Genomic DNA, 72,089 nt, shown 5'->3' with positions numbered 1-72,089 from the left:
TATGGATACAATTTTTTGTCCACGGTTTTGGACGCACGGATCAACCGATTTGAATGATTCAGAAAACCATTTGATTTCTATATTCTAATTATAAGTGTTTCACAACTTCCCTTCTTAGTGGTGCAGATTTGATCAAATTACTGTGTTATTAGAATTCAATTACGTCAGTTAACAGGCGTGTTTAGCGTTTTTTACAAGTGAAATAATATCAACAAAAATTACTATATTTTACGGAAAGTTAAAATATTAATATTGTGTTTTTAACGAAATATTATGTGTCATTTATGCATAAGCCTATGGCGTGCTTTACTAGAAATACGTGTTTATATGTGGTGAAAAATTTTCAATGAATGAAAAAGTCGCCAAAGCCAAGGTAATAATCTAAGAAAACCGTCATATAAAATTGAAGGAGGTAGCTAATGATCCGGTATGATAATATGTCACTAGTTTTTGGCCAAATACGCGTTCACAAAATGAGCTTTAAGCGACGGTGCCTTATCATGGCGCAAGATTCATTAGTTTTCTTTTCATTTCCACAAATTGAGAAAAAAACTAGTGGGGTGCATGGCATCGTGCCTTAAGGCAAATTGCTGGAACTTTCCGTACCATAATTGAAAATCTTGGTATGAAACCCAAAAAAATTACACAAAATGTGTACACATTATGAAAATCTCTATGAAATATCTGATAATTTAATGTGCATAAGTCCAATAAACATTTTTGACCGCCAAATGACATTTTTTTAACTTATATCTATTGAGAGTTTTTAACCACTGGACCTGCCTTCCAAAAAATTTAATCAGTTCTTCATCATGTCAACACAAGTAAAATTAGTCCGAATTATTAAATTCGGACGCCTCGTTCTTTTAAAAACTGAGTTACCGTTTTTAGCACTTTTTGCCCCGAATCTTCGCAATAGCTAGACCTGCCTTCGCCGAAAAACTAATCAGCACTATCAATACGAATCGAATGTTTTTCGAATTATTCAATTCGGTTGATCCGTGTTCCCGATATCGTCGACGAAAATTTGTATCCGCACACACACACACATATATCCATTTTTTTAAGGTATGCCAAAATGTTCAGAAACCTTTGAAACGTAAAGATATATAAAAAATTTCATTTTCGATTTTTTTGCGATTACTATAACTGCTCTACGGGAAGTTAATATGTCTCACGCTGTTTGGAAATTGTAAACTTTTAAGTGCAATCTAGAGATTTGGTAAAATTATGACCATTTTTTTGGTATTTTTGGTTTTTCTTTTTTTTTTCATTTAAACTTTGAAACTGTGATCGTGAATAACATTTCTAGAATCACAGTAAAAAATAATAACACAACTTTCCCAAGTTTTGAGAAATTAAGACTTTTGATTGAACTATACAATTTTTTTTTTAATCGGTCGAGTTTGAGAGGCTCTTCTTTTAAAAAAAGTGTACTAAAGTGTGTTGGCAAGTATCGTCAAAAGTTGGCGCATTTTACAATAAGGATTGAAAAGTTTCGAGTAAAAAATGAAATTCTGAATCATCAGACTATTTTTCTCAATTATTTACATAATTATGAAAAAAGGTTTTCTTTATTGGTGCTGTATCCTTATGGCCTATAATAATTATTTATTCATTATTTTTGCATTACCTAAAATTCCAAAATTCTGGATCTCGGTCTGGATCTAAAGATACATGAGAGCGAGAATAAGTGGTCCCTCTTGCATTTGCCATCCACACATCATAACCACTATTATGTAATAGAAAACCTGTAAAATATAAGAAATGTTTTGGTTAATTGATTTCAGTTAAATATGTTGAAGATATTGGAAGACGAATCATGAAGAACTGCAAATTAAAGTCGGGAACGTATCAAAAATTCTGAAATTGAATAAGCACATGTGGTGAGCATAGCTCTTTGGTAGCGTGTTTGATTCACACGACAGGGATCTTCGGATCAAATCCTGTCAATGACTTACAATTTATGAAAAAAAGTGTAGAAATCAAATAAAAATTGTACTTGTTAAATAGAATTTGAATAAAAAATTAAGAAAATTAGGATTAACAGAATTCGAATAGTTGAATTGAATTAGGCCAAATAAAAAATTAAGAAAAAAAAATTAAAAAAAACAAGCACATGCTTAATTTATTATGGAGATTACTCAAGAAAACTGGTATATTTCATGTTATAAATACTATTGTCCTAATACTTAACGACTTGGTGTGAAGGCGTAAAAATTTAGTTGGTTAACCATGGTATCACTAAATACTAGATATATGTAAACAATAAACTTATATAACGAAGTATAGCAAAGCACAAAAATTTTTGTACTAGATTTTATATCCAGATCCAATTACCAGTTGACCAAGCAAATCGATTCGTTAGTATTACGTGTCATGTGACATCGAAAAATCCAAATAGCTAAAAAGAGCTTGTAGATCGCTAGAAATATAAAATAAATTCAAAATACATCATAAATACCTAGAGATTTCGGTCCTGTAGTGATATATCCTGCGGCAGTGGCTAATATTCCATGATTTAAAAATACGATTGGTTTATTTGAATTAACTATTCTGTGCAGTGTCACTAAATAACCATCATTTGTTTGCACTATGTGTTCTTCATACTGGTATCCGGCATTTTCAATTAATTGCATCTATAATGCAAAATAAACAATAACCTCTCTCTTTCTCTCACACAACCACACACACACTCACAGACACACACACACACACACACACATATATATATATATATATATATATATATATTATATATACAAAATTCTTCTGTAATGATGTATGAAAGGATGCTCCTCCTAAAGTTTGTTAAAGGAATTTTTTAGGGTTGTTGTGATTTTAGAAATATAGTTAGATTGTAGATTTAAATGAAAAAAATTACAAAAAACGCTTTTCATTGTTTGACGTTGAAAATATTTGAGGCAATGTTTGGCATTCAAAACAAATGAAAACTGTCATCTGCTAAATATTTCAATTCACTTATGAGCAAAGATAATATTAGAATATAATATATTCATGATTATGATTATGAATAAGAAAAATGTAATGCTTACATTATAATTGCCAAAAAACAGCTGAGATGTGCCAAAAATTAAAATAATATAAAATACAATATATGGTTTGGCAGATAACAGTCTGCGCATGCGTCTGACGGTTGTGGATTGTCAGTGATTGCACATCAAACATACCCAATATAATTCAATTTGACAGATTATTATTTTTAACTAATGCAGTCGTGTTTTGCCTTGCTTTACTAAATCGCAATGCAAAAGAAATTACTTATTCAAAAAATTATTTAGAAGTTTCATTGTGCCAAAAATGTATATGTTTAGCATTGGATACGGAATATTTACTCAAGTCAATGGAAGATTGTGGATCTGAATTTTTTTACTCTGCTCCAATTTGTATAAAATTTTGGAATTATGTTCATCTTACTCTCAAGTTCAAAAGTGAAAATAATTTAGACTCCTTTGCCACTTCCCTTCTCAGTGGTATAATTTTATTTTTAGTTTAATTTTAGAAATTCATCAAATCAGTTCAATTTGTGTCGCTTCTGTGATGGGAAGAGTCAACATTTGAATTTCACAAATTTAAAAGCCTTTTTTAGAGTTAGCGGAAAATAGGTCTAAAAAACTTCTGTAGTTCTGTAATAATGTTACCATTTAAATCAATATCAAAGACTATTACTATTACATGATGTATGTAATCGTGCAGTTGAAAATTTCATCTAAATATCTAAATCTCAATTTATATTATATTATATATTATATTATATTTCGAGAAGTTTATGTGGCTTGCAAAATGCCACTTTTAACTAGTATAAATATTTTCATAAGACAACCGAAGGCAAGCATAAAATTCTTATATTTATAAAATGGTATTATTTTTTTAAAAATATAAACAAAAACAATTATGAGTTGTAATAAAATAGTCCTGGTATACTCGTTTTTATTTATCATTGTCACATTGACTCGTCATGGTTATGATTTGCATTTAATTCAATTTTAGTAAGTTTATGTATCTCTCACCACGTATTGATTTTCTTTGGCCAATGCAAATACTTCAATTTTGCATATGATTACCAAGATAATTAAAAGTTTTATCACATTTATTTTATCACTGGTTAAAAAATAGACAATATTCCTAACGCAATTATTTACGTCTGGAATAGTCATGGCTATGTTAGTAGTAATATATTAACAACAATAACAATAGTAATGATTATATATTAACACTATTTATCTTTAAACTTTATGGCACCTTATATTTAAAACTACTTTTAACTATATAATATTTATATTTTTAACTTATTTACTAATCGACCGGCCTTGTTGTAAACAGTATTCAAAATGATTTTTGATTCATATAATATTCGAAACAGGTTTGGAGAAAATGTTGACCTCTGAAAAAATGATGGAATTAATAATGACCGCCAAAATTACTTTCATCAATTACTTATATTATACGGCCACTTCACATTGAAATCTCTGTTTCATATTTATATTTGTAAGTTTTGTAAAATATTATATTGCGTATATCAGGGTTTATATAAAAACTGACATTTAAAAAAACGGTTTTAGAATACTAAATTTCCAAATAGGAACAGTATTTATTTGAATAATACGAACATAAATTTTTAATATATAATAATAGATAATAATAATTGTTTTTACAAAAGTGCTGAAACTTCCCGTACCGTAATAAAATATTTGAGAAATTTTAAATATTTTTAGCCTGAATTAAAATTAAAACTAGTGGGGTGTATGGCATCGTGCCTTAAGGCAAATTGCTGTAACTTTCCGTACCGTAAGGAAATGATCGAGGAATATTAAATGTTTTCAAATAGATTATTATAAATAAATACTGTAACATTGTGTAATATTTATAAGAATTATATAAACTGAATTGCAAAGTTGAAATTATTTGTTTAAAGTATATTAGAACTTTAGTCAGAATTAAAAGTAAAATCTAAATTATTTTCGATATACAAAAAAAAATTGAAACAAATTTTTTTTTCCAAAATCAATTATTTTGTTAAAACAAGCAGAAAGTTTTTCGAATCATTCAAATCGGACGCTTAGTTCTTTCAAAAACTGCCATTTTTTGCACATTTAGCTCTGTATCTCCGAAACCGCTGGACCTGCCTTTACCAAAAACTAAACTAAACATTCAAATCAGATGCTTCGTTCTTTCAAAAATTTAATTTCTATTTTCTGCACTCTTTGCTCCGTATCGCCGAAACGGCTGGATCTGCCTTTGCCAAAAACTAATCAGCACATCTCCCTATCAATAGGAATCGAATATTTTTTTAACCATTCAAATCGGTTGATCCATGCGCCCGAAAACGTGGACAAAAAATTGTATCCATACATACATACACACACACATCAATTTTTTCTGAGGTATGCCAAAATGTTCAGAAACCTTCAAAACGTCGAGAGATGTAAAAATTTTTAATTTCGATTTTTGGACGATTACAATAACTTACCCTACGGGAAGTTAATAATAATTAACCCTGTGATTAAACTAGTAGTACAGGGCACCGTGCCTTAAAGCAAATTATGGAAAAATAAAGATGTTTTAAAAATCTTTGCTTTATTTATTTTTTTACTTGATGTTACGTCCTCCAAGAAATTAACCATACATTTCAACATCTTATATGTATATATATATATATATATATGTATGTATGTATGTATTTATATATTGGATAATATATATATATATATATATATATATATATATATATATATATAATTATCCAATGCAGTCTAGTATACATTACGAGTTCCTAACAGCTTTACCCAAAATTTATTTGCTAAATTCGAATATTTGAAAGAATAGTGATGTGAAAGAAACCATGTTCTATAAGCATTTGTAAATTTAACATTACTTGATAAAGGATGTAACATATTCATATTTGCAAAATTACTGGGCATATATGTATAATTTTTATACATACTGCTATGAAAGATTGAGCTTTAGAATGCAGTAGAAACTCGATTAACCGGACTAACTGTTGTCGATGGGCATTCGGATAATCGAAAATCCGGATATTCAAATGTATGAAGAATAATGTTGTATTTCTTAAAAATAACAAATACTTACATAGATATCAACAAAAATCAATGTTTAAAGAAATTAACACTTACTTATTATATGTATGAACATACGTATTTTCTTAGATTTTATTACATGAATATGAAGATTATATTACTAAACTGCAGCATTAATCATGCAATAATTTGAATTGTAGGTATGTACAAATACATATTGGTACATATATATATACATATTGGTCTCGGTTAGTAGTCCGGATAATCAAAAATCCGTATAACTGGGCTCCGGATAAACGAGGTTCTACTGTATATCGTTTGCAAAACTATCTTAATTTTATTATTACCGTATGAAGAATTATTAACTTTCCGTAGGGCAAGTTATAGTAATCGCAAAACAATCGAAAATGAAAATTTTGATATATCTTTACGTTTCAGAGGTTTCTGAACATTTTGGACATCAAATAATTAGATATTTTATAGAGAATTTAACAATAAGTATAAATTTTGTTTACATTCCTATGGGTTCCGTACCAATGTTTACGCGTTAGACGGCGACGCGGCGCTTGCGCGCTTTGATATTTCGTCTTTATGCAGTTAAAGCAGTACGATTGCTTTGAAAAAAAGTTCAGAATTTCCAAAATATTTCAAAATAAATGATTTAAGATAGAATGATTTAATATGGTTCGAAATTCTAATAAAAGTTTCAAATCATTGATCAACTTTTATTGATTATTATTGATTATTTTTAATTGCTCGTATTTTGAATTGCGGTACGAGAAGTTCCAGCAATTTGCCTTAAGGCACGATGCCTTAATTACCTTAAGGCAGAATTCCACTTACAGCTAGTTATAATTTTAATTGTTTTAAGACAAACTTGATCAAAACAATCGCGGAGTACTTCAAACATTTGCAAAAGCATTCAAGGGACAATTATATCGATCGACTTCTACACGCGCGTGACTTTGAATGCATTTCTCAGATTAGACGCATTTTCACATTTACACCGAATTTGTCCCCCCCACCCATTTTATCTCGAGAACGGAAAGAACAAAAAAAATTTAGATTGCACTAATCGACAGCAAAAAAATCGTAAAAAAATCAGGTCATATCAGTTTTGCCGATTTCCACCATCACAGTTCTAACTGTACACGCGTTCTAACTGTACACGCGTGCATAAATCAAAATATATATTTTTTTATTATACTTTTTTAACAGCAATCAGAACCTTACGTCCTATGAGCTGTTGGGCTGAAACTTCTCCTTCCTTCGTATTTTTTAGATGGTAACCCAATGGTTAATCCATCCATATTTGAAGATTTTTGTTATTAGAATTAATCTAATAGGGCTGACTTTTTATTGGTGCAGCAATGCCGGCAAGGGCTATTTTTACTTGGAAACATATTGCTATCTATATTTCCAAGTGAAAATCGTTGTCACTGCTGCCTGACAACAGGCTGCTCGAAGTGGGTATCGAACCCGGGACCTCTGATTCAGGTCCCGTCGCTCTTAACCGCTTACCTACGGGCGAGCCCAAAATATAATTTAAAGTAACAAACTGCATTCAGTGAAGGACCAAAAACATCTTATGTAAATTTTCAAAATAGTCATGTAATAAGTAAATGAGTTTTATTTGATTTTTTTTAACTTCGCGTAGGGTAAGTTTTAGTAATCGCAAAAAATATAAAGTGAAAATTTTTATGTATTTATAGGAAGCATTGATGTATGTCCGTGTGTGTATATGTGTGCGGATACATATTCTCGTCGACGATTTTGAGATCACGGATCAACCGATTTAAATTACTCAAAAAGCATTCGATTTCTATTGATACGGAGACGTGCTGATAGTTTTGGCCAAGGCAGCTGTAACCGTTTCGAAGATTCGGGGCAAAAAGTGCCAAAATTGGTATTTTCGTTTTTGAGAGAACGGAGCGTCCGATTTTAATAATTCAAAAGACATTTTACTTGTATTGACAAGATGAAGAACTGATTAAATTTTTGGGAAGGCGGTTTCCGAGATCTAGTAAAAAAAGTTTTAAAAAAATGCCATTTTGAGGTCAAAAATGATCATCAGACATACGCACATCAAATTATCAGTTATTTTATGTAGATTTTAAAAATGTATATCAATTCGTTAGAAGGCGACGCGGCGCTTACTCGCTTCGATATTGCGTCTCTACGCAGCTACAGTGCGATTGCTTTAAAAACTAGCTGTAAGTGGAATTGTGTCTTAAGGCAATTAAGGCATCGTGCCTTAAGGCAAATTGCTGGAACTTCCCGTGCCAAAAATTATTATTTTTTTAAAAACGATTAACATTTTTGAAAAAATTTTACTTCGAAAAAATAAGATTTTTTAGAAATTTTAAATTGGACAAAAAATTACTTTTTTTTGAAAAAAAATTTTTTTTTTAAAAAAAAAATTTTAAACAATTTTTTTTATAAAAAATTTTTTTTGGAAAAAATGTTATCTTCATTTTGATATATTTTGGAAGATCTGAACTTTTTTTCAAAGCAATCGTACTGCTTTAACTGCATAGAGACAAAATATAAAGCGCGTAAGCGCCGCGTCGCTGTCTAACGGAAAAACATTGGTACGGAACCCATAGGAATGTAAACAAAACTTATACTTATTGTTAAAATCTCAAAAAAATCTCTGATAATTTGATATGCATATGTCTAATGTCTAATGATTATTGTTGACCGCCAAATGTTAGTTTTTTTTAGTTTTTTTTACTAGATCTCCGAAACCGCTAGACCTATCTTCATGAAAATTTGATCAAATCTTCATCTTGTTAATACAAGTAAAATGTTTTTTAAACTATACGAATCTCTTAAAAACTGAGTTACCGTTTTTGGCCCTTTTTGCCCCATATCTTCGGAACGGCTAGAATGTTTTTTAAATTATTCAAATTGCTTCATCCGTGTTCCCGAAATCGTCGACGAAAATTTGTATCCGAACACACACACATGCACGCACACACACATACACATACATCAATTTTCTCCAAGGTATGCCAACATATTCAGAAACCTCTGAAACGTGAAGATATATAAAAATTTTCATTTTCGATTTTTTTGCGATTACTTACCCTATGGAAAGTTAAATATAAATGAATCAATTTATCATCTCCAGAACATTAACAATCGTCATTTCATTTCGAATCAAATTCAAAAAAAAAATAGTTGCCAAATTTACACAAAATTGAAAAAGTGCTCCCGCATAGTCACAGTCTAAACGCATTTGCAAATAATTCTGTGCGACATTTTCACTTATACTGTGCTCAGCTTGGCGGCATTTTCACATTTTTCAATAATTTTCACAAAATTGGAAAAGTGCTCCAGTACACAAACAGTCTAAACGCACTTGGGTAAACATGTGTACCAGAGTGGCGCTTAGACTGTGCTTAGCTTGGGTGATTTTTTGAATTTTTAATCCAAAATTACAAAAAAAAATTTTTGAAAAAAAAATTAGAAACAAAAAATTTTTTTTTCCAAAATCAATTATTTTGTTGAAAAAAGCAGAAAGTTCTTTGAATCATTTAAATCGGACGCTTAGTTCTCTCAAAAACAGCCATTTTTTTTAAATTTAGCTCTGTATCTCCGAAACCTCTGGGCCTACCTTTGCCAAAAACTAATCAGCACATCTCCCTATCAATAGGAATCGAATGTTTTTTAAACCATTCAAATCGGTTGATACGTTCTCTCAAAAACTCGCTTTCTATTTTTTGCACTCTTTGCTCCATATCTCCGTAACGGCTGGACCTGCCTTTGCCAAAAACTAATCAGCACATCTCCCTATCAATAGGAATCGAATGTTTTTTAAACCATTCAAATCGGTGGATCCGTGCGCCCGAAAACGTGGACGAAAAAACGCGGACATACAAAACACACACACACACACACACACATCCATTTTTTCTGAGGTATGCCAAAATGTTCAGAAACCTTCAAAACGTCGAGAAATGTAAAAATTTTTGATTTCGATTTTTGGACGATTACTATAACTTACCCTACGGGAAGTTAAAAAGTTCAAAATTTCCAAAATATTCCAATATAAATAAAAAATATTTTTTTTCAAAAGCTTTTTTTACAAAAGTCTTTTTTTTAAATTTAAGATTTCTCAAAAATCTAAGTTTTTCAAAGTTTAAAACAAATTTAATTTTAATTTAAAAATTTAATTTTCGGTACGGGAAGTTCCAGAAATTTGCCTTAAGGCACGATGCCATACTTCTCTAGTAATAATTAAATTAAAAGTTTATCAAAACATCCAGACAGTTTTTTCAGAGAAACATGCAGAGAAAATGTAAAAAAAAGGAATTTTGTTTTCGAAAAAAAATTAGCCGTGGTTGAAAACTTAATTGTATTCATATGAAAAATGATTTCATTCAATCTTAATATCCGATGCATGCGGATGTCCCTTTACAACATAAGCACCAAAACACGCATTTGCGCGCGCGTTGTGTATCTACGCCATAATGTTTTCAGAAAGCTCAGTCGCGTAGCATCGTTCACGCGTAGACATCATTCAGCGTGCTTTATTCAATATCGTGCAATTGTATGTGATTTTATACTAAAAGTTGGATGGAATTATTCATGTTTTAATTGTCTAATAAATTGGTGATAAAAGTAAACATTAAATATTCATTAAAAATAGTGGTGCATGGCATCGTGCCTTAAGGAAATTTGCTAGAACTTCCTGTGCCATCGTGAAATATTACATGTTTTCTAATAGATTATTATAAATACTGTAACTTTTATTATTCGTATCTTATATACAAAATATAAGAGCTTATTAATTGGGCGCGAACATTTATATATGTTTATATGATAAGTAAATAAACAAAACTTAATTAAGCATTGTTAGAATGAGGGATTTAAGCTCATATTTCTAAGAAAAATATTAATTCAACTGCAAATTTGAAATTATTTATTGAAGTATAAAAGTCAGTTTTAGAATTTCATCTAGATTTAAAGTTAAAATCCTAATCATTTTTATGTTTAAAAATATTTTTTGGATATTAAAAATTTTCGAAAACTAATCGTTTCTTTTCACTATCAACAGACGTAAAATATTTTTTGAATCTGTTAAATCGGATGCTTCGTTCTCTCAAAAACTACAATTTTTCACTCATTGAACTCCGTATTTCTGAAACGGTTGGACTTCTTTACTAGAAGCGTCTTTACCAGAAGCTAATCACCATTTCTTCCCATCATTACGAATTTTTTTAATGTTTTTTGAATCATTCAAATCGGATGAATGGTTATCTCAAAAACTTCATTTCCATTTTCTGCACTTTTCACTCCGAATCTCCGAAACGGCTGGACCTGTATTTGCCAAAAACTAATCAGCACATCTCCCCATAAGTGGGAATCGAATGTTTCTTGAATTGTTCAATCGGTTGATGGGAAATCGTTGACGAAAAATTGTACCTATATCCATTTTTTTAAGGTATGCCAAAATGTTCAGAAACCTTCAAAACGTGAAGAAATGTATGTATGAATGTATGAATACAATTTTTCGTCCACGTTTTCGGGCGCACGGAACAACCGATTTGAATGGTTCAAAAAACATTCGATTCCTATCGATAGGGAAATGTGCTGATTAGTTTTTGGCGAAGGTAGGTCCAGCCGTTTCGGAGATACGGAGCAAAAAGTGCAGAAAATAGATATCGAGTTTTTGAGAGAACGGAGCATCCGATTTGAATGATCTGAAAATCATTCAATTCGTAATGTCGGGGAGAAGTGGCAATTAGTTTTTGGCAAAGGCAGGTCCAGCCGTTTTGAAGAAATCGAGCTAAATGTGCAAAAATTGGCTATTTTTGAGAGAACTAAGTATCCGATTTGAATGATTCAAAAAACTTTCTGCGCGTTTTGACAAAATAATTGCCTTTGGAAAAAAATTATTTCATTAATTATATTGATGCCTTACACCACTAGTTTGACACACTGATCAACTAATGATAATTTTTACTGATTACTAGATTGCCATACGCGTTTTAGGTTTGACGAATTCTACAAGATTATATCGATAGGAAATGTGTTGATGTTGAAAATAATGCACAATATTTTAATAAATAGATTCAGGACACATCGATAACCTTGAATTATTTATAATTTTGATCTTTAGAAAACTGAAGTTTTGTATAATATCAAAATTTAATTTTGTAATGGCTTAACTGTACTTTAATCGCACTTTCTCAAGTTTAATAATTCTTAATTCAAATTGTCAAAGAACACGCTCATAGAAAAATTAATAATAACTCTCATTACATTCAAGAATAAAGAGTTTATTATGCTAATAATACATAAGAATGTGAATAAATTAGCCATAAGCTTGATTAATAATAAAAGGACAGGTGAACACGCATGTGTTACCGCTTCACGCCAAAGCTAATGCTATTTATACATGTATATATATATATATATATATATATATATATATATATATATCTATTAACTACCCATAGGACAAGTTGTAGTAATCGCTGAAAAATGGAGAATGAAAATTTTTATTCCGTTTCAAAAGTTTCTGAACATTTTGGCATACCTTAGAAAAAGTGGATGTATGTGTGCGGATACAAATTTTCGTCGACGATTTCGAGAACACGCATCAATCGATTTGAGTGATTTAAAAAACACTCGATTTCTATTAATGAGGAGACTTATCGATTAATTTTTGGCAAGAAGTGCCAAAAGTTACTTCAATTTTTGAGAGAACAGAGCGTCCGATTTGAAAGATTCAAAAAACATTTTACTTGTATAGACGAAATGAACGACTGGTGAAATTTTGAATTAGGAAATTTTTGAAAATATTCGATTTTTTCGAAATATTAGCAAATTTTCGTAAGAAATTGTTTTTTTAATTTCGATATTTTTCTGAAAATTTTCAAAATTTAGTTTTTTTTGAAAAGTATGAAAAATTTCGAAAATTTGAACTTCTTTTAGCTTGAATTTTTTTGACCAAATTTTCTTTAAAAGCATTGTTTGCATACCGTCTACTCAAGCAAAATATTTTTTGAATTAATTTAATGGAATTATTCGTTTTCTCAGAAACTGCATAACTGTTTTTACACCATTTACGCTCCATACCTCCGAAACGGCATAATTGTCTTTTGCAAAAACATCTTGCGATCCAGTACGAACCGAATGATTTTTCAATCATACAAATCCCATACTGTCGAGAATGTTGAGGACATTTATTTGAACCATATTCGTAAATTTTAAAATTAAAAATCTTGGTACGGAACCCAAAAAATTGGACACAAAATGTGTACGCTTTATTAAAATTTCTATAAAATATCTAAAAATTTGATTTGCATATGTCCAATGAACATTCTTGACCACCAAAGAGCATTTTTTAACTCATTTTTATTGAGAGTTTACAACCGCTGAACCTGCCTTTTCAAAAATTTGAACAGTTCCTTGTTTAGTCAATATAAATAAAATGTTTTTTCACTTATTCAAATCGGGCGTTTCGCTTTCTCAATGACTGAATTACCATTTTTGTTTTGTTTTGACCCGTATCTTCGAAGCGGTCTGCCTGTGTCAAAAACTAATCAGCATGTCTCCTTATCAATACAAATCGAATGTTTTTTAAATTATTCAAATCGGTTGATCCGTGTTCCCGAAATCGTCGACGAAACTTTGTATCCGCACACACACGCGCACACATACACACACATACATCCATTTTTAAGGTAAGGTAAAATGTTCAGAAACCTTTGAAACGTAAAGATATATAAAAATTTTCATTTCGATTTTTTGCGATTACTATAACTTACCCCGCGGAAAGTTAAAAATTTCAAAATTTAAAAAAGTTCAAATTTTTCAAAAATCAATTTTTATCAAGAATCTATTTTTTTCAAAGTTTTGGTAAACGTTTTTTAATTCTTGATTTTGGTTCGGAAAGTTCCAGCAATTCGCCTTAAGGCACGATGTTATACACCACCAATTTATTATATATTCCTCGTCTTTTATAAATATAAATATAATTTAAACAAAAATAAGAAACGAGACATCATGAATATACAAATTCAACAATATATGCGTGTTGTTCACTTTTCTGTGTATATAATTTCTAGTATGTACTATATGCTTATAATTTGTACTCCGAATGCATACAATAAGATAAGTTCTTGCCAAGAATAGAACTCTTCAAAATATAGAGCTACACAGTTGTTTTTTTACGAACTTGTAGCACGTTCGTTTTTATTCATTTATTTCTTGCGGTCTTTGTTGCATTAAGTGCATTAAAAAATACCGACTCTTTTGAGGTTTGATAAACAAAATTTTTGATATAAATTGATAAAATATGATTAAATCATATAATCTAATTTTATAAGAAACTTTAATTTTTTTTCTGATATATTATATGATTGTGAAAGTATGTAATTGATAAATCTTACATAAATTGATTGTGATTACTGAACATGGTAAACTCGTATACCAAATAAATATGTAGAAAGACATATATGATTGATTCAAATTTTGACGAAATTCAAAAAACCATTTAGTTATACTGACTTTATCTTCTCTGTATAATAATGGTAGTATAATTCAAAATTAAACACAGTTCATTATAAAAATGAAATATAATTATATAAAAGGTCATGTTTATCAGATTTTCATTAAATTAATGATAAAATTAAGTTAAATTCAAAATTTCTTATTATCATGGAATCTTGTAAATCTTGGACGATCTCTTGTGTAAACTGATAAAATAAACTATATTGCTAAAAATAAAGTGCAGATTTGAAAATTAAAAAAAAAATCGAATTTGTGATGCTTGGTGACGGAGTCATTGGAGCGCTTTCGAGCGGGATTAATAATAACTACTCAAATTTTGATATGGACTCCTTAGAAGATATGCTTATGAAGGTAAATAATTAGGAATAATTTTCCTAATGTACAATGCAGTCCATATACATTATGTTCATAAAATAAATATTAATTTCTGCATTTGGCTGTGGTCGAGATATCGGCCTCTGTGCTAACAATAGGTTGATATAATATTGGAAAGGGTCGATTTCAGTAATGATTTGAAATACTTCTGAGGTTGCCTATTCGACACGTGTTAAGTTGGATAGAAAATCTGCCAAAAATAAAAACTATATATTTACAATATTGAAACACTTATTGAGGGTCCAGTATATATTAACAAAAACCATTTTAATCTTTTCTTTCTAATTTTTGTCGTAAAAAATGGTTACAAATAATAATATGAATAACATGCTTACGACCACGAATAATAATATGAAACAAAAAAAATGTATTAGTTTATGTATTCAAAATTGTGCTTCAAATTTGTAATAAGTGAGAATAGATGTTATTCATTAATAAAAGTTCGAAATTGAAATATACGAATATTATGATTTGTGTATATCATATATAAATTCATGAACCGATTCTGACGCATAACAGACAAATGTTATGGCAAGGCTATGTTATGAAGAAGTTACCATACAAATCGTTTTAAATATTGTCAGGTTGTCAGGTAGAAGGCCTAACCTAGAGACCACACAAATGTCAAAAACTCGATCTTAGATAACAGGGTCTTTCTGCCACAGCTTCATAACATACCTTTGACGTTGCAGTTTATATCTAAATGCAACGCCTGAATGCACAGCAAATGCATGACATTTTGATAGTATTTAGTATGATTCAGCAGCATAATATATGGAAGTTGGAGCGTAACATGACTTTGCCATAACATTGGTCTGTAATGCAGCAGAATCAGCATATCAATTGAATTTTTATGATTGCGGGCTTTGTTCAAATGTAAAACTCTATTATCAGATTGTTGACAATTCTGTTGACAATCAGTATTAATAGTATAATAATAATCTTTTTTTAATGGGTTTTGTAGTCTTCGGTGTCCGTTAAAAAATGAAAAACCAAAACCAAAATTTTGATTAATTTTGTTCTTCTATTTCCACAAAGAAAAAAACGCGGTGCAAGCTCGCCTTTCCTTTAAAAAAAAGGCAGTATCAAAATTGGTTTGCCAAATTACGTTCTGGTGATTGTTCACATAAAGAAGAAAAAAATGCTCTGGTCTACTTAGTCAAAGCAATCATAGTTTTGTATCATATGTATAACCTGATAATGGTCATGTAAAACAATTTGGTTAAATATTTCATAACATGGGTTCCTCGTAAAATGTAAGAAAGACATGACAAATCAAAATGGTGTTTTATTTCACCATGACAACTTATGGTCACACACATTTTTGTCACTCGGTGTGTTTGTGTGTGTATGTGAACAGATTTTTTGCCGTAAATCGACGTTTTCTCAAAAACGTTTGATTTCAAAAATTTAAAAGCCATTTGATGTATTTCGACGAGGACTAACGTTTATCAATTTTTGCGCTGATTACTTTTTGGTAAAGATCGTCCGTGCCGTTTTCTTGTAATAAAGTGTCAAAAAAATTTTCGACGATTTTTATGATTTTGTTTACGGTAGATACCATAGTCTTATAGATCATACTAAAATATTATGGCCCTACGACAAGTCGTTTAATTTTAAAAATCCTTCAAAGTTTGCAAAAATTAGTATCGGTTTTTTGGCATTTGTCAGAATTAGATCTTTTATCGACGTTTGCTCAAAAACAACTGAACCGATTTCAAAAATTTAAAAGTCATTTGATGTATCTCGATGAGGATTATCGTTCAATATCGTTTTGTGCGACGATCTGCCAAGCCGTTTCTTTGTAATTTGAAAAAAAGTGTTAAACTTTTCGTCCACATTTAAGCTTATACTACCGAATAGATTTTAAAAAATCAAAAACTGTTTGAAAGATACTAGTTGGGAATGATACTGATACACCCAGTGGTGTCGAGCCGGAACGTCGTTCCGGCAAATCAATTTTGGGCCGGAACGCGAAAAAATTAAAAAAATTGCTACATATGGAAAATGATTTGATAAGTGAATTTTATAAATTATTATTCAACTAATTTTTATTAAATGTTTCTATTATTGTAATTTTTTTTTATTTTTTATTATTGTAATTTTTTTTTATTTTTGTTTCTTTCCTTTTCGAACGGAACCGGAACAAACACGAGAACCGGTTTTTGAACCGGTTTTTAAATTTTAGCGTTCCGGAAAGAAAAAATATTTGCACAACACCACTGCTGATACCTTACGACAAGTAGTTTAATTTAAAAAATTTATATTTATTTTATGAGTTTGAGAAAATCAGTAGTTTTTTTCACGCTTGTTAAAATTAAAATTAGACGATTTACTTGCTATACCGATAGAGTACTTAGTCTTAATGAACATATTAAACTATTAAAGTCCTACGGAAACTGGTTCAATTTGAAGTTGATTTTCGAAAATTTGCTTTTTCGAAAATACTCTGAGTTAACGTGTTCGTTCATTTTCAATTATTTGTAATAAATCTAGTCTTTTAATCACTCATAAATTAATTTATTTTTTATTGATTATGTCGATTATTTACCCATATCGGGAAGTTCATGTAACTTGCCTCAAGGCAAAATACCAATACCAACTAATTAAAATTTATTTTTATAAAAGATTTTTGTTTATTATGTTTAATCTATTCATTTAGATAATTATTTTTACTTTTATTGTTCAAATTTATAAACAAGATGTATCGCATTGATTAAATAGTTTAGATATTAGATTAGATTTAGATATTATTCCGTGAAACCTGTTTAAAGTTAAAATAAAAACAGTTTATTTTTTGCCACCTGGCTCTCGCTTTTTAACCCGCATTGAGACAAATTGTTTGAAAAATTTTCTTTGTTTTTTTCTAGTTATCTAATCTAAATTTTTCATTTTAGTTGTCAGAGTTGGAGCAAAGAGTTTTGGAAGCAGAAGGTCGTGCTGAGGAAGCTGAAGATAAGGTATGTTACGTTAGTGTATGAAATTTTATATATATAATTCATAAAAAAATTAAATAGGCTTATTGTTTCTTAGAATCAGTTGTATAGAGTAAAGTATATTATAATATTATTTTTGAAGAATACGTAAATTTGGTAATTTCTTATATTATGTAGATATACATGGATTGAAATTATAAGATAAATGTGAATGCACCAGAAAATATTCATACATGATGTATATTTCAGAATGAACTTAAAATGGATGAATTTTCCGTGCAGCAACTACTAATACTTAAATATATTGAAGTTTAACCAACTCGAAACAAATAAGAGTGACTAATTTTGACTTCTAAGCGATAAATATAGAGAACCGCTCTTATTCTACGAACTTTGTTGATCTTCTCTTTAGATTTTTATTTTTACTAATTTACTTGCCATCGTGAGTTGTGGAGTCTATAAATATACCAGAAATAATTATGTGTTGCATACTGCCATGCAGACAGTTGAACTTACAGAAATATATATGAAAAATACTTATATACGCAGTTTTATCATACAATTTATTTGGTAATTTATTTACTTTCCGTAGGGTAGTTATGGTAAAGGACCGAAATTCGAAAATGAAAATTTTTGCATATCTTCACGTTTTGAAGGTGTGTGTGTTTTGTATGTCCGCATTTTTTTCGTCCACGTTTTCGGGCGCGGGTCAACCGATTTGAATGATCTAAAAAACATTCAATTTGTAATGATTTGAGGAAAAGGTGATTAGTTTTTGGCAAAGGCAGGTCCAGCCATTTCAAAGATACAGAGCTAAATATGCAAAAAATGCCAGTTTTTATATTATATAACAAATAATTGCTTTCGGGAAAAAAATTGTTTTTTTTTTACTTTTTTTCTAAAAAAAATTTTTTTGTATATTGAAAATAATTCAGATTTTAATTTTAATTCTGACTAAAGTTCTAATATACTTTAAACAAATAATTAACTTCCCGAAGGAGAAGTTTATGTTTTCATCAAAAAATCCGATTCGCTAATTTTATATTTTCTCGACGTTTCAAGCCATTCTGAATCGAATGAGACCAAATTTGGAAAAAGTATGTGTGTGTGAACAGATTTTTGCCGTTAATCGACGTTTTCTCAAAAATGGCTGGACCGATTTAAAAAATTTAAAAGCCATTCGATGCATCTCGATGAGGACTAGCGTTCATCAATTTTGCGCGACGATCAGCCAAGCCGTTTCTTTGTAAATAGCAGAAAAGTGGAAAATTTTTCGTCCACGTTTTAGCCCGCAGTTCTAAATCGATCTTGAAAATTCAAAAACCGTTCGAAAGATATTGATCGTGCTGATGAGTTGTTGGTAGAGATCGGCCCGGCCGTTTTCTTGTAATAAAGTGTTAAAATAAAAAAATTTCGGCGATTTTTATTATTATTTTTTTGACGGTAGATACCATAGTCTTCTAGATCATACTAAAATATTACGGCTCTACGACAATTGGTTTAGCTTTAAAAATTCGTCAAAGTTTGCAAAAATTGGTATCGTTTTTTTGGCATTTGTCAAAATTAGACCTTTCATCGACGTTTTCTCAAAAATGCCTGAACCGATTTCAGAAATTTAAAAGCCGTTTGATGTATCTCGATGAGGACTATCGTTTGTCAGTTTTGTGCGACGACCTGCAAAGCCTCTGTAATTTGAATTTTCGTCCACATTTAAGCTAATATTACCGAATCGATTTTAAAAAATCAAAAACTGTTTGAAAGATATTAGTTGCGAATGATACTGATTAGTTTTAGGTGAAAATCTACCGAGCAGTTTTCTTGTAATTAACTGTTGAAAAAAAAATTTGAGCCGATTTTTATGAAACTTTTTTTGATGATATATATCATGGTCTTATACGACTTATTGAAATATTACGACCATACGACAAGTAGTTTAATTTTAAAAATTCATCAAAGTTTAAGAAAATTAGTAGTTTTTTTGAGATTTGTTAAAATTAAAATTAAACGATTTTACTTGGTATAACGTTAGAGTACTTGGTTTTAATGAACATATCAAGCCATTAAAGTCCTATGGAAACTGGTTCAATTATAACAATTGTTGATTTCTGAAAATTTACTTTTAGAAAAAACTCCGTGTCAAAGTGTTCTTTCGTTTTCAATTATGTGTAATAAATCCACTCGGAATACTTTTAATCAATCATAAATTAATTTAGTTTTGATTGATTAGGTCGATTAATTACACATATCGGGAAGTTTATGTAACTTGCCTCAAGGCAAAATAGCAAACCAACTAGTTTTAACTTTGCAATTCAGTTTATATAATTCTTATAAATATTGGACAATGTTACAATATTTATAATAATCTATTTGAAAACATTTAATATTCCTCGAACAATTCGTTCCAGTAATTTCCAGTTCCGGGAAGTTCCAGTAATTTGTCTTAAGGCACGATGCCATACACCACTAGTTATATATTTTAATTTATTCGTCTATTTTGATTTATTGCACTACATTTATAACAAAAATATTAGCGATGAGTGTTACAATTTTTTATTGCAAATATTCAAGTCACTATTAAATCTATGTCATGTTCTCAATCAGTTATGATTACTTACACGCATATTGCTTTGAAATTTTAGTATGCATGCGATACGGCGAAAAATTTTAAAAAAAAAAACGAAAAAATCATTGTACAAATTTTACTTCATGATAATTAAAATCTTATACTTTTTGGCGTTTTCTTGGTACGGAAACCAAAAGAATGGAATTTGACGTGCAAACTAATTAGTACGTCTACCCGTCAATACGCATCGAATGTTTTTTGAATCATTGAAATCGGTTGATTCGTGTTTTCGAAAACGTCGACAAAAATTTGTATCCGTACATACACGCCCACATACACACTTACGTTCATTTTTTTAAGTCATTGCAAAATATTCAGAAGACCTTAAAACGTGTAGATATACAAAAATTATTTTTTGATTATTTTTTGGATTATTTTAACTTACCATAGGGAAAGTTAATTAATTCAAACAACATCACTACTCGAAATTTTAAAACGAATAACTATTTTTATTTTTGCGAAAACGAGAACGAAAATTTTTGCACTTCTTTGCTAATCAAGCATTTCATCTTATGGCTTTCAAATATTTGAAATCGATGCAGCAGTTTTTGAGAAATTGTCGACGAAATATAAATATTGACTAATTACGCCAGAAAGTATTGACGAGCAAATCATTAATTATAGTAACAAGTTATAAATAGCGTTTTCCTCAAAGAAAGTTCGCATAATGTTCCTAGTGTGTGTTATCGACTTAATCAATAAGAATTTAAATTTAGCGTGACTTAATTTTGAAATTTTAACTCGGCGCAATATTCCAATACTCAATTAATTAATACGACACAATATAATGATGCGATTTTCATCAAATTCATCGAAGAAAGTTTTTTTAGCTAAACAAACACGATTACAAAATGATATTTTTTGATTTGCACTTTTTTGCTAAACCGTCAGGGCCGACCTGTTGATGATTTTTAAAAATTATACCTAATACTTGTCGTAGGCCTATATATTTAACACTTTCGGGACAGCACCGATTTCAAAACAATCTACTTTACCGGCTGTAGACTTGATTTCATTGTGTATGTTATGCAATTTGTTTGATAAAGATTTATGGTCATTGAAGGACATACATTTATAATATTAATTTATTTTTGATCATTTTATAAAGAATGGTGACGTTCAAAACAATTTCCAAAATGCATAGCTGGTTGAGTTTTGACATGTTTTACAATAAAATGTTGTTCGCCGCCTTCCTCCTGGTGCTTTTCTGTCAGAACAGACAATACAATCTCTTTTTCTTTCACTCACTGCCATAATGGTTTATTTTTTCTATTATATTGTCTAAAAATTCATTTATAAAATATAAAGTAAAATAATCTATTAGATGTCTTATATTGCTTGGTATTTGTAGTCGGGGTGTTTGTTGATGTATGTCAAACTCGATTATTGAAGGAGAATCGGCACATTCGCTAATGTCTTCCCGCTCTTCATTTATTTTGTCGAACTTCTTCTTCTTTTTGTTGGTTGGATAATATCATCATCACATTCATCAAATGTCAATTTGAATGTCTCATCTTCACTACTGCTTAGTTCACAAAATTACCAGTCGTTTTGCCATATTTAAAAGCGCTCCGTCGTTTTAAATATTAAAAAAGACCATATAGCAAAGAAAAAGGCTAAAAATACTACTAAAATAACTTAAACACTGCTATATGTAATTTATTCAACTTATCGATGCAAACTGAGTCATTGTTTATAAAATAGCCTGGGCCTCACAGAGTATATTTGTCCACTGTGGTGGACAGCCGTCCATAAAGTATTAAGTATCCTCTGAGGCCATGATCTTTACATGATTTAAATTAAAGTTAAAGACACAATACAGAAACAATTGTCTAAATTAAGTTTTATAAAGTTCGCAACTATTCTACTTTTTATGACTGTTACTGGACTTCTTATTGTAAAATTTCTAGGATTTCATAAATTATTACGCAATTTCATAAAAGCATTAAATACAAATGGAATTTGTTTCATATTAAAAACAGATGAGTATTTTTTTAACTTCCCGTAGGACAAGTTATAGTAATCGCAAAAAATGGAAAATGAAAATTTTAATATATCTTTACGTTTGAGAGGTTTCTGAACATTTTGGCATACTTTAGAAAAATGGATGTATATGTGTGTGTGTGTGCGGATTCATATTTTCGTCGACGATTTCGGGAACACGGATCAACCGATTTGAATAATTAAAAAAACCGTCTAGCCGTTTCGTAGATACGGGGCAAAAAGTGCCAAAAACGGTAACTCAGTTTCTAAGAGAACGGAGCGTTCGATTTTAATAATTCAAAAAACGTTTTACTTGTATGGACAAGATGAAGAATTGTTCAAATTTTTATGAAGGCAGGTCTAGCGGTACGGACATCTAGTGAAAAAAGTAAAAAATTGCCATTTGGCGGTCAAAAATGATCATTAGACAAATGCACATCAAATTATCAGATATAATTTATAGAGATTTTAACAAGTTTAAATTTTGTTTACATTCTTATCATATTACATACGTATTATTCTTATCGGTTGCATTCCAATGTTTATCCGCAAAGCAATCGTACTGCTTTGACTACATAGAGACAAAATATAAAGCGCGTAAGCGCCGCGTCGCTGTCTAACGGATAAACATTGGTGCGGAACCCATAGGAATGTAAACAAACTTTATGCTTATTGTTAAAATTTCTATAAAATATCTGATAATTTGATGTGCATATGTCTAATGATCATTTTTGACCGCTAAATGGCATTTTTTTACTTTTTTGTTAGATCTCCAAAACCACTAGACCTGCCTTCATGAAAATTTGATTAATTATTTATCTTGTCAATACAAGTTTTAATCAATTAAGTCAATTATTAAAATCGGACGTTCCGTTCTCTTAAAAACTGAGTTACTTTTTGCCCCGTATCTTCGGAACGGCTAGACTTGCCTTTGCCAAAAATTAATCAGCACGTCTCCTTATCAATACGAATCGAATGTTTTTGAATTATTCAAATCGGCTGATCCGTGTTCCCGAAATCGTCGACAAAAATTTGTATCCGAACACACATACACACACACACATCCATTTTTTCTAAGGCATGCCAAAATATTCAGAAACCTTTGAAACGTCGAGAAATGCAAAAATTTTCATTTTCGATTTTTTTGCGAATACTATAACTTGCCCTACGGGAAGTTAGAAAGTTCAAAACTTCCAAAATATTTCAAAATAAAGAAAAGCCTTTTTTCCAAAAAAAAATTTTTTTTCATAAATTCATAGTTTCTCAAAAATTTTAATTTTTTCAAAGTAAATTTTTCTCAAAAATGTTAATCTTTTTAAAAAAAAATAATTTTTGGTTCGGGCAGTTGCAGCAATTTGCCTTAAGGCACGATGCCATGCGCCCCACTAGTTAACTATATTTTGAAAAAATTCTGATATAGTGGCGATTTATTTACGGTTTAAATGAGTATTTATCGACATTCTAAACAAATTGCGCAAATCATATAGTCACAAACGAATGAGTTGTATAATAGGGACTACTACAACCCTTAGTTAATATGCTGTTCCCCTAAGTTCGTTTTTAAAATCTTTTGTATGTGTATGTGTATTGAGTCATTGAGTGTAAATGTATATGCGACAGTTTACATATGGCGCTTCAACGCGTGGCTTGCACGTACATACACTCATACACTTATGTACTTGCGCTTTTATATATTATACCCGTGGCTTTCAACCTGTGGGTCGCGACTTTTCTAGAAGGCGCAAGGTTGTCGCATTACTTTTTCAAAAAACGAGGCGTGGTGCGAAAAGGTTTAAAACCACAGCACTATATACACTTATCTGACACGTGCATTGTATGTAATTCAATAGCATAATATTTGCACAATACTGATTTTAGTATTTTCTTATTAAAACAAATTAGCCAAATATAGAATTTAAGGCAAGTCTATACTAATGATAAAAAATAAATAATAAATAAATATAAGTTAATTATACATTCATTGAGAATCTTCCAGTTGTTATTTCATACATTTGGTTTAAAGGGGTATTAATTTTCACAAACCGATTATTTTATTTGTTAGAACATATTTCAATAGTATGTATTGATTTTCATCAAAAATGGGATTGAATATTGATAATTATTTTATCAACAAGTTATTTTCACAAATATTTTATTGTTTTCATATTTTAATTACTTACAATTAGTGCTTAAAATTATTGGTCTTTTTGAAATATATCAACTAAATTATTTATAAACATTGGGTCAATAATATTTCACTGAATTTAGGGGCCGATTCTGCCGTAAACTAAACCAATATTATGGCAAGGCTATGTCACGTAGCGTTTTGCATATATAATTGTACTAAAATCTGTCAAAATGCTACGCATTTCGTGTGCAGTCAGGCGTATTACACATAAAATGCAACTTCACTCATATGTAATTATGTCACATCACAAATATGCAGTTATGATAAGATTCTTTTTTGACGTTTGTGCGTTTGCTGGGTTAGGTTTTCTACATAGCAACCACATAGAATTTTGACAGTTTTTAGTACCACGTTCTATGAAAAATGTTATGTTACATAGCCTTGCTATAACATTGGTTCATTTTACGGCAGAATTGGATCATTATTTCACAGAGTTATGAATGTTTGATATTTGCGCTTGTTAAAAATTATAATTAATAGATAATAGATCAGCGCAGACTTCAACATTTATGAAAATAAATTTTCGAATGAACTAATTAAAAACGAAATTTCGAACACTGATTCATTCAATATTTTATGCAATTTATTTCAACTTGTAATTTTTTCAAAAAACTATAAGCATTATGTAATTTGCAATTTGTTATGTAGTGGTTCATTAACTTCCCGTAGGGTAAGTTATAGTAATCGCAAAAAAATCGAAAATTAAAATTTTTATATATCTTTACGTTTTAAAGGTTTTTGAACATTTTGGCATACCTTAAAAAATGGATGTGTGTATGTATTTGTGTGTGTGTGTGCGGATACACATTTTCGTCGACGATTTCGGGAACACCGATCAACCGATTTGGATAATTCAAAAAACATTCGATTTGTATTGATAAGGAGACGTACTGATTAGTTTTTGGCGAAAGTAGGTCTAGCCGTTCCGAAGATACGGGGCAAAAAGTGCCAAAAACGGTAACTCAGTTTTTAAGAGAATGGAGCGTCCGATTTTAATAATTCAAAAAACATTTTACTTGCATTGACAAGATGAAGAATTAATTAAATTTTTGGAAAGGCAGGTCCAGCGGTTATGGACCCTCAATAAACATATGTTAAAAAAAATGTCATTTGGCGGTCAAAAATGTTTATTGGACATATGTAGATCAAATTATCAGATATTTTATACACATTTTTTGTAAATTTTTTTGGGTTTCATACCAAAATGTTTTATTACGGTACGGGAAGTTCCAGCAATTTGCCTTAAAGCACCTTGCTATGCACCCTACTAGTTATCCTGGCAAATCAACTCTAATACAACCCTGTATCATTTGTGCGCGAGTATCCCCACACGACGAGACGGCGGTGTAGTCTGAAGCTTCAGTATATTTTACTGAGTCAACTTTTGTTCGATACACATCGGTGAAGTAAAAAACGCGAAAAACCTTAGGAATTAAACCTAATTTATAATTAAATATTTGAAAAGAAGTTGTTTTTGTGATATTTAAGTGAATTGTGATGAAAATGGAATATGTAAATTTTGATCTATATTACTGGTACGTTTATTTTTTATGCTTGAATTTCTTTTCTGTATATTTATATTTAAAGCTTTATAATAACACACTTCTCATATGTTTATTTTAAACTAATTAATATTTACGTTTATTACTAACATATTGTAAACTGAAACAAATGTGAATATTCTTTGATGAAACAGAATGAAGACTTTAATATATATTTATTTATATTATTATTACTTATTATTATTTTAATTATTATTATTTTAATTGTTATAATTATTATATTATTAAAATATTCATGTGTATATGCTTTTGGGTAATGAACAATATATTGTGAGGTTAAGGTGAATAATCTTGAAACAAAATCGATAAAACGTGAGACGCCTCTTCATGCGCTTGACATTGCACTTACACACACCTAACTTTATGCTAAGGCAAATTGCTAAAAGTTTCCGTACCAAAAATTAAATTTATAAAGTTTTGATATATTTTTTATGTCCTAAAATTTTTTGAAAAATTTGAACCTTTCTTCGAAGACGAAAGTTAGAAGCGCGTTAGCGCCGCGTCCCAGTCTAACGGGTAAACATTGGTACGAAACTAATAGAAATGTAGACAAAATTTGTTATTATCATTAAAATGTGCATATGTTTTATGATCATTTTTGACATCCAAATGGCTTTTTAACTTCCCGTAGGATAAGTTATAGTAATCGCAAAAAACCGAAAATGAAAATTTTTATATATCTTTACGTTTCAGAGGTTTTTGAACATTTTGGCATACTTTAGAAAAAATGAATGTATGTGTGTGTGTGTTTGCAAATTTTCGTCGACGATTTCGGGACCTTTCGGGATCAATCGATTTCAATTATTTAAAAAACATTCGATTGCTGTTGACAAGGAGAAACTTTGGATCCGCACACACACACATATACACACACATACATCCATTTTCTCTAAGGTATGCCAAAATGTTCATAAACCTCTCAAACGTAAAGATTTTTTTTCGCATAGCTTTATTGCCAATCAAACGTAAAGATATATAAAAATTATCATTTTCGAGTTTTTTGCGATTACTATAACTTACCCTACGGAAAGTTGAAAAATATTTTCCATAAAAATGTAAACTACCCATTGAAATGTAAACAAAACTCATACTTATTATTAAAATCTCTGAAAAACATCTTTTTTCATTGGATCTCCGGAACCGCTGGACCTGCCTTTACAAAAATTTCTTCAGTTATCTATTTCGTCAATACAACAACAATGTTTTTGAATCATTTACATCGGATGCTTCTGCCAAAAACCAAATCAGCACGTTTCTCCGTCAGTAGAAATCGGATATTTTTTTGAATTATTCAAATCGGTTGATCCGTGTTCCCGAAATCGTCGATGTAAAATTATTTAGGCGTCAATAACTCTGTACACACTGGAATGTAACAAAAAAATGGTCAAAAATCATATGTTTAAAATAACGACAATAACGAAATAATGTTTAAAAAAAACGACATGTCATTGTTTGACATTGAAAATATTTAAAACATTGTTTGGCATTGAAAATAAATGAAAACTGTCATCTGCCAAAAATTTCAATTCACTCATGAGCCCAGACAGTATTAGAATATGTATAATAAATTCATGATTATGAATAAGAAAAATGAAACAGCTGAGATCTGCCAGAGATTAAAATAATACAACATACAGTATATGTATGGCAGATTGAGTGATACACATATGAACAGGATTTGACAAATTAAATCACTTAAAATATGAAATTAAGTAATGATCAGGGCCGATCCTACCTTTAATGCGAGCGCACGCCTTAGGGGGCGCCAACACAAGAATCGGATATGAAATTATTAATATATATATTTTTTAATATAATTCAAGAAACAGATAATTTCTTTGCATCTTTTACTAATCTTTGCACAATATTTTTAAAATACGTTAAAGTTTTCACTTTAAAATAACAAAGGGGAAAGTAAAGATGAATACATACAATTCAGCCCTTACGAAATTAATTGGAAGAAGCTTAAGATGCAATTTTGGATATTTTAAATAATAAATAATTAAATTAAAATAATCCAACATGAAATACTAGTGTTATGTTATGGTTATGTTTAATAATGAAAGAATAAGCAAGAAGAAATCAATAGAATAAATCACCTAAAATGCCCAAATTAAATAAGTAAAATGTTTCAAAAGCCAAAAATTAATTAATGATAATAATTTTAATAATAATCTGTTAAAATACGTAAATTAATAGGGGAAGGGGGCGCTAGAAAAAATGGCATGCGGGCGCTGATGACCCCAGGAGCGTTTCTGGTAATAATGTATATTAAATCATTACTTTGTAAGAAAAATGTAATTTAGATATTATAATTACTAAAAACCCTTAAAATATGATACGAGACTATAAAAGTTACAGTATGGGCAAGATTATTGAAGCAATTATTTTGGGTGAAAAAATCCAAGGAAATATTGTAAAGTTACGGCGGATACTATATAATAATTCTTTCTGAATTTGTTATACCGTTTAAAAAACTTTAATTCATAATATAGTGTGGGAATTGAGATTCCTCATTTTATTTAAAGAAGCTAGATATTTAACATCGCTCATATTGATGTACATATATGCATTTTGGTGTGAAGAGTAATTTAAAAAACAATAAGTATTATTTTTAGTTAAACGGTAAATATTAGTATAGGATATTAAAAAAATGGTAGATGTAGGTTACAGGACAACGTCTGTCGGGTTATCTAGTATATATGTATATAAATGTGTGTGTACTTTATATTATAAACACTTTTTATATAATAGGTACGGGTGATGGAGCAGAGACTTTGTGCTAGAAATGAGTCCAATGAGCCACAACAACCACTAATTAATAACGGAAGGCAACTCTCAGGAGGAATCAGCGAATGTAGTGCTATTGAATCACTAGAAACACAGGTTATATTTGATCAATATAGATATTCATAAATCACAAAAATCAATCAATTTTTGAATAAACAATTCTTCATTTCAGGTGAATGAGCAGAAGCAGTTACGGTTACAAGACGCGCGGCAAGTTGAAGCTAAAGCTGCGCGCATCAAGGAGTGGGTGACGAATAAACTTCGAGAGTTAGAACAACAAAATCAATTATTAAGGGATCAGAATGCACGTTGCTGTCATCAACTTACTTTACTGAAGAATCATATCGCATCCCAAGGTTCCAGATATAGCACAGTGAGTTCATGAACCTATAAAAAATCTGTCAGTTCGTAAAAGAAACGCGTATTTATTGCATTTCCTATTTATTTTTCTAACAATAAGTATATTTATATGAAATGCAAGAAAAATTAATATCAAAAAGCTAGAAGTGCATGACATCGTCCCTTAAGGCATTTTGCTGAAACTTTCAGGAACGAAATTTAATTTTAATTTTTAAAAATCTTTAAAAATTGTTGAAAAGTCTAAAAAAATTAGATTCGTTTGAGAATTTTGAATTGTTTGAAATTTTTGAAAAAAAACAACTTTTTTTAAATTTTGATTTTTTTTTTAAAAACTTTGAAACTCATTCAAGTCTGTTTACACTGTCGCCTAAATCGCCTAACAAGTCCAAGAGTAGATTCTGTGACTCTCGCGGCGTTTCTGACGCATTTTGTCTCGAAATTATTTTTGCAAAATAGGCAAAATGAATCCGAAAATCTTTGTTTTTTTTTATTTTTGCGAGTGAAAATTTAATTTAAGAGCTTTCAAGATCTTGTTATCAGTTAAGAAATGTCGAAGACATTTGTTTGAACTATATGAGTGAACTTTATCCATTCTGGTACGCAATTCAAGGAAACGCAAACAAAATTTGTACTAAAATATCTGATAATTTGCTGTACATGTGTCTAATGATCATTTTTGAAATGTCATTGTTTTTTACTTTTTTCTGGATCGCTGAAACAGCTGAATCTGCCTTCCCAAAATTTGATCAATTTCTTTTCATTTCATCAATACAATTAAAATGTTTTTTTGGATCGTTCAAATCGGACGCTCTGTACTCTTAAACACTAGATTGCAAGTTTTTAACATTTTGCTTAAAAACTAATCTTCCCATCAATAGGAATCAATGTTTTCTTAAATATGTATAACAAATCGGTTGATGCGCGCTCTCGAAATCGTGGACGAAAAATTGTATCCATCAATACATGCATACTAAACACATGCATTTTTTTCTGAGGTAAGTAATCCAAAACGTTCAGAAGATCTTGAAACGTGATTTTCAATTTTTTTGCGATTACTATAACTTACAAAAGACAATATATAGATCAAATCTTCAAAAATTATTATTAGCTCCTGAATAGAAATTCAGAATTATCAATTTAAAATGAAATACATATATATTAGGCGATGATCAAACCCATGTGGACCAATGGAATTTATCTTTGGGGTACTGCAAAAAGAGTAACTTGAACATAATCTAACGTACTCAAATTAAAATCATGAGGCAAATCTCAAACGCTCCTCTTTATACGCCAGCATGGATGATTCATTGGTTGCTTTCAAATATAAGAATATAATTGACGTGCATCTTAATGAATTGGCCTACCTGAAAGACCAACCCACCAGGTTGTAAAGATAATTGCCACAAGATCTCATGTAGTCCAGTTAAACCTAAATATTTTTATTTTGCTATATTTTATCGCTTTTTTCTCATTCTGTTTTGTTTATTATGTGTTGGTATAACCCAGTCTCTGCTTATTGTTTATAAAAAAGCAGATTGCAGAATAAAATTAATAATGAAAAATAAAAAAAAAAACTATTACTTACTCTTAGTAGGAAAGTTAATAACTTGCATTATCAAAAATTAATTATTTTTGGTACAAAATGTTAAAATTTTGAATGCTTATTAAAATAAATGCTGAATAAAATTTATCAGTGCACTGTCAGAAAGCCTGAGATTCTAAAAATCTTAAAAAAAAAAAATAGAATTTTAACCTTGAATTTCTTATTCCTAAAAAATTGATTTCAAACAAGCATTTATTAATAAATATAATTTTACAGGTACCAACTCGGTCGAGTATCACTAGATTAGAAGCAACTTCTTCTGGTACACATTCAACTGGTCATTCACCATCTGCAGTTAGGCGGAGACTATCAGAGACTCCAGATACAGTATTGGCAGGAGGACAATCTTATGATTCCAACATGCATAACATTCAGGTAGCAGGACACCGAAGAAATTGTTCCACAGGAACCGACATGAGCCATTCACTTGCACAAGATTTAGCAGTAAGTTGTTTAGATGACTCTCAGGAAGATTCCTAAATTATCAGAATAAGATTTTAAGTTTAAGGCAACATGCATATCAAATATTATACATATTTTCTGTCTATACTTCATAATTAGTTTGCATAATTGAAACATTTTGCTTGAGATATAATTTTTCAGTTTTCATTTGAATGCTCGTACCATGTATATTTCTATGAACTATTTTTGGATCATATATCACACTGTTTAACCTATTATCTGCTTTTTTAATTTATATTTGTTTCTAATGTGCCTTAAAATGGCTACAATAAAACCAATTTTTAAAACAGGAAACGAAATAGATACAAATTACTACTGACCCATAACAATAACAAACACATTCTCCAAGATATATGAATAAATAATAAAACATAGATTACTAAATTTTCTCAATCAAAAAATTGACAAAAATCAGTACTATTATCAAACACTCAAGGTGCACTGATGGATTTAACTAATACCATAAGTAAGCACCTTGAAGAGAATAAGCATACAGTAGCAATATTTATTGACTTAAAGCTTTTGATACAGTGGATCACAATATATTAATTATTAAACTAATAGAGCTGGGATTAGAAGGTTTGTCACTTATCAAAGATTTCCTATCAGAAAGAACAGTAAGGACCAAGGTTTGTAACGTGACAAGTGACAATGCAAAATAAACTGTGGAGTCCCACAAGGCTTAGTATTAGGATCTTTATTATATCTCATCTGTACAAATAATTTTCAAGAGATAAAAATAAAGGAAAAGTACGTTCTATACGCCGACGTTACTGCCATAGTTTATGCAGACAAAGAAATGATTGACGAGGACATGAAATTATATTTGGAATGATAATTGAAAATAAATTAATGATTAACATTGGAAAACCAAATATATACATTTAAAAAAATGCAAGGATATTAGTAAAATAAAAATTAAAATAAATAATACAGAGATAGAAGAAGTGGAATACATAAAATACCTGGGCCTAATAATACATGAAAAGCTAACATGGACAGAATATAAAAATGCAATAACAAAGAACATAGCTGTATTAACAGGAGCTTTGAAATGGTACCACTCCTTTGTTAAAAAAATAAGATACTAATTCTTAAAGCGCATATAATACTTATAATTTTATATGAAATAACATCATGGAGCCAAACGACTAAAACTAACTTAAATGACATACAGAGAATAGTAAGCAAAGCCATAAAAATATCATATGATTTTCCACATTTAACACTCACCAAATACTTACAGACAGAAACATACATTCTTTGACTGAATAACATAATTAAAATAGAGAAATGCAAATTAATACACAAAATGAAATATAACAGAATCAAAACAAGTACAACAATAGACATCAAGATTTACATGAACTACTTGACAACACGAAAATTTTCACATTGAACATAATAGAAAGAAGAAATTGAATGAACTGCCAATCGATATTAAGATGACCAGTGATGACAACAACTTCAAAAGGGAAATAAAGAAAAAATAAATATTATAAAGAAATTGGAGTCGAAAAAGATTGAAGAGATATTTAGAGATATATTAAATATAAGGTTTATTAATGTATAATGGAATATACATAAATGATATGTATATATAAAATATGAAAATTGTTTCATAATCTCCTATAACAGGCACTCCTGCCTGACTCAGACATGAAAATAATATATCAATAAAACAAATATATATATATATATATATATATATATATATTTAAATTTTAAATGATTTTAATATAATTCATAAATTTATTGTTTATAAATTTTATATTTATTTATAAATAATTTAAATTTAATTAAACTCTTTCAAAATTAAATAATTTAAATTAAATTTATCTAATAATAAATTTTATGGCTTAGTTTGAACATGCTTATGCATTATAATATTACAGAATAAACCCGAAACTAAAAAAGATGTTAATCATGCATACAACATTTAGTAAAAACATTTTTATTAATTCACAGGAAGCCGTAGATGGCCTGGCTCTGCATAACCGTCCATTATTGCCTGCAACTTCGTCTTCCCATTCGGATTTTTTACATGACTATGCTGAGATTTATACACCTTCTCGTGAAGATAAACTTCCTTTGTGGCTTGCCAACAATAAAGATGGCATGGACGACACCGGAGGTTCAAAGCGCGTCAGCTGTGATACGAGCATTATTGATACATGCATGCCTAAACCACCTACTCCACCATTGCATCGATTTCCTAGCTGGGAGGCAAAAATTTATCAGGTGAGATATATACTATAAAATTTAGTAAAAGTAGTGTTCTTTTCTAATATGTTTATTTATCTTGGTTATTGCACAGTTGGCGAGCGACGGTCTTAAACAATGGGATGGTGATGCTACTGAGAGTGATAGTCATGGAGTTAATTTATCTAGTGGATATTGTGATATAAGTGTGCCTGTTTATGCAACTGTCAAAGGGGTAAGAAAAATGAGTAATTATTAAATGTAGTTTATTGGGTGGTTACAAAAAACTTAAGAAAAATACTGCATCTACAAAAAATAAAAAATTATCTTAAGGAATTGATATAAATCTGCGAAAATATTATTTTTTGTATTATAGATGTAATTGTTAATTATATTAGGGTATATGTATTTTGGTTTATAATAATAAATTTTAAATAAAAAGTAATTTATGAAGACAGTCATTTAGTATCACTTAAGTAATTTGATTAGATAATTTTATTTTTATATAAAATTAGAATGCACAAGTATTCTATTTATTTTTAGAAAGCCATGTTTTTTGTAGAAGGACGAAGCTTAATAAAAGAGTGCACGTAAGGTTTACACGCGATTGAATAAAACTTATTTGCTACTGTACAAGATGGCATTTAAGTAAAAATCAATACATCATATGACAATTTTTAATAATGTTTATTAATAATATGTTAACACTTGTGATGCACATATTTATTAGTGTCACCCATTATACACATTTACATAATGATAAATTATAAATTTGATATTCATAATAGCATTAAAAAGATGTATAATATTTAAAAACAATAATGTAATTGAAGGCATACTTTGAATATGACATGATCGGTTTGTCATTGTAATTAGCATTTAGAAATGAACCTTTATTAGAGAAATGAAGTAATGATTAATAAATTCTATAATATTCGTTCAGTGGATTATGTTAAACAACTCGTAAAAAAATATTGTTTTTGCAACTTCACTCTTCATAGAAATTGTTTCAATAAACTTATGTTTCATACACTGTTTTATTATTTTCATTATTTACGGGGGACAGGGTACAATATTCTTCTGATTCAGGCATTTTTAATTAAATCAAGATTTGTACTACGATGTAACTTTAAAATGTTTATTTATCTATGCCGATTTCCTTGTTGACATCGGTACGCATACAACGTTGATGCCGGTACGCATACAACCACAGAAATCTATTCACATACACGACGGCTAATCACAATCGATCCGTATAGAAATGATCTCATCAAGAGCGAATGACGAACAATTCGGGCGTAACGGACTTCCGTTGCATTTTTACGGATTTACACCCTAGTCGCGCCTAAAGAAATTTAACTTCAAAAGAACAGCATTGCTGAAAATAAATTATACACAATTCATATTCTCTAATCCCAACGTCAATGTTGATCTTGAGCAGTAGTTAAAAATATTATCTTGTAAAAAAATCCCTTCTGCTAACCTTTTTAATTTGAAAGATTTTCACATATTTTGTAGCGATATTACTTATTAGTTATATTAAATATGTATTTTTTCAGAGAGCCAGCCAAATTCGTTCCATGCCTTTTACTGGCGATTCATCTGACGACAGCAGCGAAGGAGAGGATGGAGGTGGCAACTTACTACAACAGGGAAGTGCATCTTTGGGATTACTTCAACATACCAGTAATACCCTTGGGCACCATAGTAGTCTACCCCCTTCTAGTCATCAATCCTCTGACAGTTCTGTTTCGGGTTCAAGTCCTTCCAAAAGTGCGAAAAACGGTCAAAATTTGTCGCCTGCCAAAAACAAACCCAGAGGTATAATAAAAAAAAAACAAATATTGCAAACTGCACAATAAGAGGGAAAGAATGAGTTTTTAAATTAATTTTTTGTTTTGATTTCATTCAGCACAATAATAGACCATAGAAATTGTGAAAAAATCAAACTCACTAAAATCAGGCAGTATAGGAACACTTTTATTTGTTATTTCACTAAGAATGAAAACGTCCCATTATATAATAAAAACGATCAAGCAATTATTATGAATCAGCCAAGTTTGCTAATAACTAATAAAAATACTTCAATTAATAACACTGTAATGTTATAATATCAGTATTTTTTTAATATTCAGTATTTATTGTATGATTGCAATTAAAATGATACAAGTGAATTTGTATTGTTAAATTTATCATAATTTATTTAAATATAAGGTAGGGTGGGGCTCGAAGGTTCATTTTGACTTAAAGTAATTATATTGTCTAAACCAATTGAACTATATCACAGCACAAGTATCAAACAATTATCGTATTATGTTCAATAAAATTCTGAGTTAATTCCTAAATATATAAATATGTTTTTTTTTACTATTGTGACAGCCATCAGTAAATATATCCAATGTCTTATTTTTAATTTTAAAGGAATTTGGAAATAATAACATCACTATTCAACTAATTCAACTCAATTTTATGTGCACCTTTTTCACAAAAGTAACACTGTATATATCTTGATCTGGCTTTTGTCAGAAATATTTTTCAGCAGAATTGGAATTACTATGAATTTAATTTATTTTTTGTAAAATTGCTTTTTTTTAACAAAAGTTTACGTTTTTATTCAATGTATTTTATTCTTCACACCTCTGCCAGAGAAAAGGTTTAGTTAGTCCTTTTTACCCCACTCGCATGGAATCTTTTAAGGAGGTTATATAAAAATATCTGTTGAATCTAACTTAAAATTAACACCTTATAAAATTATTGAGCGGCGCTCACAGCCAAAAAAAACTAACAACGAAAGAAAATACTTCTATTATAAATTTTCAAATATTGCCGTTTATCTTCTGATAGCAACATTGCTTGATTTAAAGCGATGGCTGATTACAATTTTTCCCTCTATTTTTAAATATTGTTGTTCAAAAGTTACTAGCTTCTTTTTAGCTTCCTACGCTCTGTCTATAATACTTTTAATAATTATTTACATGTTCTAAAAATTATTTTTAACTTCCCGAAGGAGAAGTTAGTTTTCATAAAAAAATCCGATTCGCTAATTTTAAGTTTTCTCGACGTTTCAAGCCATCCTGAATCGAATGAGACCAAATTTGGAAAAATTATGTGTCTGTGTGTGTGTGAACAGATTTTTTACTGTAAATCGACGCTTCCTCAAAAACGGCTGGACGGATTTCAAAAATTTAAAAGCCATTCGATGTATATCGATGAGGACTAGCGTTTATCAATATTGCGCGATGATCCGCCAAGCCGTTTCTTTGAGATTGCAGAAAAGTGAAAAATTTCTCGTCAACGTTTTAGCCCGCAATTCTGAATCGATTTTGAAAATTCAAAAACCGTTCGAAAAATATTGGTTGGGAAAGATACTGATTAGTTTTTGGTGAAAATCTGCCGAGCCGTTTTCTTGTAATTAACTGTTGAAAAAAAATTTAAGCCGATTTTTATGGAACTTTTCTTGGCGATATATATCATAGGTCTTATAGAACTTTTCTTGGCGATATATATAGGTCTTATAGAACTTGCTAAAATATTACGGCCTTATGAAAAGTAGTTTAATTCTAAAAATTCATCACAATTTGAAAAAATGAGTAGTTTTTTTGACGTTTGTTAAAATTAAAATTAGACAATTTACTTTATATAACAATAGAGTACTTGGTCTTAATGAGCATACTAAACCATTAGAGTTCTGCAGAAACTGGTTCAATTATAAAAATCATTAATTTTTGAAAGTTTGCTTCTAGAAAATACTCCGAGTTAACGTGTTCGTTCGTTTTCAATTATGTGTAATAAATCTACTAAGAATACTTTTAATCACTCATAAATTAATTATTTTTTTATTGATTAAGTCGATTATTTACACGTATCGGGAAGTTCATGTAACTTGCCTCAAGCCAAAATATCAATACCAACTAATTTGGACCACAGAACAGATAGAACATATTGTGAAACTTGCTATATTGAAAAGTATTCAATACTAATATTTCAAAAGTACAGCAGTGTATGTTTTCTTAAACTTTTGACGTTTTCATTCTTTGTTAATAAATTTTGTTCTTTTTGAGTTATTTGATATATTATGCCAGAAATTCAAGTATTTCTTTACTCAAGAAAAAGTTTTGTTAGTAGAAATTTTTCAACCGATTTAAGAAAAACTCTTATTATTTGATCAGACAAGTCAAGTTGTTTATTGAATCATGGTCTTAATACATACTATTATTTGTTTTTTTGTTGCTTTTGTTTAGCCTTTGTGTTAAAAAATATTTGAAAAACAACACAAATTTGATTGCTGTTGGAATTTTTGGATTTGATTTGTTTTATTTTTGATTTAGTTATATATTGTTTGTGTAAATGTTTATTTTGATCGCGATCGGGTCCTCATGACCAGTGGTTTCAGACACGTCATTCGAGTCCGGCTTATCTGATGACTATGCAATACCACCTGACGCCTTGTCCTATGATGCTACCACTTGCGATGCTTCCATGCCTTCTTTATTAGTCAGGGCTTCTTATGCAGATAGTCCAAGGAGGACAGAATCTTTAGAAAAGATTGGACATCTTACAAAGCTTGGAGGAAAATTGAAGGTGATCTTATGATTTAGATAGATTTTAAGAATTTATTCGTATGACTGAACTTGATTAAATTTTCTATGACTTTTCTGTTCTTTTCAATTAATTAGTTGATGAATGTATTTTCTACTTTTTGTAATCTTATAACCATGTGCATTATTTATATATTTTAAAGATCTAAAATAAGCCAACATTATTTCATTCTTTTAAATACCATTTATTATTTATTATATATTAGTGATGTTATTATTATATATTAGTGATGTGCCGACTCGAAAATGTCTTGTTTGGAATGATTCGAACTAGAAAAAAGCTCATTTGAATCAATTCGAATCGAGTTTATATATGGGCAAAAAAGCAGAAAATTGATGTTTTTAAATATAAATTACCTCCAAAAAAATATATTTCAAAAATGATTTAATTTTGAAGACGGTTAAAATAGGGCTTCCAATACCACCGTACTAAAATCTAAATACCGATATTCGATATTTGAAATTTGTATTAATACCGGTATTATCAATGAAAAATTTACTAGTCATATTTTTATTTACCGCAGTTGTTATATTCATATATTGACATATTAACATTATTATTGTTCTAAAATGAGTACATATTAATTATTTTATTACATAGGGAATAGGAGTAGATAGATACAAAAAAAACGTGCAAGTAAACAATTATATATTAACTTGTATGTGTTACATTTTACTTTTAATAGGCTTATATGGAATTACATATTTAAGGAACAAAACAAATTCAATTAATAACTTATATATTGTTTATTAAAATATGCTTTTAAAAAATATAAACAATCAATTGTTTAATCATCAAGCGAGGACCGAATTTTAGTACAAATATAACAAGTCGAAAACCTTTTGAAAATGAATTATTACTTGCAAGTTCTGGTATAGTGTATTTATGTTATAATAAAATCATCATTAGATGTCACGACATCACAAAGATTTATAGAAAATTATTGTATTTTCTGATTATCTAATAAATAAATAAAATAATTCTATACGAACGACTTCTAAGAATCTGCAACGTACGCATAAGAAAGAAGACATCCTCCACCAAGACCAATATTATCATTGATTATCAAACTATATATCACTCGATGATTTGACTTGTAAATTTTCGTTATAATGAAATAATAAATAAATACGAATGATTGATAGGAAGAAATACAATGTAGATAGAGAATAATGTGTCGATTATATATTTTATTTAAAAGTCATTGATAACGAATTAGATGTGAGGACAATGCACGTGGACGACTAATAATTTTTATAAATGGGTTGCATTCATTAGGTCGTATATAATATATAAACAATTGCTTTATCTTGCCAATGTGTCATAATCGGCTGAGTTGAGTCGGTAATACACATAAACAGTGTAAAACTTGTGTATGTGTATTGCATAAGTTCAATTTTTAGCAAAATACTGGTAATCCCAAAATACCGGTATTTTTGGTATCAATACCGGGTATTAAATGCCGGACAAAAATCGTCCAGGATCCGGTATTCGGGATCACGGAATTCCGGTATTATAAGCCCTACTTTTCACCTTATTGTTTTGTATTGCAAGAAGTTCTGGTTTAATATATTTTATTTTTTAATTAAAAGTGATCCGATGAAAACATATATATTTTATTTAACCACTTAACGCACAGTTTTTTTGAAAAAACCCGGCCAGCGCTCGAATTAACTCGACTATTATTTTTTCTCAGACATGGCGTAAGCGATGGTTTGTGCTGAAGAATGGTGCTTTGATATATTGGAAATCGCAGCACGATGTAAACAGAAAACCTCAAGGACAAATAATTTTGGATGACAGTTGTAGAATAACAAGACAAGATGGAGCAAGTACATTTGAAATTAATACAGGGAAAAAAATATATTATTTGACTGCAGATTCTATTTCTACGATGGAAGAGTGGGTTAGAATATTACAGGTAACAAGTAAAGTTTACATTGAAAAATGATTATATTTTTTTTCACGAATATTATAATCTTGTGAAGTTAAACACAATTGAAATCTTAAAAAATTCGAATGGTCACTTAATCATTTTGGCAAAGTTTGATGAGTGATGAATGGATGTTCAGATCTCTTTGTTTTGTTTAGAATAATTTTGGATTTAAATTTTATTGAACTAAATTGGTTGAACTTTTTATGTTACTAAATAGTTTTGAATTCTCAATGAATTTTTTTCCAATATATATATATATTTATTATTCAACATTGTTTGCTAGTTTTCACTGGTGAAATACACATAAAATTTACTTTTATTTCACATTATTGACATAAATCTATTTACTTCGTTAAAAATTAAATTTCTATTCATTTCATATTCGTGAAAAATGTTTAAGTTTTCTGAAATTAAGAGTTTGAATTTCTTACAAAGGTTTATAAAAATCAAAATTATATGAATATTTATATCATAAAACAAACCACTTAAATATTGTAATTTTTATTTTTGAACTATGAAAAACTCTATTTCAAAAATTCTATTTTGTTAATCAGGTAGCCAATATGATTTAAATGAATAGCATAATTTGTTGTCTTGACTATCATCAGACATGTAATATTATATTATTCATAACACGCTTTTTATCTTATATTAATTTATTAATTTAATATTTTAATATGATACTTCCAATTTTTTATAGAATGTACAAAGAAGAAATGCGGCCAGGCTTCTGCTTAGCAAGGAGGATCAGAAACCAACAGTTCAAGGATGGTTGACGAAAGTTAAAAATGGTCATGCCAAGAAATGCTGGTGTTCATTAATGGGCAAAATGTTTTTATATTTTAAGACGCCTAATGATACTGTAAGTTCATATGTTTTATATTTTAAATATTCTTATAACTATAGTCTATGAGAAGATGATAATTTTAAATTCATGAAAAATTTGTTATTAAAATTTAGTATGGAAACGTATTCTTATTCAAAAAATACAATAGCTTTTATTGATAAATTAGCAACTGAGCTTTGTACAGGTATGAAATTATGAAATTCAATTCAATTCATTTAATACAAATTTACTTCTGTATTTTTTGTTATAATTTTTGACACTATTATATTATGTGAATAAAATATACAAATTATTTATTATATATTTCCTTAAGGGGGTATTCTAGTGTAGAGCAATGAATTTTAGGTCATTTTTAAAGTTTTGTAAAAGAAAGCAATGAATGTTTTTACTATCCATTTTTTTACCACTTGTATATTAATTTTATTAAAATACAAAACAAAAATTTAAAAAAATATGTTGAAAATTGGGCGGTTGATGAAGTGGGGGGTCTCAAAAAATTGGCACCTCAGTCTTGCCATGATTTCACCCCGGAAATGAAAAAAAAATAAGATTATTAATCTACAATGATGAGTAAACAAATTTTTTTTTACAAATTGGCGACTGTTTGAAAAAAACTGTGTTTTTTTACTGTTTTTTGAGTTTCTCGAATTTTTAAAAAATAATAAAAATTGGAATTTGGGGACGATGCTAGTTCGGGCTACAGATAGGTTTATAAACAAGACTCTCTGAACATTTCAAGTGAATCAGTCGAGTAAAACTCGAGAAATCGTGGCAACAGTTCTGAAAAGTCTGTTCTGAGAAGAACGAATTTAAAGTTTTGCGTGAAGTTTTTTGCTGTCAAAGTCATAAAATGATATGTTATACTTCTTTTATTTAATCTGCCACTCCTGCTTCATGCATCGGACTTTCTTCTACTTCAAAAAACTATTTTCTTCGTTTCTCTCTTCCAACGAAGCAGTTCTAGCCTCCTTTGAAGCGTTGGATGTACGTATTTCAGATCGTTCAATCCGGGCGTTGTCTCGTCTTACAGCAAATGAATGAGTTCCTGGCCCAATTTGCATTACCATAAAGGTCATCATTTTTAAAATCGGAAAGAAACCTTCATTGAATATGCAAACAGTAATAAATGTTCTAAATTGTTCTAATGACCTCCTAATGCCTTTTGTCCGATTAGACCCTGCTGAACCAGTTTGGAGACCGGGTCAGTAAAATGCCTACATCTCCGAAAATAATTCAAATTTTTAAAAATCTTCTCGTACCCATATTCTTAGATAGTTAAAAAATCGATTTTTTTGAAATTCTACACAAGAATACTCCCTTAATATTTTTTTACTATTAAAAAATCTATCAATACGTTTGAATAACGAAAGCATCTTTAAAAATATTCAAATACTTGGGGTTTACCTAAAATATAAAAATCCTTTTATTCTCACTTGCATACTTTTGTGTGAGCGTGCAGTGAAATAACGTATCAACTTTATCTAATAAGGAAAGGCTAAATTTTGTATTGAGCGAATTTTCTCTGGATATACTGTATTGTTTTGCTTACTTTTATTTTGAATTTTAGAATCCTATGGGGCAAATAAACATGCGCGACGCGCGAGTTGAAGAAGTTGAGCATATTTCTGACTCCGATTCTGAAGAAAGAGAAGAACATGGTGGCACTTCACAAGCCAGGCTGACAGTGTCTATATACCCTGAGCATCAGGTTAGATATAAATAATTATGAAAAATACAATTGATAAGTTTGCAACACTTAATTTTTTTTATAAATTAATATATTATTCCTCAGGGTCCGACGTATTTAATTCTACCGAATAAACAAGAACGGGATAATTGGTTATATCATCTCACCATTGTTAGTGGCGCTGGGTCTAATTCTGGAACTTTGTATGAGCAACTAGTTCAGAAACTTATGGAAACTGATGGAAATCCTGGTAAAATATTTTTTCATGTATTTATATATTTCAGATATATTACAACGTTTTTGTACTAGGACAACCTTTATGTGTTTGAGTAAGTCAATCAAAATCAAGTTGATTGAATTGTTTTTTATTTAAAAAAAACTACAAATTTATTACTGATATGAATAAGTATAATATAAATATAAAAAGTAAAAATATAAGAATACATATAAACCTTATTTTTAACTTCCCGAAGGAGAATTTTTTATTAAAAAAAAAAAAACTACAAATTTATTAGTGAGATGAATAGTATAATATAAATACCAAAAGTGAAAACTTCTTAACATTTTAACTTTCCGAAGGAGAAGTTTCAAGGATTTTCAATAATGTGTAATAAATCCACTTCGAATACTTTTAACCACTCATAAATTAATTTATTTATCGGGAAGGTCATATAACTTGCTTTAAGGCAAAATACCAATACCAACTAGTTAAACATATTTGCATAAAAATTTATCAAGATTTAAATATATAGAACATTAATATTTTTGAAACTCATTTCAGCATGTGAAATTTGGCGGCATCCTCACCTCTTACATACGAAAGACAATATTCATTCGCCTTTGACAACCTTGCATTCAGAGGGACTGCAGGCAGAAGCAATTAAGCTATTTAAGGTTGATAATATTACAATAATTAGAATATTATTTGATACAAGATATTAATTTTTATGAAAAATTATAAATCAAAATCAAGTTGGTTTTCAATTGATGTTATATTTTCATAGTTTGCTTTTATATAAGGGGGCGTCCATTAATCTCGTGATTGATTTTTTAAGTATTTTTGGACCCCCAGTGATACGTGGTGATATTCAAGATTACCTCCATCTCCCACCAAACATCACATATATTTTTAGTTACGAGAAAAAAAAGTTTTGAAAATGTTTGAATTTTTATAACCTCCCGTAGGGCAAGTTATAGTAATCGCAAAAAAATCGAAAATGAAAATTTTTATATATCTTTACGTTTCAAAGGTTTCTGAACATTTTGGCATACCTTAGAAAAAATGGATGTATGTGTGTGTGTGTGTATGTATGTATGTATGTATGTATGTACGTGTGTGTATGTATGTGCGGATACAAATTTTCGTCGACGATTTCGGGAACACGGATCAACCGATTTGAATAATTCAAAAAACATTCGATTCGTATTGATAAGGAGACGTGCTGACTAGTTTTTGGCAAAGCCAGGTCTAGCCGTTCCGAAGATACGGGGCAAAAAGTGCCGAAAACGGTAACTCAGTTTTTAAGAGAACGGAGCGTCCGATTTGAATAATTCAAAAATCATTTCACTTGTATTGACAAGATGAAGAATCGATAAAATTTTCATGAAGGTAAGTCTAGCGGTTTCGGAAATATGAAGGAAAAAGTAAAAAAATGAGCCATTTGGCGGTCAAAAATGATCATTGGACATATGCACATCAAATTATCAGATATTTTATAGAGATTTTAACAATAAGTATACATTTTGTTAACCTTCCTATGGGTTCCGTACCAATGCTTATGCGTTAGACAGCGACGCGGCGCTTACGCGCTTTATATTTTGTCCCTATGCAGATAAAGTAGTACGATTGCTTTAAAAAAAAGTTCAGATCTTCCACAATATGTCAAAATAAAGAAAAAAAAAATTTTTTCAAAAAAAAATTTTTTTTTTTTTTTAAATTTTTTTTTCATTAAAAAGTTATTTTTTGTCCAATTCATAGTTTCTCAAAAATCTTATTTTTCCAAAGTAATTTTTTTTCAAAAATGTTAATCGTTTTTAAAAAAATAATAATTTTTGGTACGGGAAGTTCCAGCAATTTGCCTTAAGGCACGATGCCTTAATTGCCTTAAGACAGAATTCCACTTATAGCTAGTTTGAAATTCAGGTAAAAAATAAATACATGTGATATCTTACTATACCTTTCCCGTGATTTTTTGTCAATCTCCCCTGAAATCTTTATGTTATTAATGGACCCTCCTTAAATTGTTATATTATTTTTATTTTTAATTAGTTTATTTTATTATCTGAAAAACTCTATTGTTCATTTTTGAGAAAAAAATATTTTCAAAAGATGTATTTAGCAGGACGTTATGAGTCATAGATAAACAAGTATAAGATAACAATGTTATGAGTTTTATTCTATTTTTTTAAATTCTCTAACATCTCCTTTCAAACTATTAAAACAAAATTAATTTATTTAGTGTTGCCAGCTATTTTCATCGGCTGCTATGGAACAAGCAGGAATTGATTATCATGTGGTGCTTGCACAAAATGCTTTGCAGCAGTGTCTTGACGCGCCCGAACTGCAAGCGGAGCTGATATGCGCTCTGGTTAAGCAGACGTCCAGACATTTGTCGCACAACGCCACACATTCGACTGGTTCTTCAGCTACCGCGTCACTTACTAAACCTGCCAGGGTAAGCTATTTTAAATGATTAAATTTATATTTTGTGGGATATATGGTCGTTGATGTTGTAGATAGTTAACAAGGGTACATAAAGGTATAAAATAAATTTTAAAAAGTTTCCAATTTCGAAAAAAATCTATATTAATTTTGCAAATTAGCCAAATTAAGAAGGGCTAAAAATCACCCCGAGAAAGACGCAACTGGTCGCGCATTGGAATTGTTTGACAAAACATGTGTAACTTATTTTCGCAATACAATAATAAGTTGAAGAAAAAATAATGCTCGTTGGATAGTTTTTTAAACGCAAACACTAGTACTATAATGATAGTGAAACAATGAAATTCACCGTTAACTTCCCGTAGGGTAGTTATAGTAATGAGACGAAAACCGAAAATGCAAATTTTTGATTTCTCGACGTTTTGAAAATTTCTGAACATTTTGGCATACCTCAGAAATAATGGATGGATGGTATGTCCGCATTTTTTCGTCGACGTTTTTGGGCGCACGGATCAACCGATTTAAATGGTTCAAAAAACATTCGATTCCTATCGATAGGGAGATGTGGTGATTAGTTTTTGGCAAAGGCAGGTCCAGCCGTTTCGAAGATACGGAGCAAAGAATGCAGAAAATAGAAATCGAGTTTTTGAGAGATCGGATCATCGGATTTGAATGATCCAAAGAACATTCAATTCGTAATGACGCGGATTAGTGGTGATTTTGGCAAAGGCAGGTCTAGCGGTTTCGCAGATACAAAGCTAAATGTGCAAAAAATGGCAGTTTTTGAGAGAACTAAGCGTCCGATATGAATGATTCAAAGAACTTTCTGCATGTTTTGACAAAATAATTGCTTTTGGGAAAAAAAAGTTTTTTTTCAAATTTTTTTTTGTCAATTTCTTTTTTGTATATCGAAAATAATTCAGATATTAATTGTAATTCTGACTTAAGTTCCAATAACAAATATTTTCAACTTTGCAATTCAGTTTATATAATTCTTTATTAAACAATGTTAAAGTATTTATTTATCTATTTGAAAACATTTAATATTCCTCGAACATTTCGTTACGGTACGCGAAGTTTCAGCGATTTGCCTTAAGGCACGATGTCATACACACCACTAGTTAAGATTTTAATTGATATAATTTTGTTCATTACATGATTTTCGTTAAAAGGTATATTTTTGAAGATATTAGCAAAAAACGATAAAAAACGCCAAAAAGAAACGAATTTTCATTATTCTCTTATAATTAGTTCTTTTATCGATATTCGTCGCTATTTTGAAAAAATTAAAATCACACCACTGAAAAGGGATGTCATCACCCCGGGAAGTGGTAAAAGAGTTTTTTTTACTTTTGAACTGAGTAAGATAAACCTAATTCCAAAATTTCATGCAAATTGGAGCACAGTAAAATTATTCAGATCCAAAACGCTCCATTGACTTGAGCAAATATTCCGTATCCAATGCCAAACATGTGAATTTTTGACACAATGAAACTTCTAAATAATTTTTTGAATAAGCAAATTTTTTGTGGTTTAGTAGAGTAAGGTAAAACACGATGGCATTAGTTAAAAAAATTTAATCCGTCAAATATAGTTATAGGGTATATTCAATAACATTCGACGCATGCGCAGACAGTCAGACGCATGGTGAATATATCTTATATTATTTTAATTTTTGGCACATCTCAGATGCTTTTTGGCAATAATATTGTGGAAATTACATTTTTCTTATTTATGATCATAAATATATTATATTTTAATATTATCTTAGCCTATTAGTGAATTGAAATGTTTGGCAAATGACAGTCTTCATTTGTTTTTAATGTCAAACAATGTCTCAAATATTTTCAACGTCAAACAATGATAAGCGGTTTTTTGTAATTTAACAATCTAGCTATATTTCTTTGAATCAAAAAATCCTAAAAAAATCCCTTTACAAACTTCAGAGACAATTATCAAAATCCGAATAATCGTTTAGGAGGATTAACCTTTCATACGCTATTACTGAAGAATTTTGTATATTATATATATATATATATATATATATATATATATATATATATATATATATATATATATGAGTGAGTTCTTGAGGGCGAATAATTAACTACTAAATCATATATATATATATATATATGCTTTATTTTGTAAGCATAGTGCATATTATTCTAATAAAAAATTTATTGTTATCACACAAATAATGTTTTCCGTAGCAAAAAAAAGTTCATTTGTAATGTAAAAAAATGTTCATTTGTATGTATGAACATACATTTGCCTATGTTTTTGGCATAGGCAAATCCCATATTTTTTAACCGTTCTTGCTTCTTTTCTTTCTTTCTTTTGGTCGGCATTTGGCTAATAATTAGTAATTAGGATAATAATTTATTCTTTTACGGCAGAGCATATAATATTATTATATTTAATTTTGCATTGAAGGCAGCAATACATCAGTTTTTGCTTATCAGCTTTTTATCATAAATGCACAGAAAATATATGTTGATTCCAAGTGAGCCCAGTTGCAAAACTGGATTTTAAGTTTGGAACATAATCTACCATAAGCATAAGATCGGTACTAGTGATCAAATACACATTTTTATTGGAAACAAATTCACTTTATGAACAAATCTGTCTAAAATGACTCTGCGATAGCATGACTGGGGTAGTCCCGTAACGCCGGACGGCACCTAGTGCCGGACACTCTATTTAACACGTTTTATTTAAGCGAATACAAATCTCTTCATTTCAAAATAAAAATGAAAGGGGCGCAGGGGGCACACAGGTACAGGATCATACGCCGACCCTCGCCTGTGACGCACACACGGCGGGAGCAACCACTTGCTGGTTTAGGAGCAAATTCACGGCGTCAGCTAAATATCAATGGAAGTAATTCTAGTATATTTATGTATTTACATTAGTACTTGATTGTTATCCGTAAAATGGTAAAATATTATTAGATATTTTAAACAATTTTAGTAAGTACCACCAAATGAACGAAAATGTCTGTTGCTTAGCACAGGACAATAAGTCGTTTCTTAGCGCCGGATTGTGAACATATTGATATTTCTTGTGAAAATCGACGTAATTTATTCTAATTATTTAATTTTGTTCTGTATGAGTGCTAACGGTCACTACATACCCCCATTTGTCGTATTTTTCTTAGTCAAAGAACGAAAAGCTTATGATGGATGCTCTAGCTGAGAGCATCGGTGTGGCCCAGCCAATATGAAATTTTAGATAGAAAAATTTTGGAGGAAATAGTGGATGAATAGTGATTTTTTTGCAATACATTCCACAGTGTGGAGATGGCTACATATTTGTTCAATTCAGGTTAATTTGAAATGTCCGGTGCTAGGTGCCACTTTTTAAAATTATATTTTTTGTTACCGAAGTTTGATTCATAGTATTAATTATTTTTAGCAAAGGTTACGGTTTTGTTAATTCAGTTTGATTTCTAACTTCGTTATCTAACATAAGTCATAATTTAATAAACATTTTATAAAGTAGTTTTTGATTTATTTATAAATAACCTTAGGTGTTTGCCACTCGGGGACTTCCTCCTAAATAAAATTATAATGTTTTTTCTTTGTGATATAAACTGTTTTTATTCTAATTTAATAAGCTCCCGTTTCTGTATCATTTTATATCATTTTATTACCATAAACATGAATGTTTCTATCATAATTTTGAAATATATATAGTACTGTATGAAGTCAAATTTTAGCTGCATATTGAGCGTTTTTGCATTTTTGCAGCAACTGCTCTTGTGCGCCACGCAAACGCTGTTTACATGTGATACGCATGGTGTGCAGAATGCGCACGCTAGCGTCGATAATGGTTCGCCTACTAACTCCATACAGGTGGGTGATTTCAAAACCACCCAGTATACACTATCAAAATCACTCACTTTAATTTATTTTCATTTATATTCTGATGAAAATTTTCTGTTTACATTTTGTGGTTATTTTTTTTGCAATTGTTGGTTATTGTTTATTTTTTATTTCAATGCGTTTGCTCTAGTTATTTTACTATGTGCTTGAAGTAAATGATACAAAATAGAATAATTTTATCAGAAATTAATTCTGAATCTTTTTAACATCTCTCGATTACCTTTCATAAACCAATTATGAAACTCATTCAAACCATCATGATTAATACCTTTTCAATGAAATTGAAATAATATTTGCTAAGAATATTTTCTTAGATAAAATCAAGAATTATAGGTTTATTAAAATTATTTAAATTTGCATTCAGCAATATTTTATTGAAGCACATACATGTTTTATGTGATATAAGTCATAAGAATTTTAAAATATAAAATGGCTCATTCCGATCTAGGATTCGATAGAATTATTTAACAGAGTGGAAATAATTGTCATTTTAGTTTCCATTTTTTTGCAACAAATATTTCTGTACGAAATTTGTAAAGACGTTTTTCCTCAAAATGCAGGGGATAAAAAATTAAGTTTTTAATTCATTTAATATCGTCTTTTATAATTCCTGTTTTCGTCTTCTTTTGAATAGAACTCTTTCTCACTATCGCATAATTCAGAAAAAATACGAACATATTCATATTGGTGTACTTTTCTTGCCTTTAGGAACATTGCTTTTCTTGCTTTTAGGAACATTGCTTAGTCTTCTCTACACTTGAAATGTATTCAATAATATATAGTTAAATGTAATAGTAAAAAACCTAAAAATTATTAGAAAAGCAATAAACTAAAAATTACAATAAAAAAGGAGTTATCTATACTTTAACTCATGATGAATCTTAAAGCGTTAAACTAGTGACGAAAATTGAAGCGAAGTCCGACACGCTATGTCGTCCATGGACGACATCCGTACAAACAGCACGTTAAACGGATGTCATCCACGAACGACATGCGTACACATAGCACGTCATGTGGATGTCGTCCATCGACGACATTCGTAGCGATCGAGTTAACAAAATGCAATAACAACTCTTTATGAAAAATAATCTTTCATTATTATTATAAATTTATTCTAGCTTTTATCAAAAGCGTTATTACACAGAAGCAATTCTGTCAATAATCGATACAAACGTTTTAATAATAGTGGATGATAAAAGATAAAAGATTTTTGTTTTGTTTTGTTATACATGACTACTTAATTTTTCGACTTCAGTTGCCTAAGAAAATGCGTTTATGTAGATTGAATATATTTGAAAACTATGCAGATCAAATAATTAAAAATATACATTTTGCCATTTTTAAGTCGATTAATAATTACTGGATGTGATAATTTTAGTACTAAATTTAGGAAAATTTGACAATTATCGATTTGTCCAAAATTATCGAAATCCAGGCAATCAATTATATGGTATTTTTTCTAGCCACCACTTTTTTTATTTTTGGCTCCAGATTATGGTTTCACTAATTTTAAGCAAGCAAACTATATAAGCAAAACATATCAATGTGGTTAAAAATTGTTCATAATTACGTTATATTTGAAATATAATTAACATAATTAAATAATATAATTAATAACAATATTTTTCAGATCGGTTAATTTATATTAGTGGCAATGAAACGTGTTTGACGGATAAATAGAGCTATTTTATTTGACAATAATTTATTCGACAATAACAGAGTACATTGCGTTCAATTAAAGTTTATTATTTATAAAGTTTATTTTTAATCTGTGTTTTTCTTCATTTATGTTTATTCCAAACTATCAACACAATCTATCCTATGATCACACATTTGACACATACATACACATCCGATACATTCTTATATGTGTGTATATATATAACCAATTGTGAGTAGAAATATGAACACCCTTTATGCACTATATATTTATTAATAAATATTAAAAGCGCTTCTAAACTAGATTTGTCTTATCATCAGTGTAATTTATAATATATATGGTATTTAATTCCAATGTCTTTGTCAAACGCAATTTTAATTCATTGATCTTGCTGAATAGTTATTTATATTGTTTGAAACTTATGGTCTGGGTTTGTTGATAGTTTTCCATTTTATCTATTTTTTGAAAGAATTGACATCAGGCCTATATTAAGTCACCACAGAAAGTGATTATTTTTGTTTGGTAATCATTGTTTTCAGATAATTTTAGGATGTTTAGTCAAGGTCAATATGCATTTTTTAGGATTTTATATGTATTACAATATATTGTTGTGCCCCATTCAGCGACGTTGCCAACAATATGTACGTTCTTCCTACTGCTAACAAGCTGGTACCAACTGTGAAAGCGAATCAGTGAAACAGATTGAAGACGTTTGATGTTTTTGTTTATTTCATGCTTCTTGTAGACTTTGCATATAACTTGAACAACTGAACTTAAATATAACTCTATTGATTACTAAATATTATTGACTCATATTGACTGGACATTATGATAACTTTATTACGACTGAACTATATTGATGTGAACTTATTGAAAACTTGATGACGACTGAACAACAAATGCGTCATTGCTTAGTATTTATGTGCTTGATTCAATTTGACATTGTAATCCTTGTTCAATGTTACTGCATAGTGCAAAACTACGCTTTACTTAGTTGTTAAGGCGCCGTTTGTGGTTTGAAAAGGAATTTTATCAACGCTTGCAAGGTTACTGCGAGCATACAATGTATTGTAGCTATGAGTAACAGTAACTGTGTTGTTTGTATTCTGACCGTTATATAGTAGTTTATAATATTATTTTTAATTATTACAAATGGGTGAATACCACTGCAATATATATATATATATATATATATATATATACACCACACAGCGGACGGTTTTGACAGACATGTGGAGGTTAAAAAACAATAGCTATAAAATGGTTTATAACTCTGATTGTCAGAAATATGTGACACAATACAGCATAATCATTTAAACAAAGCTTGTGGATATAATTTAACAATATAACAAAACATAATGTGTCAAACAAATCAAAGAATTCCTTGTGATTTTTTTTCTTATTTTATCTCTCTTTCGCATTTTGTCTTAGTTAAGTTAGATTTTTCTTTATCTATTTAATCTTTACCTTAAAAGACTAACTAGTATGACCAAAAGTGAGCTTGAAAAATGGGACCATACTATCTTTCGCATCTTTATCTCAGGCAAATAAAGAGGTAGAAAGGTGAAATAAGTTATCGAATTATTTCGAAAATGGAGACTATATTTGTCGCCCACATCCTATGTTTTCAAGAATGCATTTATATTTATTTTTACTTCATAATAATGATACATTTAAAACTTGTAAGGTAAAACTTAGATCATTTATTAATAATTTTAAAATTTGTTCTTTTCAGCAATTATATTAGTGTATTGATTTGATATTTGTTGTTTATTTACAAATATTAGTACTTAAAATAGGTTTCTATATTTAACTGTGTCAAATGGAGTGTCATTGTGTTTTTTTTTCTAAAGTAATCGTTGCTTTCTCTGAGCAACATAATAATAAAAAGTATAATAATAAAATTATGTTGTTTCTTACTCGAATGACATTTTTATGTTTTTTTTTAGACACCAGCAATTCCATCAACACCGGCATGTTGTAAAAGCAATCCTCCGACTTACAGCTTCATCCAGTGTTGGCAACTTCTAGCTTTGGCCGTAAGCTTATTTACACCTCGAAATAGCCGTTTGTTATGGTATCTTAAGTTACATTTGTCACGCAACTCTTGCGAGACAAAAACAGAATGTGGCAAATACGCGGCCTATTGTGAAAGGGCTTTGGAGAGAACTATACAAAATGGTGGAAGGGAGTTAAAACCGTCACGAATGGAAGTCTTGAGTATACTTTTGAAGAATCCTTATCACCACTCTTTGCCTCACTCTATACCAGTTCATATGGCCAATGGTGCTTATCAAGTTGTCGGTTTTGATGGTTCTACAACTATCGAAGAATTTTTAAGGACGTTGAGCCAGGAGATAGCTTGCAGAGATAGCTCAGCTAATGGTTTCACATTATTTAGTGACGATCCAATTGAAAAGGATTTGGAAAACTTTATTGAACCAGCATCCAAGGTGGGTATCTTTATTTGTTCATATTATGTCACAAACGTAATTCACACGCGATTGAAGTAAAACTCATTTGCTACTGTACAAGATGGCTTTTAAGTAAAAATAAATACATCATATAACAATTTTGAATAATGTTAATTAGTAATATGAAAACGCTCGTGATGCGCACATTTATTAGTGTCAACCATTACACACATTTATATAATGATAAATAATAAATTATATATTTATAATAGCGTTATAAATATGTATAATATTTAAAGACAATAATGTAATTAAAGTCATACTTCAAATATGACATGATCGCCATTGCCATTGTAATTAGCATTTAGAAATGAACCTTCATTAGAGAAATGAAGTAATTGCTGATTAATAAATTCTATAATATTCGTTCACACAGTGGATTATGTTAAACAACGCTTATACAAATATTGTTTTCGCAACTTCACTTATCATGTAGTTGTGTTTGAAGAACTTCATGTAATTAAAATTAACATTCGTTCATTGACTGCTTGTATGTCTTTTTCGCTGGCGATATAATCTCATTCTTTGAACAGCTGTAATATCTCTCTTGTCTAAAAAATATTTAATTTGTTTTATATTTTCAAGGAACTGAGTAAAATAGTCTTCCGATTCATGCATTTTTCATTAAATCAAGATTCGTACTACGATGTAACTTTAAAATGTTTATTTATCTATGCCGATTTCCTTGTTGATATCAGTACGCATACAACGACAGATCTCTATTCACATACACGACGGCCAATCACAATCGACCCGTATAGAAATGATCACATCGAGAGCGATTGACGAACAGTTCGGGCGTAACAGACTTTCGTTGCATTTGTACGGATTTACACCCTAGTCGCGCCTAAAGAAGTTTTACTTCAACAAATTGCATAAAGAATGTTTTTATTATAATAGCGAACGTTTCGTGCCTTGATTTGACTCAATCAATGCATACAAATAATCAAAACTAAAATAAACACAAAAATGAGAACATTAAATAATCAAACACAGAGTTATATAATAAAATAAAAAATATTTAATATTAAATTATTAAAAATAAATACAAAGATTTATAAAGGTGCTTGTGAACCAAGGCAAATGTTTGAATGCGAATGTTTAATTACTGAACGATGTATTGAAAGACGAAGTTCTGTTTTATATAAACTATTATTTTTATAAATATTTTATTGCAGTATAGATGCATATAAAAAGCTTACCATATACATCATTACATCATTATATTTTACCGCATACGTGATAAGATTCTTCTTAAATTTATACTTGTAAAATTAAAAACGTAATATAAAAAATATTATTACCCCCAGTAGTATAAAAATAACATTATATTTGGTTTTTAGCTATGCGATGTAATATCGAGATGGGAAACGGCGCTTCGAGAAAAAGGCTCTGGTAAGTTTGAAAATTCTCGAGTAATCCAATTAACCTACAAGAACCGTCTTTACTGGAAACATTCAGCCCGCATGGAAACAGATAAGGAACGTTTGTTAATGTGCTACCAGGTTAATCAGCAAAGTAAGTAATTATTTAATGGTTTTAATTTGTATATTATAACAGTAACGTTTTCTCGAAAATTTTCGTTTTCAATTTTTTTTAGTAAATAAATTATTTCTAAAGTTATAGCTGTTTTTAGTGACCCATTTTAAGAAAACGGTCCTGGCAGTGACAGTCATAATTCCTTGGAGGTCCATCTAAAATCTATCGAATAAAAAAAAAATAGTTTTGTAAATAGATAATCCTGGGCCTGATCGAAGCTTTTCTTGTTTTTGCAAAAATTAACAAAATGGCGGCATCAGAAAAAAAATCTAGATTTTTAGAAAAAAAAATCAACAGTTAATTGGTCTTAAAAAATTTAAATTTTAGATTAGATCAGGCTCGAGTTTGTTATGTATTCTAAAAGCTGTATGAATTTCATTAAGATCTACTAAGCGGTTTTTGAGTTACAGTTGTCACCAGTTCAAAAAATATAGTTTTGAGCATAGGTAAATAAGCATAAGGTTTTGAGAAAAACGCGCTTAAAGTTTCACATTGGGTTTTCGTACAGAAATACGAATTATTGAATTACGTAAACCGAGTCATCTATTTCTGGGCTATATAATAGTTCATTAGTCATTGTGAAAATTTCCAAAATTTCCATTTGCTGCAGCCTACAAACCATTCTGGGCTCCGGAATGTTCTCGTTGGCGCGCTGATCTGCCACTTTCACACGTTCAGCATCCAATTTTTCAGCATACTAATGGGAATTATACCCACAATTAGGTCCTAGAGTATCCATAATCATTAATAATGATTATGAATATGCATGCAGCAATTTGTACGATAGTAGAACTAGTATTTACGGTTTGTGGGCACATTTTTTACACTAGTTGGTTGAAGCTCTCAATTTTTTTCTGATTAGGGATTCAATCTTGAACTACACATTTTGAAAGTAAATTATCATCGCTGAGATCGTCGCAAATCGGTCTAATAGCTTTTAAAACAGCAGAAGGTAAGGGAGAATAATCTTGAGTATAAGTATCGAGCTCTTCACTCTCAAATAACTCAAAAAGTAATCATTGGATCAACTTGAAATTTTCAGAGAATATTTTCAAGATATTACACTTAACGAAAATGCAAAAAAACAAAAATTGATTACCCCTAACCTTTTAATGCAATTGAATTTGCTTAATCAAAAGTGCCAATTAATTTTGTTTAAAAAACTTTATCACAAGTTAAGTAAAAGCTAGCAGCATAAATTTCTTATTTTATATGGTTATTATGGTCTGGTTGATATATATATATATATATATATATATAAAGTATAATCAGATATATATTCAAAAATATAAATATTATATGAATTACTATACCACTAACTTGCAGTTGTGGCCGGTCGTTTCCCACTGAGCAGAGAACTAGCTATAGAGATGGCTTCTTTGATGGCACAGATTGATCTGGGTGACCGTTCTCGGGTCTCTGGTAATACATGTATTCCCATTGACAAATTTTATCCTTATCGGTACAGAGATTCTCTGTCTAGCGAAGGCTTACGGGATCTACAAGAACTCATTGGAAGTAAGTGGTTTGCTTTGAAAGGCAGAAGTGCTATGGATTGTGTGAGAATCTATTTAACTTGCGCCAGGAAGTGGCCTCTATTTGGGGCAAGCATGTTTCAGGCTAGGCTTAAATTTGGTGATAGAAATACTGCATGGTTGGCTGTAGCCGAAGACAGCGTCTCTGTTTTGGAATTGACATCAATGGCAGTCGTATCCAAATTTGCTTACAGCAGTGTCATAACATTTGGAGGTTGCCAGGATGATTTCATGTTAGTTGTTGGATCTGAAGATGGTTGCGGAGGGGAAGAAAAAATGTTGTTTGTGATGAGCAAACCAAAAGTTTTAGAAATCACTTTGTTAATAGCTGATTACATGAATGCGCTGGGTCATGCTATACCAGGGACTCCTCAGATGAATACTTTAACAAGAAATGGATCTAGAAGGTCTTTTAGACCTCTGGTTGTTGCTTCGACATGCAATAATACACTGAGCACTCATGGCCAACCTGATATCCTAAAATCTACACCAGATCATCAATGTATGACAACTGATTCGAAAAGAAGGATTCACACTGATTCTACAATGGCAAGAGAATAGTTTTAACACAAGTACTCATTTGGGATATGCAATAAAAACAGACTTACATTGCATGCCTTTAAATTACAATTTATACCTTTATTATAAAGATTGTCATCATGTTATCAAGTTAAACCCAATTGAATATCAATATTTTTATTACCCAATCTTACTATTTTTTATCCATCTGTTCTAGTTTATATGTTTTAACGATTAAAAAATCCAAGTTTAATTTCTACTTTAAAATATTCAATCTAATATGTTGCAGTACAAGATCTTGAAAGTCGGACCTAATAGTTTTTACAGCATAGAATAGAATCTGTTTGATTTCATAAATTTGTAAGTCAAATATACAACTTTCTTTCAATTACTATGTAAAATAAAAATAAAATTAAAGTCATTAGATATGTTGTTTTTAACATGAGAGCAATATTTTATTATTTTATTATAATATAATTAAATTTCTTGAATAGATTTGTATATAAAATTTTGATCAAAATGTCAAATATGCAATCGAAATTATAATGCAAGAAACGATTATCTTCCATATATAAAGTCAAGAATGTGTTTTTTCACTATATAATATTATATATATATATATATATATATATATATATATATATACATATATATATATATATATATATATATATATATTTGAAATATTTTGCAATCCAATCGTCGAATTAAAAAAGGTTAAAATAGAAAAAGTCTTTATCCAATTAAACACATTTATATTATTAAATGTGTGCCATCATTCAGTAATAAAACCAGGAAAAACTAAGAAAAATTTATTAAACACTAAACTTGTGCAAAAGAACAACATAACTTGTTGCGACGACATTCTTAATAACGTGGATTTTCGAAGGCAACTCAACGGTTGACCTATCTATGTTTGATGAATTTGTTAGAATAACTAAATGCTTATAACTTTTTATATTTGCAGCAATACCGAGTAGGGGCTATATTTACATATAGTTATTTATTGACCAGTATAGAATGAATTTCTTATATAAGTTTAATTAAAAATTAAATTAACCAATATTATTCCTATGTATATTTACAGCGAAATAACTATTTTTCTACATTAAAGTTTAATTTAATCATAAATGTATATTATTTGAACAAAAAAAAATATAAAAGGTATATATGTAATTCCATTACAAAAATGTTCCTAAAGTGTTTAATAAATTATTTTTTTTGTATTTTTCCTGGTTTCATAATGATGACACACATTAAGTTTTATAGTGGAGAGTGGATTAATATTTGCTCTCTTTTATTAAAATGTTTTTACACTTGACATGATTCATAAAGCAAATAACAATTATAATATCCAATTTTTTTGATATGTTAGGCATTATTTTTCAAATCAAACTAATCATAAGTAATCAGTTATTATATACTTATATACACACATATTTATTCATATATATACATATATATATATATATATATATATATATATATATATATATATATGAATATATATATATATATAATTTTTTTTACAAATAGTGCCACTAAGCATTACTAATTTTATTGTGAAATAGAAGATATTAGACATTGTAATAATATTAGAATTACTGTTGTGTATATTAGAGAGTATTAATTAGATTTGAATATAGACCTAATAGATTCGAAGATTTTCTCGAATTATAATATCTACAATATTAAACACAATATGATATTTTATATAATTGTATATCATTGTTCAAATTTTTATGGTGTATTATTGTAAACCAACGTGGCTCAATAAAATTAATGAGATTTTATGCAATATTTACCAAACGTAAAATAAATAATATATTAATTTTATGTGTGATTATTTAATGTTTCAATCAGGCTCAGCATGCCCAAAGGCCCATCAGTGCACTTCTTTAATCTATAACTATAATTATATGATATTTAATTTATTTCTGATAACTGTTAGTAATCAATAAAAAGCACATCTCATTGAAAGGCAGCATAGGTAAATATTTCTGAAATAATAGTTTACATATGAGCAAATATTAAATATGTGAAAACTTATCTATCACAATTACCACCCAATTTAATTCGCTCTATAAAATTAATATGTACATGTACATTAAAACATTGATTACACAGGTCCACGTGCCGGATTAGGCTTCCGTCGCCTTAGGCCCTATCTGATCAGGCGCTTTTTTTAAAAGTCAGAATTTTACTTTTTTATTTAAACAAATATTTTTAACTTCCCGTGGCGCAAGTTATAGTAATCGCAAATAAATTTTTCTATATATCTTTACGTTTCAAAGGTTTCTGAATATTTTGGCATACCTTAGAAAAAATGGATGTATGTGTGTGTGGGCGTGTGTGCGTGTGTGCGTGTGCGGTTATCAATTTCGGGATCGACGATTTCGGGAACACCGATCAACCGATTTGAATAATTCTAAAAACCTTCGATTCGTATTGATAAGGAGACGTGCTGATTAGTTTTTAGGTATAGCCGTTTCGAAGATACGGGGCAAAAATAGTCAAAAATTTTTATTCAGTTTTTGAGAAACGGATTATACGATTAAATTAATTCAAAAAACATTTTGCTTAAGTAGACGGTGTGCAAAAAATGCTTTTACAGAATATTTTGTAATTTTAAAAATAAAAAAAAATCAAATTTTCGAAAATTGTCATTTTCATAAAAAACTAAATTTTGATTTTTTTTAAAATATCAAAATTAAATAAAAATGTTTCTTACAAACATTTGAGAATATTTCGAAATTTTCAAAAAATCAAGTTATTGCAAAAAATTCCAAACTTCTATAAAAATTCAAAATTTTGAAAAAATTTCTAAATTATCAAAAAATTCTAATTTAAAAAGCGCTTCCAAGTTTACAGTATGTATTTATAATGAATTTTCTATTTGAAATTATTCAAAATAATTATTGTTTATTTTCATACGGAAAGTTCCAGCAATTTGCCTTAAGGCACGATGTCATGCGCTAGTTATATCAAATTACTTAAATTATAGTATAGTTATACGACTTATTCGAATCGCAAAGGAATCATTTTGCATAAATTCACGTTTCAATAAGGTCAACATTTTGGCGTATATGTTCTAATTAGTTTTTGGCTTTTCGAAGATAAGGAGAAAAAAGTGCATAAATGGCAATTTATTTTTGAGTTGGATTTCCGAATATTTCTAAAATCGTTTTTGAATTGACTAATTTTGGTAAGGCAGCTTCAGCGGTTTTATAGATCTAAAAAAAAAGGAAATTAAGGGTGCGTGGTATTGTACTGCCTGCAGGCAAATTGCTGGATTTTTTCTATCGAATCAATAAATATTGATCAATGATTAATAACAAATATTTTAATATTTTCGAAGAAATAGTTATAATTACTATATATTTTTTCGTTCATATAATATACAGTGGTGATCTTATCAGTCAACCCACTTAAAAATGTTTACATTAAGAAGAAATGCTAAATGAATCCATCTGAGAGGATATATTTTTTCGAGTAGTATAACGCATATGAAATATATATATATATATATATATATATATATATATATATATATATATATACAGGGTGGCTGATATGTATTGCTATAAACTTTGTCATTTTCATTTTAAATTTCATTGTTCAAAAGCAAAAATGTCAGAAATAACATCAAATTTTAGAATCAGTTTATATTTGTTCTAATTGACCACCTTTGGCACGAATTATGGCCTTCAAGCGGCTGAAAAACCATAACACGCTGCACGAAAGTGGCTCTGGGGTATTTTGGCCCATTCCCGGCGAGGCGCCTTCTTGGGATGATCGACACTTTGGTATTTTTTAGTGCGAACCTTACTGTTCAAAATGTCCAAGACACAAAAGTCCAGCGAATTTAGATACAGAGATTTTGGTGGCTATTGTGCGATAGAAATGAAGCGAAAAACTTCTTTTATAAGCCATTTTTGGTAGACGCGTGCTGAGTTTGATGGTGCTGAGTCCTGTTGGAAGGTCCATGGTCTGCGATCGAAATTTTTGTCTACCCAGGACTTCAATACTGCCTTTAAGACATATTCCCGATAATTTCGGCAATTATTTTGATCCCACGGTCGATGAATAAGAGCGGAATGTCACCATCGGCCGTTACGATGGTTCACACCATTACCGTCGGCGGCGCTTGAGTTCTGGTAGCCAATCGAAGGTGTTTTGTGCATCGATGAGCTCTTGCACTTTTTGGAACTTCAATGGCTTTAGTCCAAGCTCATTTTTCAATATGTGTTGCATCCGTTTTTGCGATATGTTCAGCTCACGGGCCATTTTTTTACCACTGCGACACGAATTTCGATTGATTTTTGCCTATACTTTTTGGATCATTTCTGGGGTTGTTAGTGTTTTTTTTCGTCCACTTTTTGGACGCGGTGCAACACTGAGTGTATCACCGTTACGAGATATGGTACGAGAAACAAAATATTTGTTCGCATTTAAATACTGGAGGGCTCGAAATATAGCCACCTAAGGTTTTTCAGCCAAGTATGAAGCAATCGCACTATCACGCTTGACTTCCACAACGAATAACTTTTTTACTGAATGCAATAGATCAAAATGCTCTTGTACGCTTCTAAACAATTAAATGAACAATCACTGGAATAAATCTGTCATCTGTCTGACGAGCGGTTTAGACATAATAGCGGTCTGAAATTGGTTGCAATACATATCAGCCACCCTGTATATATATAAATACTAGCAAACCCGACGAACTCCGTTTCGCCACCAGATGGTTTCGTGAGAAAGATGAAGAAATTTTATGTTTGCTTTATATTTGAAAAGGAAAAAAATGATTTCATTACGCTTACAAAAATGAAGTGTTTTTAGTTGAACTTCTATAAGTATAGCAGTAGAAAGTGAATCCGCAAGTTATCAGTTGCATTGAAGTGCTCTTTGGTAATACACATTTTTTGTTTTTTGGTCTGACGTTAACACAAACAAAGCGGATGATTTCACAACTCGTGAACAGGCAACGTATAACTGCCCATGTGAAAAACAATGATTTTCTAAATTTATCCCGCGAACATTAAGCGATTGGCCTTGTGATTGTTAATTGTCATTGCGAACGTAAGGCGAACTGGAAATTGCAAATGTTTGAAGTCAAACCAAAGACCAGTCGGAATCATTGGTATTTCACCAAATCGCCAGCAATTTTTGATTGAATGGTGAATTTCGTGCGTGTACATCATTATTCTCTGCGGCAAGCATTGCTCGTCAACCTAACCAAGCATAATTCTGATAATTTCACTAACGTCATGACTCGAATTTTTAATTACGGTGCGTAAAGTTCCAGCAATTTGCATTAAGCCACGATGTCATGCACCACTAATTTTCTTGGCTATAAACCTTGCGGAGCCCGTGACCTTTGCAACGAATGCAAAATTGTCGAAATCGTGCATTCTGGAGTTATATCGTCAGGAAGGAAAACCTGACTTTGTTTATATATATGTAGATAATCTAATTGAAATTATTTAAAACAATTATTGATTATTTCCATTACTCGAATTCCTAATTACGGTGCGTGAAGTTCCAGCAATTTGCATTAAGGCACGATGCCATGCACCACTAATTTCTTATTATATATCTACATACTTATATATATATAAATAAGTCGAGTTTTCCTTCCTTATATATATATATATATATATCAAAAAAATCCTCAATATATATATATATATGTATTGGTGTATATATATATGTATAGTAATATATAAATATATATATATATATATATATATATATGTATTGGTGACGTACAATTATTATTTACATGCGTCGATAATAATATAGTCGCCATCTCGGGGTTGCAATATGTCAACTGATTTACTCCCTTCTGATCTAGTCTATCTGTCTCTTTCCATCCAAAACTTTGGCCTAGGTTTCCAATATGAGATCAGTTCTATTCTAGTGCGTTCGTTTACAGTTTGGGTTCTATCCAGTTTGGGTATAGTGCGTTTCCAGTTCCGTGTTCAATTCGCTTCCAGTGCGTTATCACTATGCTTTCAGTTTGCTCTCCTTCTTTGGTCGAGATTAGAAGTTTTTTGTTAAGTTTCCTTTTAACGTTTAAAGTGAGGTCATTTTTTAGTTTGTTATTATAAGAGAAAAAAAAATTTAGTTCAGTTCAGTAGTCCATATTCAAGAATACTAGCGATTCCGTGGGGTCTGATTATCAAATCAAGGCAACATCATTCATTCATAGACATTTTTGTTGACTGATTATTTTTATTCTTTGAATGTTTAATTACGGTACGGGAAGTTTCAGCAATTTGCCATAAGGCACGATGCCATCATGCGCCCCACTAGCTTAACCTTGTTTTTTATCTAGAACTAAAGATAATTTATTATGCAGTATCTGTAATAGGGTATTAATACTGTGGGAGTTTGGCAGATCGCGTCAAAATGAAGTCAGCGACGTGATAAATAAAAATGATTGATGAGTTTTGTTTTCCAAATCATTTTGGTCTGTCATCAGATATATTTTTACAAATGAATTTATAAAATTCATTACTGAAATAAGAAGTTAATTTCATTAATTTCCGAAAATACCGAAAACTAGTGGTGTATGGCATCGTGCCTTAAGGCAAATTGCTGGAACTTCCCGTACCGTAACTAAATGTTCGTGGAATATTAATTAAATTAAATAGATTATTATAAATACTGTAACAATATAATATTTATAAGAATTATATAAACTGAATAAGAAAGTCAAAAAAATATTTATTTAAAGTATATAAGTGAGCTTTAAAACTTTAGCCAGAATTAAAATTGAAATCCGAATTATTTTTGATACCAAAAAAAAAAATGAAATAAGCAGAAAGTTTTTTGAATCATTTAATTCGGATGCTATTTTCTCTCAAAAACTGCTATTTTTTGTATATTTAGCTCTGTTTCTTCGAAATGTCCGGGCCTGCCTTTGCCAAAATCGAATAGCCATTTCTCTCAATCATTACTAATTGAATGTTTTTTAGATCATTCTAATTGGATGCTCCGTTCTCTCAAAAACTCGATTTCAATTTTCTGCTCTCTTTATTCTTCATCTCCGTAACGGCTGGACCTGCTTTTGCCAAAAACTAATCAGCACATCTCTCTATCAATAGGAATCGAATGTTTTTTGAACCATTCAAATCGGTTGATACGTGCGCCCAAAAACATGAACGAAAAAATGCGGTCATACAAAACACGCACACACACATCCATTATGCTAAAATGTTCAGAAACCTTCCAAACGTCGAGAAATGCAAAAGGTTTCATTTTAGATTTTCGGCCCATTACTATAACTATTACGGGAAGTTAAAAATATTCTATTGTATGTATACATACGTACCTAATGATGCTATGTATGTATGTATGTATACATATCTGCAATATTTTTAAAAAAATCAAGAAAATAACATTAATTTGTTTCATTATATGTATTACTAGTGCATTTGGAATTCAAATATGATGTTTACATACTTGGACATTATTTGTATTCATACGTCTACGCACAAATTTAAATAGAATTCAATCACAAACTTTTGATCAGTATTTTGTTCAGAACTTTCAACGTTTATAATTTATCTGAGATTCGCCGAAAATTGAAGTTGCCCTTTTTATTGTGTCTCTGTTTTGATAATCTGAAAAATGTTCACACAATGTATCAATTACTAATTCACTAATAGCTAAAATTTTATTTACAATTAATTATTTTTTTAAATAATTAACATTTTTGAAATATGTCCTGAAACCTACCGACATTGAAGTATTGATTACTGTGATCTAGGTTTAAACTCCGCGCATATTGGTGCTGCCAGGCACCTGTGCCAATTAAACCTGCTGCAAAAATTATCGCTTTCAGAAGCAATAACAAAAGCAAGGTTGTTAAGTTCAAGCTCACTATCTAAAGTGGAAATAAAAAAAACATAAATAGAAAAACATTGAGCAGAAGTACAGTCAACCCTCGGTTAACGCGGCAAGTGTGTGCCGTGCAGTATGGAGACCGTGCTATAAAAAACTCGTATTTAGCATACAATTCAGGCTAATTTGTAGTGCGTTCTATGCAGGGCCGGTCCTGGGGTCTTCAGCGCCCGCATGCAATTTTATCATATTCAGTTTATCATTAAAATTATAAGAATATTTACGTTATTTTTTTTTTTGAAATACTTTTTTATAACTCTGGATTTAGTACACAAAAAATTAGATATATAATATAAAAGCACATTGATTTTAAATTTATTTAAAATATCGTGGCGATTCGCGGGTTCTTCATAATCACTACCAAACTACTTCTAAATTCTTATTTTTAATCCAAACTTTTTAGGACATCCAAACATTTCAGTATGTTTATCATTGCTTGAAATAATATTTTTGAAAAATTTTACTTATTTATTTTGGAGATTTTATGCGATTTATTGTATTAAACAAATCATGGTGTTTCATGTTGGATTATTTTATTTTGATTTTTCATTATTTAAATTATCCAAAATTGCAGCTTAAATATTGCTCAAAAATTAATGAAAAATGCAAAGAAATTATGTTTCTTGAATTATATTTTGAATTGAAGTTCCTAGAATCGCTCATAGGTTGCACAAGGAACTTATGGGTTGTTGAACAAAACCGTGTAATAGGAAGTCCGTGTAATCGCAGTGATGTCAGACTTTTAGCTCCGCGTAGTATGGGAACCGTGTACCCAAAGTGCCGCGTTAACAGAGGGTTGACTGTATATCAAATTTATAAAATAGGGCGGAGCGCGTAAAAAAGTCCACCACCGATATCTGAAAAAAACTAAAGATAGGATTTTAAACTAGAGCAAATAAAATGTTAAACCATCGCCTTAATTCTTACGACAATGCTATCGGGATATAAACGGCAATGTTCGAAAATTCATAACAAAAATATTTTCTTTTGTTGTTAGTTTTTTTGATTTTGAGCTCCGTTTAGCTTACGAGACTCTAATATAATATTGTTAATTTTAATTTAGTTTCAAAATAAAAAATAGTAAATGAAAAAGTATATTAAGTTAAAAAAAGCAATTTTGCAAGAGATATGTTAAATAAATATTCATTCCAACTCTTCTGCTGATTTTTCTGATGTAATGCCATATCAAAGCTATATATAATTTACATTGGTTAAATAATGTAGCTATTATTTCGTAAAATCCCTTGAAAATTAAAAATAGACATTAGACCTGTTTGGCCTGTGGTCGTTTCATCTTATTCCGCTTATGGAGTAAAAAGAACCAGGTTACATATTTTTGAAAAACAGCAAAATTAATATATGTATTTCTAAAATAATGAATTAGTCGGGATTATTACTGATTATAGTAAGAAAGTTGTTTCTTTCGTATGTTATTTGTTGTGATATTATTGGTTTGGTTTTAACAATATTATTGCTCAAAGTAAAATTGTACTTTTGTACTCCGCCCTACTCTAAACGTTTATATATACTATCAACCCCCCGTTAACACGGCATTTTAGGTACACGGACTTCCTATTAGACGGTTTTGCTCAACTGCTCATAAGTTCCTTGTGCAACCTATGAGTGATTCTAGGAACTTGATATCAAAAGAGTATTAATGTAAGTTTTGTTATCGACTTTTATCTTTCAGACATGCCTAATTATATAATAGCTGCCCAAGAACACGTTTGAGCTGACTATTGCGTTGCGCCAATTTTTGAATAAAGTTTCAATGTCATACATGTCATTTCGTCCGTATTTACTCCTACTTCAAGTTGTATTCCTTGGTCTCCATACAGCACGATAAAAATGGTACGATTTGCACTAACTCTGAGTCTTTCCTAGCGCGGTTCCCATACTGAACTATATAAGGTTCCATAGCCTGAATTGTATGTTAAATACGAGTTTTTTATAGCACGGTCCCCATACTGCACGGCACGCACTTGCCGCGTTAACCGAGGGTTGACTGTAAATCAATTAACATCACTATCATTGAATATAGTTCTATTAAATTCTAAAACCTGAGTATTTCCAGTAGATCTGGCGATGACCTCTTTAAAAAATTTGGCCATTATTTGTGCGCCAGGGCTCCAAGTATCTTCATCGAACAAACTATAAGTATTCAGTGATCTCTGTACCGTCTTGTTTTGTAACGCAGCGCATCCACCAATAATTGACAGCGTGATCACAATTATCGTAGTTGAAGTAGAATAAATCATTTTATCTAAATATTACATTTTTTTTAGAAATTTGTAAGCAAATTTTAATAATATATTACATAAGCTGTATATGCAGAATTGAGTAAACCATAAATTAGGGAAGTATAATGGCGAAATCAGAAAATTGAAATAACAGTCACATTAAAAAAATTATGTTGTTAGTAGATTTTGTCGTTTCTCACATAATATTTAACCCTTTTCACTCGCGAGTTGCGAGAATTATAATGCATCCGAGTGGAAAGGGTTAAATCACCGTAGGATACATCTTTTCCACGATATCGGGAGCGCTGATTGATTTGAATGATTCAAAAAACGTTGAAGGAGATATGTTGCACGTGTTGTTTAGTTTTTGGCAAAGGCAAATCCATCCGTTTCAAAGATACTGGGCAAGAAATGAGAGAACAGAGCGTCCGATTTAATTGATTTAAACAAATATTAACTTCACGTAGGGTAGTTATAGTAATGGGCAGTTTCTGAACATTTTGGCATACCTCAGAAAAAATGGATGTGTGTGTGTGTGTGTTTTGTGTGTCCGCATTCTTTTGTTCACGTTTTCAGGCGCACGGATCAACCTATTTGAATGGTTCAAAAAACATTAGATTCCAATTGATAGAGAGATGTGCTGATTAGTTATTAGCAAAGGTAGTTTCCAGCCGTTTTGGAGATACCAAGCTACAAGTGCAAAAAATGGCAGTTTTTGAGAGAACTAAGCATCCGATTTGAAGGATCTGAACATTTTTCTGCTTGTTTGGACAAAATAATTGCTTTTGGGGAAAAAATATTTGAAAATTTTTTTTCAGTTTATTTTTTTAAATTTTTTTTTTGTATTTCGAAAATAATTTAGATTTTAATTTCAATTCTTGCTAAAGTTCTAAACACATTTATATACTTTAAATAAAAAAAAATAACTTTGCAATTCAGTTTTTATAATTCTTATGTATATTAGACAATTTGCCTTAAGGCACAATGCCATTTACCAATAAATATTAATGAAATGAATATCAAATATCCTGGAAGGCATATCCAGCCGTTTTAGAGATCCAATAAAAAAGTAAACTGGGACTTTGCGTACCAAACATTTTTTTTCTTAAAAGATTGAATTTTTTCATAAAACTGAAAATTTGATTTTCAAGAAATTTGAAATTCTTGAAAAAAACTTTTCTGAAAAAAAAGAATTTATTTTGTATTTTGAAGTAAATTGGAAATTTTGAACTTTAGCTGCGTCGAGGCAAAATATCGAAGCGCGTAAGAGCCGTCTTGCAGTCTAACGGATATACAATGTGACGGAAACCATAGAAATGTAAACAAAATTTATACTTAATATTAAAATCTGTGATAAATGGATGTGTAATGATCACATAATTTTTGACCGCCAAAAGACATTTTTTTTACTGTTTTTACTTGATCTCCAAAACCTCCACACCTGCCTTACCAAAAATGTATTTATAAGTAAAATGTTTATTAAATTATTGAAATCGGACGCTCCGTTCTTTCAAAAACTGAATTACCATTTTTGCCCTATATCTTTGGAACGTCTTTGTCAATTTTTTGGACCTGCTTTGTCAATCGAATGTTTTTTGAATTATTCAAATCGGTTGATCCATGCGCCTGAAAACGTGGACAAAAAATGCGGAAATACAAAACACACACACACATATACACATCCATTTTTTCTGAGGTATGCCAAAATTTTCAGAAACCTTCAAAACGTGGAGAAATGCAAAAAAATTCATTTTCTTTTTTCGGCCAATCATTATAACTACCCTACGAAAAGTTAATAAATAATATTTAATGAAGAAATTGATATTATAAAAAATATTATAACTGTGTAATAAACATTTTATTTATGTTTTTTACCTAATTATTTGTTTTTTGAAGTATTTTACCTTGTTTTCTCTTAGCTAACACATAAAAATCTTTTGCTCAACCTTCTATAAACTATCACACTTTATAAGTCTAAAATATTAATTTATCTACAGAAGAAGCACATATATATACACTTTTTGTCACAGGTTAAAATATAACGAAGAAACGTCTTGTACGATGCAGTATTTCTTATATATTGACTAGTTTTTTTTCTGAAAAATGCACTTGTGCAATCTACCCCCTCCATATATATATATATATATATATATATATATATATATATATATACAAAGATATGCGCGCCTATATATTTACGGATAGGCGCTTTACCTGAATTCTGCGTTTACCTGCCATTATCTGTAATTTTATTGTTTATGAAACCTTTCAAAAGTGGTAGAAAAGTTGTTTTCTAAGTAAATGCGTGCAATTTTGTGCTTTTAAGAACAGTCGTGGATACATAAATTGTTAAAAAAATGTATATTATTTGTATTGATTCAGATTCAGAAAGAAAGCGCGACTAAAAATATGTTAAAACCAGTGGGGTGCATGGTATCGTGCCTTAAGGCAATTTGCTGGAACTTTCCGTACCGTAATTAAAAAATTTGGTACGGAACCCAAAAAAATTACACAAAATGTGTACACATTATGAAAATCTCTATAAAATATCTGATAATTTGATGTGCATAAGTCCAATAAACATTTTTAACCGCCAAATGACATTGTTTTAACTTATTTTTATTGACAGTCCATAACCGCTGGACCTACATTCCCAAAAATTTAATCAGTTCTTCATCTTGCCAATACAAGTAAAATGTTTTCTGAATTATGCAAATCGGACGCTCCATTCTCTTAAAAACTGAGATACCGTTTTTGGCACGTTTTGAATCGAATGTTTATTGAATTATTTTGAATCGGTTGATCGGTGTTCCCGAAATCGTCGACGAAAATTTGTATCCGCACACAGACACACACGCACACACACACATACACACATACATCCATTTTTTCTAAGGTATGCCAAAATATACAGAAACCTTTAAAACGTAAAAATACATAAAAATTTTCATTTTCGATTTTTTTACGATTACTATAACTTACCCTACGGGAAGCTAACTAGTGGGGTGCCTAGATAAATAAGCATAAATAGATCGCTATCTCGGGCGATTTGACGTTACACTCATTTTAATTTACGAATAGATCACAACATGGCAGCACATGTACATACAGTATGTAAATTAACCCCTGGTATTACTTCTACATTAGTACATATAATCAATATAGCCAAAAAATCTGAAAAAATTCAATATTTGAAATAAGAACAAAACATATGAAATACAAAATATATTTTCAAATTTATCACAGACATATTTTTGAAGAATTATAAGCTAAACAGAAATAACTGACTACTATTAATCAAAGTATATTACAGACATATTTTTAAAGTACTACAAATTGAAGAGAAATAACTTATTCATATTAATTACTTAATGACTAATAATAATATATTAAAAACTTAAAAACTAAGAAGTAAAAAGCGCAGGAGTATTGACGATGGAATGACAAATTTAGAAGGAATGACAAGTAATGCAATAATTTAAAAGGATAAAAAGAACAGCACATTTTAAAAAAAGAATGAATACTTCCCAAACAAAATAATCCTAAAAACAAAATATATATATATATTGATATCCAAATTGAGATAAAACTAAATTCCTAGGATTAAAATTCATTTACTAGACATTCTTGTTTGTTATTTCTCCATTTAATAGTTATTTTGCTATCTAATCAATCATTAATAAAGTTATATTTGACGAAATCTTTGAATAGTTTCTGTATAAGTGTTTTTTTAAACGTAAGTGACCAAAACCCTGAACTACTTTTAATTTATACCAATTGTAGCTCAAACCTATCTATCGTTTTAATCCAGTTTTTATTGCAAGGAGGTTTATTTAAAACTATAACTAAACCCTTGCGCTTTATAAACTGTCTGATCTTTGAGTATGCTCTCTTAATTGAGACAATATCAAAATTCTTGCCCTTACATTTTAAGTTTGCGGAATATTTGAAAACTTCTCAGAACATTGTATACTCTGTTGGAATTTATCCTTTAAATTATTGCATTGTTTGTTAATCCTTTTTAATCCCGAAACAAAATTTGATGTATCATATATCTTCTGGATGTTAAGGCACTCCTACGCCTTATGACTGCATTCTGAGGCAATTTGCAGCTACCACCAAGGACTTCTATTGAATATATTGTTATCATATTAATTGAAGATATTGTTATTATCATATTAATTATTTTTGCTGCAATTATTATGAAAAAATACCTTTGCGGAAAACTGGAGTCAGAATAGGTGACTTTTAACCTGCACTTGACAATCTCAGGGTTGCTGCAAAAATTGAGAAATTGTAAAAATTTTCAATTTCGATTTTTGGACTTACAATAACATTTAAAAGTAATATTATTTTATATTTTAGTAATCTTATATAAAAAAATCGAGCTCTCGATCAAATGATTCGGTAAAACTCGAAAACGGCTAAACCGATATGGCCAATCTTGAAAAATTCGTGCCAATCCAGAGATGGTCGGAAAGGTGAGATATTATTTTAAAATCGCGTAGAAACTTTACATTTTTAATTTGAAATTTTTTGTAGAAGCGTAATTTAAATAAAGCAATGGACTGTGGCTAACGTGAAATGTCAAAAGTTTTTGACAGATGATGTTCAATTACGTTTAATAGGATGTTATACGTGAATATTATTTAATTATGATTAAATTGTAGTAAGTAGTTTTGTTTGTAGTTTTATTTATATACAAAAACGTTATTAAACGGATTGCAAGTGTTACTAGAAACTCAAAATATTAACTTTTTTTAAATGTTAATATGAAAATGCACTTTTTGGCATATTTTTTTCATACACGGTGCTCTGAGAGATCTCATTTGTATAATTATATACTCATTGGTATTGATAAAACATTTTCTAGGTTATGTTATTTTTTAACTTCCCGTAGGGTAAGTTATTGTAATCGTCCAAA

General features: G+C 29.9%; 3 protein-coding genes across 3 annotated transcripts; 1 reads left to right on the top strand and 2 right to left on the bottom strand.

Annotated features, from left to right (window-relative positions):
* Positions 1-1,629: 1,629 nt before the first annotated feature.
* On the bottom strand, positions 1,630-2,639 carry LOC113383682 (lipase 1-like). Its single transcript, XM_026621932.1, has 2 exons — positions 2,465-2,639; positions 1,630-1,751 (listed from the first exon to the last, which is right to left on the bottom strand). Exons 1-2 carry the CDS (start codon positions 2,637-2,639, stop codon positions 1,630-1,632), a joined length of 297 nt encoding a protein of 98 aa, XP_026477717.1.
* Positions 2,640-17,786: 15,147 nt separating this feature from the next.
* Positions 17,787-57,166, top strand: LOC113383289 (uncharacterized protein CG43867-like). The gene is made up of 18 exons (XM_026621551.1): positions 17,787-17,920; positions 29,007-29,138; positions 29,215-29,415; positions 31,222-31,449; positions 33,436-33,708; positions 33,785-33,904; positions 35,229-35,490; positions 38,054-38,250; positions 39,965-40,189; positions 40,905-41,066; positions 42,619-42,759; positions 42,844-42,988; positions 43,520-43,632; positions 45,198-45,413; positions 49,153-49,257; positions 52,897-53,400; positions 54,765-54,939; positions 56,287-57,166. The coding sequence occupies exons 2-18, from the start codon at positions 29,016-29,018 to the stop codon at positions 57,054-57,056; spliced, it is 3,960 nt and encodes a 1,319-aa protein (XP_026477336.1). The 5' UTR covers positions 17,787-17,920; positions 29,007-29,015; the 3' UTR covers positions 57,057-57,166.
* A 7,405-nt stretch (positions 57,167-64,571) lies between these two features.
* Positions 64,572-69,189, bottom strand: LOC113383681. Its single transcript, XM_026621931.1, has 4 exons — positions 69,070-69,189; positions 66,986-67,188; positions 64,761-64,908; positions 64,572-64,645 (listed from the first exon to the last, which is right to left on the bottom strand). Exons 2-4 carry the CDS (start codon positions 67,181-67,183, stop codon positions 64,572-64,574), a joined length of 420 nt encoding a protein of 139 aa, XP_026477716.1. The 5' UTR covers positions 67,184-67,188; positions 69,070-69,189.
* Between the last annotated feature and the right edge of the window lie 2,900 nt (positions 69,190-72,089).

The sequence above is a fragment of the Ctenocephalides felis genome, unplaced genomic scaffold (genome assembly GCF_003426905.1).
Source record: "Ctenocephalides felis isolate EL2017-DRISC unplaced genomic scaffold, ASM342690v1 CF-g0.4_SCAFFOLD_03570, whole genome shotgun sequence".
Lineage (NCBI taxonomy): Eukaryota > Metazoa > Arthropoda > Insecta > Siphonaptera > Pulicidae > Ctenocephalides > Ctenocephalides felis.
Note: the sequence above shows the minus strand (reverse complement) of the source record. Positions and strands in the feature narration are given on the sequence as shown.

Coding starts and splice junctions, on each gene's coding strand:
- LOC113383682 (XM_026621932.1), bottom strand. CDS start 2,639: ATGCAATTAATTGAAAATGCCGGATACCAGTATGAAGAACACATAGTG. Junction 1,752..2,464: donor TACAGGACCGAAATCTCTAG/GTATTTATGATG, acceptor TATATTTTACAG/GTTTTCTATTACATAATAGT.
- LOC113383289 (XM_026621551.1), top strand. CDS start 29,016: ATGGAGCAGAGACTTTGTGCTAGAAATGAGTCCAATGAGCCACAACAA. Junction 29,139..29,214: donor TTGAATCACTAGAAACACAG/GTTATATTTGAT, acceptor TCTTCATTTCAG/GTGAATGAGCAGAAGCAGTT. Junction 43,633..45,197: donor AAGCAATTAAGCTATTTAAG/GTTGATAATATT, acceptor TAATTTATTTAG/TGTTGCCAGCTATTTTCATC.
- LOC113383681 (XM_026621931.1), bottom strand. CDS start 67,183: ATGATTTATTCTACTTCAACTACGATAATTGTGATCACGCTGTCAATT. Junction 64,909..66,985: donor GATCTACTGGAAATACTCAG/GTTTTAGAATTT, acceptor TTTCCACTTTAG/ATAGTGAGCTTGAACTTAAC. Junction 64,646..64,760: donor TAATCAATACTTCAATGTCG/GTAGGTTTCAGG, acceptor AACATTTTTCAG/ATTATCAAAACAGAGACACA.